This window comes from Barbus barbus, assembly GCF_936440315.1.
Source record: "Barbus barbus genome assembly, chromosome: 8".
NCBI lineage: Eukaryota > Metazoa > Chordata > Actinopteri > Cypriniformes > Cyprinidae > Barbus > Barbus barbus.
The window spans coordinates 21,875,911-21,947,999 of NC_136736.1; the positions used below are offsets into that span (position 1 = coordinate 21,875,911).

The 72,089-nt window shown below is 39.2% G+C and overlaps 2 protein-coding genes across 2 annotated transcripts; both read left to right on the forward strand.

Moving 5' to 3' along the window:
* The first annotated feature begins 407 nt into the window (after positions 1 to 407).
* Positions 408 to 27,289, forward strand: LOC306873353 (neuronal acetylcholine receptor subunit alpha-3-like). Its single transcript, XM_079422590.1, has 6 exons — positions 408 to 600; positions 19,076 to 19,215; positions 20,539 to 20,583; positions 21,699 to 21,808; positions 22,008 to 23,067; positions 25,331 to 27,289. The coding sequence occupies exons 1-6, from the start codon at positions 543 to 545 to the stop codon at positions 25,454 to 25,456; spliced, it is 1,539 nt and encodes a 512-aa protein (XP_079278716.1). The 5' UTR covers positions 408 to 542; the 3' UTR covers positions 25,457 to 27,289.
* A 16,433-nt stretch (positions 27,290 to 43,722) lies between these two features.
* On the forward strand, positions 43,723 to 69,418 carry LOC306873355 (neuronal acetylcholine receptor subunit non-alpha-3). The gene is made up of 7 exons (XM_079422592.1): positions 43,723 to 43,933; positions 44,023 to 44,380; positions 48,157 to 48,308; positions 64,291 to 64,335; positions 64,426 to 64,535; positions 65,846 to 66,749; positions 67,231 to 69,418. The coding sequence occupies exons 2-7, from the start codon at positions 44,320 to 44,322 to the stop codon at positions 67,360 to 67,362; spliced, it is 1,404 nt and encodes a 467-aa protein (XP_079278718.1). The 5' UTR covers positions 43,723 to 43,933; positions 44,023 to 44,319; the 3' UTR covers positions 67,363 to 69,418.
* Positions 69,419 to 72,089: the final 2,671 nt, after the last annotated feature.

The window sequence follows — 72,089 nt, forward strand, 5'->3', positions numbered from 1 at the left end:
GACTGAGCCATTTCACAAAACTCTTTTTTTTATTTTGTTTGCGAATTAGAATGAGGGATTGTTTATCACACAAAGCTATCGTATATGGCTTTAGAATACACTAATTATACATGAACTACCTACTTTTATTGTGAAGCGTCTTCAGTCACCATATGCAGTATACGCGTGGAAATAAACAAAGAGTAGCCTACATTTTTCAAAATGCCTCCTTTGGTGTTCTGCAGACAGTATAGCTGGACGTGAAAGAAGTCAAGTTGGGTAAATGATGACAGAACTGTCATATCTGCAAATACTACCAAAAGACACAGTAACTGTGCGGCTCATTGATGACACTTGCTTGAAGATGCGCGTGGGGAAGGATGCACGAGCCCAGGGGGAGGGACGAAATCAAATCCACCTCACGCGCTTCTTCTGCTCGCGGAAAGCACAACTCCAGTCACACAACCGGGATCCCTTTCTACTGCTTATTCCTTTCCGACTCTTTTACGAATTTGCTTCTTTCTTTTGGAAAGGGAGACTGACTCCCTTACCTGCGACGCTCGATGAATTCTGCGGGGAGAGTCACTTTATTTTTTCTTTTAATTGTCCTGATAACACAAGGTAAGTTCCACTGTATTCAACATATGTATACATTTTATAAACACTATAACTTTGAAAAATAGTATTTGTTCTGCGTCTCTTTTGCCCATTGACTTCAACAGTATTGAGATCAAGTGGGAAATAAAGTATTAGCTCATATCCTGTCAGTCGTGAACTAATGAACAATCGTGCTCTAGCCTATTGTCCTGCTAAGTTTGTCAAAGGGCATTTTCCCTAGTTCTCGTGTGATTTCAAGGAATAGTTCGCACAGAATGAAAATTCTGTCACCATTCACTCTTGTGGTTTTCTAAACCAGTATGACCCGTAAACAAAAGATGTAGGCTATTAGGCAGAAGGACAGCCCCAGTAACTATTTCATGCCGTATATGCAAAAAGATGAAACAAAAGTGAATGGCAATCGATGGCTGTCAGTCACGAATATTCTGCCCCTCTTTTTGTTCCACGTAAGAAACTAAGTGGGAAAGGGTTTCAACAAAATGGTGATAAATAATTCATGATATAATTCTTATCTTCGTATCTGTCTATAGGTGAGTTATTTTGTTTTGATAATAATCTTAATAACGATTTATGCCAAAGCGTTACGTTTTAATAAAGCCAAATCCGTTCTTCACGCGGAGTTTCGGGCACATATTCGTCTCTCTCGAGAGATATTTTAGACAACAGCAATAGCACAATTTTGCTTAATCGCGTTAAAGCCTTTTATCGGCAGAATGAAACCTGTAGGTGAGCCCAGTGGCATTGTTGTAATGAAATGCGTGTTAATCACTTCGTTTTCCACTTCCTTCAACAGCCGCTTGTGCGTCACAGCGTTGAAATATTTACAGTCTTCTCGACTCAAAGAAAGCTGTTTACGTAAAATTAGCAACAAGTCCACGTTTGGTCGTGTTCACTTAACACTCGTTCTCTTCTTGTTTGGTGTATCTGATAAATCTGGATCTAAATAAGAAACAAGAGGCTTCACTTTTTTGTCACTGCCATGCAATGTCACTCAAGTGTGAGTCATATATTTTGGAGATAAACTTAGAAGCTGGCAAACACTCAAAGGAAACACACCGTTTTCATCCTGTTGAGTTTTCACATTGCTAAATTCCTTATGCTGTTCTGAGCTTGGAAAAGAGGAGCTGTCTAAGGATGAACTCGTGTTCAACTCCAGCTGTATGTCATTCATGCTGCAAGCATTCTCTCCATGCTGGACTGATCACAAGGCCACTGCATGAAGTGAGGAGCAGGAAAGAGAGAGAGAGAGAGAGAGATAACATATGCAGCACATAAACACATCAGAGATGTCTATTTCAAACAAATAGCGCTAGTGTCACCTGAATTCCAGCAAACAAGCAACACAGAGAAACTCTCGTATATACTGGGAGAGAAGGAAAAGTGCATCCACCTGGCAGCGCAGTATGTGTACTCCTGCCATCAAACCAGGGACGGATTATGACTCACCAGTGCCCTGGGCATGGACTGATTAAAGGCCCCCCTCAGTTGAAATTGCACTCATTTTTTCTTAAATTCAAATAGTAATGGATTGTATCTACGCTTAGTGAAAATAGCAGTATTTTTAGCGATATGCTATTTACACTAAGTGCAAATAGCTATAGATTACATTTACACTATGTTAAAATAGCAAGATTTTCTGCTATTTATACTACTTTATACTTTATACTACTCGCAAAATAGTGGCAATTATCTGCACTTCAGTATTGTATTACATTATAAAACAGTATGCAATAATAACGTATTGAATGTAAATTTTTAATAATTTTAATTCAAATTATTAAATGGATGCCACCTTATTGGTACAATAAAGCCCTCCCGATACTTTATTTTCAACTTTTTGGTTATTTCTTTAATTTTTGTTGACAATAAATGCTTTTATGATGTGATTTGAGATTTGAAAAGGGAGAAAAAATGTTCGGAAAAAGGCGGGTTCGAAACCTGGTCAATCGCATCAAAAAGCATTCGCTTTTCCATCTGCACCACTGGAACTCACGATTCAAAGCCGTTTTTTTTTTTAAATAATCTTGACAGGCCCTATCACACGTTGGTGGGCGGAGTTAGTGTAAATAGTCTCTGCCAAAAGGTGGGCTATTTGTAAGTGTAAATAGACACTCCATTTACATTATCAAAGAGCATTATCATTGGCAGAATTAAAGCAATTTCAAAAACTCCCATTAATCACTGAAGTTGCTTACATTGTGAAATTAATATCTTGCTTACATCGTACGCACTTCTGCACTTTGTTGTTTCTGATGAGAGAAATCGGCAGAGAGCAGAATTAATTCAGGGAGCGAGCACTGAACAAAACAGCTGTTTCAGCGATGACTCATCTGGAGGCCTCTTATTGGCCATTGTACTCATAAACTCAACAGAATCATGTGTGATTGGTTATAATGCACAGTGCTGTAGAAAAACGCAGCTGTCTCTGGCTCCGTGACAGCCAGTGAAGATGAGCGAACAATTTAGCAGTTGACGATGTGCCGCACTGAATGATGAAATCACACCGGTGTGACCGTTTATTAAATATAAAAAATATTATTCGGCTATTTTTTGTCATTTGGAAGCTGCATTCAAAATCCACTTACCTCAAAAATCTGAGGGGGAAATCGAGGTCCGGGAGTAGTGGTATTTCGGCTGGGCCCCCCTCTGGTCCAGTGCCAGGTAGGCCCGTGCACTAATCCGTCCCTGCATCAAACGAGGGACAAAGGCTGAACCCTCTTTACCATTTACAATAACTCTCTGTATTCTTTTCATCTGCTATTTATTTTTTTATTTTTTATTAATCTGTATGTTTTTATAATATACATATTGCTTTGGCAACATTGTGATATGTTACACAGTCATGCCAATAAAGTTAATTTGAATTTAATTGAATCGAGAGAGAGAGAGAGAGAGAGAGAGAGAGATTTTAGATTTAAAAAAAAAAAAATAATTATACTTTATAATTATAAATTATATTTATTATACATTTAAATTCTTTCACATATTATCTCATTTTATAATATCACCAAATATTAAAATATTATTTTCAACTTTACAGAGTACTTCCTCTTTTCAAAATCATTTAAAAATCCAGTAGATTGTTCATACAACAATAAAAAGAAAAATCATGTTTAATTCTTGTTTTAACAAGTCCTTTAAAAACCTTCACTATATTACAATCATTTCCAAAATCAATTTTCTGTTTTCGACTTAAATAAATAGACATTTATTTTCAGCATATATTATAATTCAGCAAACGCCCCATTCTTTTCTTCACTTTAGATTACTTAAAACCATAAGTCAGCACATCAAACAGAGACTGTAACCTTTGACAATGAAAAATAGTTTCTCTCTGCCCACAGAAAGTACAACTGTCTATTACTTGGGGATTCAACATATAAATTAATGCATTAACTGCAACAATGCCATGCAAAATCCTCCATTGCAAATCTCCAATGTATTTTGTCAATGGTGGCTTGTATAACGTGCCCCACATTGGTTTAAAATTAGACGCAACACATAGATGACTTCGCCATGGATTATCAGAACGATTTACCAACTGTTTTTTATTCAACACCTTTACACACACTTTATAAAAAATATTTTCCACAAGTAAACTTAATATTTCTGTCCTTCAAATTGTTTGATACTGTTAAAGGACAGTTCATTTCCGATTCTGGTAAATCCGGAGAAATCATCATTGCTGGAAAATTGTCCTCTGCTTCTGGTCTTTGTTGTAATACTGAATAATCATATAGAAGCATCCATTCTTCTTCAGATAAGGAACTTCGACATTTTTCCAACATCTGTCCAACTATTCGTTCAGAACGAAATCCAAGTTTATGAGTCAATGCAACAATATTGCTTAAAGCATATTGATTACAAAACAGTTTTATTTTAATCTTTCCAGCATCCCACCATTGTTTCAATTAACTGAAATTTTCTTTTTGCTATTTCCATTTTGCCAAGAAAAATCTAAAACAATTCTTAAAATGTAAATCTTCAACAAGTGCACAATTAAAATGCCAATACACACTCTTATTTCTTATAAAATTGATGTAAACAGAAGTAATCACCATAGAATTGTCTGAAAAACTCACTGGACATATATGACAAGTTTTAAAACACTGAAATTGAAATTTTTAACAATAAAGTCTATCCAACCTTGCTAAAGCAATGTGATTTTCTCTTACATGTGTCCATGTATACTGTCTTATATTGTTATGCAAGTTTCTCCAAATATCACAAAGTTCATTTGATACAATGAGTTGTAACATTCTTCGCCTTGAAGGGCCATGAGGCTCCAAATGAGTCCTATCATTATCACTGACAGTACAATTAAAATCTCCACCAAGTATCAAATAATGATCTTCACATTGCTGAATTATATTAGCAAGTGTATCTAAAAAAATCATTCTTTCAGATGCATTTACTGTAGCATACACATTAATCAATTTCAGTGTTATCTTTTCATATATCACTGTAACTTTAAATAATCTTCCGTCTATTATTTGTTCTACCTTACAGGATTCTGGTAAAAACAATCCTTGAAAATAAAATTCCAACTCCTGCACTAAAAACACTTTTATGACTAAGATAGACATGGCCACCCCATTCTTTTTGCCACTCTACTACATTATCTGGTGTGCTATGAGGTTCTTGAACCAATGCTATATCTATATTTTTCATTTTCAAAACGTTATATAATTGTGCTCTTTTAGCAACATCTCTCGCTCCATTTAAGTTAATGGATGAGATTTTAAAATTACTCATTAGGAGAGAGTAAGTCAAAAAGCACAAAATAAGCACATTTTTATTATTATTCCACCATTTGATCATTTTCATTTTGACTGAATCTAGAGCTCAATCTTTGTACAATTTTTTTTCAGCCGATACACATCTGGATTAGATAGACAGTTTTCCCCTCTTTGTTTCACCAAAAATCTTGCTGATTCAATAAACAACGTTTGATCAGAGAAGTAATCAGTGACTTCAACATTCTGCTTCCCCTTAGTAGACTGTAGATAGCTTCTTACTTTCTCCAAACTATAGTCACTAAAATCGGTAACACTTTATAATAACGTCCAGTTATAAGTCATTTATAAGTGATTAGTTAATGATTAACTAATCATTTACAAAACATTCATAAGCGATTAATAAGTGATATGCTAACAATTTGTGTATGTTTTGTTAATTCATTTAAAAGTCATTTACAAGTAATTAGCTAATGATGAACTAATCATTTACAAAACATGATTATGCATTCACAAATGATTAAGTAATATGCTAACGATTTATAAATCTGTCATAAGTTATCTTTATAAATAGCATCATGAAATAATTAAACACATCCTTAATGGTTAATAGTTACTAGTTAATATATTATTAATCACTTATAAATCATTGAAATGTCAACATTGTACTATTATCTCAATAAACATTATAAATCATTTACAAAGCTTTCTGCATCCCCTAATCTAAAGTGTAAACTACTCATCAGTTGTAAATGTTTTACAAACCTTCCAGGTTACAGGTTGTTTGTGAATATATATATATATTTACGCACACACGACTGGAAACCATAAAGTTTGTAAAACATTTACTTAAAAGACACACTAAAAAGACACAAGATCAATAAAATTCAGGTTTTGTAGGGTTAGATGATGAGCTATATAATCCCTTTGATGCAGCTGCCAAAAAGATGTGTTTTGAGACACATCAGGCATGTAGTTTTACAAAGTAAGGCAGTGGCTTTTTGTAGGTAAGCGACAAATATAGTTTTGATCGTGTAAAATAATGTAATGACTAAAGAAAGACTGAATGAGCATTAGAAACATTTCTGTCTCACACACACACTAAATTTTATAATTAAGAATACTGTATATATTTTTAAAAATATATTTGTGAACATTGAACAGTTGTTTTATTTTAAATGCAGTACTTACATATAAGTATTTACATGACTTTTCCAATTCTAAATCAAAATTTTGAATATTATGCTAAAATACATCATATATCTATATTACATTGGTTCTTCAAATAAAAAATAAATATTTGAAAGTTTATTATTATTATTTTATTTTTAGTTGTTTTATCTTAATGTAAAGCTTGTTTTGTCTTATTTTCAATCATTTTAAGTTGAGCCTTGAGAACAAGTGTGAACTACAACAAATGCATCGATAATACCTGAAGAAAAGTATTGCTAACCTGCCTGAATAAAAGAAACAGGTAGTTTATTCTATAGGGTGCCAGGCACCCTGGTGGTACCCCTAGGCCTAGAATATCTGCCTGTTCCCTTCCAGGAACTCGAGCTGCGTCGAACGCTACGGGGAACGCCCACAGCGTGACCGCGCTCTGAACCAGAGTGTAAAATGTCCAATGAAAGGGCGAGACGTCATAAGCGGTGACGTCACTGACCGGAAAGCATATAAGCACGTGCGGTGGAGCCGGCGTTTGCTTTTCGTCATTCAGCAACCGCTTCTCTGTCTGTGTGTATTGTCTTTGCATGTTGTGAGTCTTATTTAGTGTTGTTTGTCCTGCACAATCACTTAAATAGGCACCAGCAATATGTGCAAGCACTGGGGCGATAGCAGATCGCATTCCGGGCTGTGTGTTCCTCCCTGCACACATTATATCGCTGCTTGCAGGGAGGTGCGGTCAGGGTAGGCAGGGTAGGCAGTGCCTCACCAATGTTGACATTACATTTATTAATTCCAAGAGCTTTATTAATTAACCTCAAACCACATTATTAATTGCATTTATTTTATTCTAAATATTATTTTTTGTAACAAAGTTTTTCAGGAATACACATAATATACTCATTTTGCCATTGTTTGCTCCTAAAAACCATTGTTTCATGCAGGAAATTCAAGGCCATGGCCATTGAGGCAGAGGTGCAGTGCCTCTTTGGTCCATAGAACGTAGTTTACGTAGATTTGCGCATGCGCAATCAGTTCTCATGCTGTCTTGAATTATCAACATTGAGGCAGAGACCGAGCTTGCTTCATGTCACGTGATCCACTCGCTCTCACTCAATCCGCGTTTCCCGATACTAGCATCTAGCGGCGCCTAGCGTTGGCTGTCAACTCATGAAATTGAGTAATACACCCAACAAAGAGGACTTTTACAACAAAGTAATTGACAGCTTTGTCCAGAAGGATAGACGTATGGACTTTGTCTACAAATAAAAGTAAGCACCCCCTTTAAAACGTAAACTATTCATTTATTTATTATTATTTTTAAAACCCGTATATTGGCTTTGTGTGTGTTGTCTGATGGTGGGCTATAGGCCTGCTGTGCGCTGACACCAAAATGTTCTCTCTTCCATCACCTCTGCCACATTTGTACTGTATGTCTATCTGTGCGATTATGGTGCATTTCGTAAGGGTTAAAATGCTGTTTTCTAGTTCTCTTTTTTTAACCCTGGTGCGCTGTCGCCAGATGCTCATTGCGTGTCGGTGTGTGCGCCTAGCGCAGTTTGTAGGAGCGAATAAGCTGTTTTTGTACTTTAAAGCTGTACTGCTGACACAATGTTTTCTGACTGTAGCCTATTCAAATCCTGGTGCGCCGTCACCAGACCAATAGCGTGTGTGTGGCTGTCTGTGCGCGTTTGCGCATTTTGAAGGAGTGACTAGGCTGCTTGTCGGTTCGCTGACACCGCGCCGCTTCCCTCTCTTACTGTGTCCCGCACAAAACATTTGTTTGTTGTATAAGTCATCATAAGATAGATGTGTCCATTAATTTGATTATTAGATTTGATTGTGCATTAGCCTCACATATGACTGACTTTGCTGTATGCAGGCAGCGATGTGATGATGCCTGATTTGAACTTGGGTTGCTACATTAACTGAATGAATATATGAACATATATGCCACATTGATAGGTCACAGCCTACCCATGACAAGATTTCACCGCACGTTACTGGCTGCTTGGGATGCACGCAGTCTGTGTGTGGTCTGCTTGAGAGCAGAGCGCGCAGATTCAGCTCTCGAGGGAGCTGACTGCCCGTTTGTGAGCTTTTTCATTTCTTGCGCCTGCTCTCTGAAGGCTCTCTTTGAAAAAGAAAAAGAGAGGAGTGAGTTTCACTAGCCTTGAATGAAGACGGGCGAGCCCGTGTCTTCTTCCCTTCCTAGACCTGTCTTCCTCCGAGGAGGTGGACGCGTCAATGAAACAGTGTTTGCACAAGCATTTTATGAATGAGAACGGCGCGCAGTCAGCTCTAAAAAAGGAGAAAGGGGGCTGATTGTGTTTCTCTCCGCTGTACATCTCGCATTCCCGCCGCTGCTGAGGCACGGCGGCGAGTGTGAGTGCGGGGATCGCAGCGCGCGTTGCAGAGGCGACGCGTGCGTTAGGTATTCTCATTCATATCAGAGCGATGCCCCGGGTGGAACAGACGCTCGCGAGCTATCTGTCCCCTTGCGTGGCGTTGTCTCTGAAGGCTCGCGGCTGCAGGTCAGGCTGGTGCGTGTCTGCACATCATGGCAGTTTTACAAGAAAAAAAAAAAAGGCGTACCAAGCTGACGTACCTGCTTAGAGAGCTGGACGAGGGATGGGGCTCAATTTGACTGGAATATAAGCTGATCTCTGAGCTCCCTAGAAACGCTGTCTGTGGTCGACCCTATCTGACATGAAGGAGAAGATACGGTCTTCCTCATGCACGCCCCGCTTGCGCCTTCTGGCCTGTTCGGCGACGCCGTCATTTTCGTCGTCGATAGGTACCAAGAGGCCTGTATACAGGCGGCGGCGTTTCAGCGGTTTCTCCCTCGCTTATCTCTGGCTCAGGGGGCTGCTGGGCGGGAGCAGCCCTCGCCGCGTGCCAGCCCCTCTTTAGAGAGGCGCAAAACAGAGCATGGCTACTCGCACCCCACCGAGGTGGGGCCGTGGCGGCTAACGCTCTGGGTCGGGGACCTCTAAGGCTAAGCCGGATCTGCGGACCGTTCTTAAGTCTAAGGGGGTTCTCGGCCAAGAAGCCTACGGGCGTGGGAGATCAGTCTGCCAACCCTGCCAGAGTTCCAGGGCGCAGCTGGCTCCAGCGAGCGATGTTCTCAGTTTCTTCCGCCCCGAAGTGTAGCGGAGCTGAGAAGCTCGCCACCCTTGCGGGGGTCCCTAGAGCTCCTGGTTCGGCCGTCTCCTGCCGGTCCTCCGCTTCAGGGCACCGAGCCAGCAGCTCTAGGCACGCCAGAGGCCAGTCTCGAGAGACTGGTTCCCTTAGGAGACCATCGGGCAGCGTGGGAACTACTGCCGATGTGTCTCTTTGGGTCCTGCCTTGCAGGGTCTGGTTCTTCAGCTTGGTCTTCCTAGGAATGACGCGGGTCTGAGGACCGTCGTTCATTAGGAGGCTGAGGCTGAGGCAGTCCTGGTGCTGTGCCTAGGACTTACGAGGGCAGACCCCTCTGGGGCAGATCGGGTGTCCGTCTCCCCCAGTGCCCTCGGGAGAGCAGTCTGCCAACCCTGCCAGAGTTCCAGGGCGCAGCTGGCTCCAGCGAGCGGTGTTCTCAGTTTCTTCCGCCCCGAAGTGTAGCGGAGCTGAGAAGCTCGCCACCCCTGCGGGGGTCCCTAGAGCTCCTGGTTCGGCCGTCTCCTGCCGGTCCTCCGCTTCAGGGCACCGTGCCAGCAGCTCTGGGTACATCAGAGGCCAGTCTCGAGAGACTGGTTCCCTTAGTAGACCATTTAGGCAGCGTGGAAACTACTGCCAAATGGATCTCAATGGGTCCTGCGTACTGTAGAGAAAGGCCTTTTGTATTCAGTTCGGCGCTCCGCCACCGCCTTTCAACGGGGTGATTCCCACGTGCGTGGGCCCCCAGCAGGCTCTGATCATGGAACAGGAAGTAGACACTCTCTTGGGGAAGGAGGCCATCGAGGTGGTCCCTCCTCACGGAAGAGAGTCCGGGTTCTACAGCCGGTACTTCATTGTTCCAAGGAAGGATGGTAGATCTGCGTCAGTTGAACCGCTCAGTCATGTGACTGAAGTTCAGGGTGCTTACACTCATCAGTCGTGTCTCAGACCAAGTCCGAGGACTGGTTTGTCACGATGGATCTAAGGACGCATATTTCACGTCTCCATCCTTCCCTCTCACGGGAAGTCCCTCAGGTTTGCTTTTAGGGGTAAAGCTTACCGATATCGGGTTCTTCCCGTTGGCCCTGCACTCGTACCCCGCATTTTTACATCAACGATTGGTTGATTCTAGTTCGATCAGAGCAGGTGGCGACTCGGCATCGAGATGTCGTTCTCGCGCACATGAAGGGGTTGGGACTGAACGCCAAGAAAGTGTGATTTCTCCAGTATAGAGAACCACTTATCTAGGCGTGGTGTGGGATTCGACCACGATGCAGGCACGTATGTCTCCTGCTCGGAGCGAGTCGATCTTCACCTCAGTCAAGAGAGTGAAAGAGGGCCAGTCACTCACTGTCAGGCAGTTTCAGAAACTGCTGGGGCTCATGGCAGCTGCGTCCAACGTGATTACTTTTGGCCTCCTGTACGTGAGACCCCTACAGTGGTGGCTCAAGACCAAGGGGTTCTCCCCGAGGGGAAACCCGCTTCGCATGATCAAGGTCACGCGGCGATGCCTACGTGCCTTAGACATGTGGAGCCAAGCTTGGTTCTTGTCTCAGGGCCCGGTGCTGGGAGCCTCTTGTCGCCGCGTAATGCTAGCGACGGACACATCCCTCACCGGTTGGGGAGCGGTCATGAGTGGCCACCCTGCCCGCGGTCTGTGGAGCGGTCGCCATCTAACGTGGCATATCAATTGTTTGGAAATGTTGGCCGTGTTTCGTGCACTCAAGCACTTTCTCCCGGACCTAAGAGATCACCATGTGTTGGTGTGCACCGACAGCACAGCGGTGGTCTCTTACATCAACCACCAGGGAGGTCTGCGTTCGCGCCCCTTGTACAAGCTGGCGCACCAGATCCTTGTGTGGTCCCAGGGCAAACTTCGCTCGCTCAGAGCCATCGATATCCCTGGGTATCTCAATGTGGGAGCAGACATCCTGTCGAGGCAGGGGCTGAGGCCCGGGGAATGGATGCTTCACCCCGAGGTGGTGAAGCAGATATGGAGGTTTTTGGCTGTGCGACTCGAGAGTCAGCGCTATGCCCCTCTAGTTCCTCCAGCTCCTTTGGACTGGACTCTTGGTACAGACCTGGCCGAGGCTTCGTCTGTACGGTTTTTCCCCGATCGCTCTGCTCCCGGGAGTTCTGGATGGCAACAGGGATCTGGTGAACAGGTTGGAGACGGGTTCGCCCTATCTCCTCCTGCATTCCCCAGATCTAGCGCTCTCGCTCGTGGAAGCCCGCGTGTGCGGTTCTTCCCCCTCTGAGTGAGTGCTCGCTGTTGCAGCGCACGTTGCCGAGGCGACGCGCGCATTACGTGTGGAAGTTCTGGCCTCTGAGGGGGCGCAGCTCATAGCTTCCGGTCTCTCAACCGAGGTTGCTGAGACCATCTTCCAATCCAGAGCTCCCTCTACGAGGAAACTGTATGCCCTGAAGTGAAAATATTTCACTTCTTGGTGCGGAGACCGCCACCTTGACCCAGTTAACTGCCCGTTTGGTACAGTGCTGTAGGTCCTGCAGGCCCGTTTCTCCGCAGGGGTAACTCACTCCACCCTGAAGGTTACGTGGCGGCTTTACCGGCCTACCACGCCCTTCTCGGTGGCCTTACAGTGGGTCGACACCCCCTGGTTACATGTTTCCTCCACGGTGCGCTGAGGCTGAGGCCTCCTGTACGACGTGTCCCTACGGGGACCTGGCTGTGGTCTCTTAAGAGAGTGGGGATTTTTAGGCCCTTCATGGCCCCTTCTTTTCTCGTCTTTGCCCCTGGTCTGGCCAAAGCATTTTTCTACCCTCGAGCGGGTTATTTCCTAGATCCCCTCTTCTATACCACGGCCTGTCGTGCTGCAGGCCCTCAGTCCTCCTCCCTTTCGGGAGCCTGACCAGCGAAAGCATAACCGTGTGTGTCCAGTGCGAGCACTGGACGCATACGTCCACAGAGCTGCCCTGTGGAGAAGGATGGACCAATTGCTAGTTTGCTTCGGTCCTCCTAAGCGGGGTTGGCCTGCTTCTAGGCAGACCCTTAGCAGGTGGATTGTGGATACTATTTCCTTGGCCTATGAATCTTCAGGCATCCCTTCGCCTCTGGGGCTTAAGGCCCATTCAACTAGGAGTATGGCGGCCTCCAAGGCCTTTCTGGCAGGGGTTTCGATGCAGGATATCTGCAATGCTGCGGGTTGGTCCACGCCCCTCACCTTGTCCGGTTCTACGGTCTTGATCTCAGGGCCACTCCCGGCTCTTCTGTTCTCTCGCCCTCGTTGTGCTCCTAGTGATACACACAGGGCAGGTATTTGGAAGTCTGGTGGCGTTGGCATCTCGTTCCCCGTAGCGTTCGACGCAGCTCGAGTTCCTGGAAGGGAACGTCTCGGGTTACGTATGTAACCCTGGTTCCCTGAAGGGAACGATACGCTGCGTCTCTAGGCCATACTTCCTGTATCCCTGCGAGCGGTTGCTTCATTCCTGGAAGCAAACGCCGGCTCCACCGCACGTGCTTATATGCTTTCCGGTCAGTGACGTCACCGCCTATGACGTCTCGCCCTTTCATTGGACATTTTACACTCTGGTTCAGAGCGCGGTCACGCTGTGGGCGTTCCCCGTAGCGTTCGACGCAGCGTCTCGTTCCCTTCAGGGAACCAGGGTTACATACGTAACCCGAGACGTTTCTTTTACTTGGCACCTCTTTTGTGATCCATATTACTTTTGTCATTAAAAAATCACAAATATCAACTATAAAATATAATAAACCAATATGAAAGTATCTGTGAAAGTGATATTTTCATTGTATTTGTCACTTTATGCAAAAAGGACATTTATATTAAGTAATAAATATTTACTAATATTTACTTAGGTTTTTTTGTTGGTTTTTTTCTTCATTTTATTGACATGTTCACACCAGGTGTGACAATGCATAATACTGGTGTGTGTGTGTATATATGTATATGTATATGTATATATATATTGTGACGAGTCGGCTGCCTCCCCCCTGTCAATCATCACCACCCCGTCCCGTATTCGCCGCCCTTCACCAGGCTCCCGACGGGAGTGGGTGTGTGAGAGAGGAGGGGAGCTGAAACAGCCAGGGCTGGCGGCGTGTGATGAGGCGCACCTGATGTGAATAGAGCCTCATCACCGCCGCCGTTAAATGCCGAGGCCCACTGTGTCTGTCGTTGGCTCCTCCCGCCACAATATATATATATATATACTGTATATATATATATGTGTGTGTGTAAATTCATACTGTAGGCTTTACGCATATATCCAATGTTAGATCTCTCCCAGATCTTTGGGGGAGGAACATCCTCTGGGGAGGATTGCTATTTTATCCACCCAAGCGGATAAAAAGTTATTCTATAGTTTCACATCTGTGTTTTGGTGCTGAGGAGAGAAATCAATGAAGTTCCAGCAGGGAGAACGGTTATGGGAGGTAAACCCCTCTGCTCCAAAAGAGAAAAAGAAAGAAAGCTAGAAAAAGTAAGCAAAATAAAAGCAAAAATTAATCTCTTCACCTCAAGAATGGGTGTAAAGACATTTTGAATTGAGTTATTTTTCTTTCTTTTTCATCCTAGCTTTGCCATCTCTATTTCTTCTGCCTTCTTGAGGCTGGTTTATATAGATGATGTCAAAGGTCGTAGAGCCCCAGGACCCTGCAGTTGCACAATTTGATGTTTCAGTGTGATATGAGGTAATGCTCCAATTCATATGTAGGGTGAACTGAGAGAAGAAATTATGATTGCCCTAAGTTCGCCTCAAGACTTTCAGAGAAGCTTACCTCTTAAAGAATGGATGACAGTGCTGAAAATATGAAGATTTCCAGGTGGCTTAGTGTCATTCTTCCTGCATTCGGAATTAGTCACAAACTCACATAGACACACACATACACATACGCACCACATGCACAGACAGTGCATGTCCTGACAGCACCTGACACACACAAACACACACATACAGAAGCACACAGTTTGCTGTGGGGAACAGGCGTGTGTGTGCTGCTGCAGGCTCAAGTCTCTGGGCAACAAGAACAGCTCACCTGTCTGATTCTATCTGTAATGCTTTTCCTCCACTGACAAAGAAACACACTTAGTGTCCCGCTCACTTTGAGAGGAAGAGCTCTCTCTCTCATTACTTCTAAAATGAGGGCATATGTGCTCAGCAGCAGTTCATGAGTGACTTACACGCATGGCTTTATATTATCACAGATGACTCTTTAGTCTTTCCAACTGATTGAACATTCTTCATCACTGCTGCTGCTGCTTGTGTGTTTCTCTGATCTTTAGCAAACCAGTTTCTGGAAACATTAATGTATTTTGGATAATATATTGTACTAGCAAGTTCGGGTAATAGGCCTATTGTTAAAATATATATAGCATTTTTATGATATTTACTCTTGGCTTTAAAAGAGTAATTTTAAATAAACCAAAATGTTTAATGTAAGACAAATCCAGGGTAACACTTTATTTTAAGGTGTCCACATGTTATGGGGAAGTCGTGGCGTAATGGTTAGAGAATCGGACTCGTAATCGAAAGGTTGCGAGTTCGAGTTCCCGGCCGGCAGGAATTGTAGGTGGGGGGAGGGAATGTCCAGCGCTCTCTCCACCCTCAATACCACGACTGAGGTGCCCTTGAGCAAGGCACCGAACCCCCAACTGCTCCCCGGGCGCCGCAGCATGGCTGCCCACTGTCCTCTAACAGTGTGTGTTCAGGGTGTGTGTGTGTGTGTGTGTGTGTGTGTGTGTGTGTGTGTGTGCATTTGTTCACTACTCACTGCTGTGTGTGTGCACTTGGATGGGTTAAACGCAGAGCACCAATTTCGAGTATGGGTCACCATACTTGACAATATGTCACGACAAAAAAATGTTATGTGTACTTACTATTATAATAACAATAAATTATGGATAATTACATGCAAGTAACCCTAACCCAAACCCTGATCCTAACACTAACCATATAGTAATGTAGTTAATTAATATTACTCAGTTCAAAAATGTATAATTACACTGTAAGGACACCTTAAAATAAAGTGTAACCAAATCCAGTTACAAATAAGTAAAAAATGTGCCACTGATATTTAAAATAAAGATGCTATTGAAATATGTACAAGTTGTGCGATATGGGAGGATTACAAAATGAACTGAATGACCTGCTCTTTAGTAAACTGAATGACCAAATAAAAAAATGTGTTAAAATCATTTGAAACATCACAATGTGCCCTATTTTTTTTTTTTTTTGTAGCACTAGTAAAATCATTGTTCACATCTTGTGTGAATATTTAATATATCACCAATCCCTAGGTACTAGTGCCTTTAACAAAACCATTTTATATGCCTCAGTGGAGTTTCATCATACCCTGTGCTCAGGAATACAAATTTACCAATAATGTATAAGGCCAGAAGGTGTAAATTCTCTGTTAGAGGATAAAGGAAGTGCAGCACATGCACAATCTCAAGTACTTTATTTAAAAAAAATTATAATAATTTCAGTTAATGGGTGCAAAATCCAGTGGACCAAATCAGATGTGTTGGGTTTAATCCTCATTGTGGCCACTGACAGCTCTCTTGCAGTTATGATAATGTCTTCTCAGCTCCATTCTTAAATATTTTTTTATGTGAATTGGGCTCTGAAATGAATAAATACGATGTAATTGCCAAATTTTGTGAGTCTTGGACATAAAATATGTATTTATGCTTTTTTATTTTTATTTTTAACTGTGAGTGTTAATACAACATATTATCAATTGGCAAATTTTTCATGCTTTGCAAGTTGTAATAATGAGGGAACGGAGACGTTATGTTGAACGTGACTGACTGAAAGGGAACTTCCAAACTCACTGGACAATAATGTATAGTTAAAAACATTTCTTAAGAGATTGTGCACCCAAACGTTTACTCACCCTCATGTCATTGTGTATATTTGAAATATATTTATTTTGATCATACAATGGAAGTATGGCAGTAAACTTGGATATCAACATTTTTCAAAATATCTTCTATTTTGTCAAAGTCAAAGTTTGGAAAAGCATGAGGGTAAGTAAATTAAAAATAATTTCATTTATGGTGGACTATTAAGTTTCCCACCAGGGTCTGTTTAAAAGTTCAACTTTAAGAGATTTTATGGTCCACGTGGACACTGTTATACTTTCATTTAAAAGGGTTATCTTAAGCTTTATGGGGTTCAGAAAAACTAACTCTAAACTTCAACTCTCCACTTTGTATCTTATGTATTTGAATGAGGGTTAAGTCTGTTTAATTAATGGAAGCAGGGCCTTGCTATCCTTGGCTAACCCCATTAACGGAGGAGGCCATTGGAGAGTTAACTAGTTAAAGTAATTAGAAGAGGAAAGTAAGAGCCATACACGCGTGAGACAGCAGCACTGAACTCTCAATGTACATGAATGTGTTGGGTGTTTAAATTCACGGCAACTGATTTTCTAAAAGACTCATGAAATGCATTCAGCCCTATTCTGTTTTTACAGACATTTACAGAGGTCATAACTGCAAAGGATTGTTTACAAAATGCAACTGAAGTCAATTTATGGAGCAGTTAGATCACCAAAGCTTATGCAGGGCATTATGTCTCCGATTATGATTACATTATTTATTGAAAACACATATAACACAATTCAGTATACTTTCTCCAGACATCTTGTGTTTTTCACATGACAGCTATGGTATAGTATAAAACTTAAAATTCTTAATTTAAATCTTAAAGGAACAGTTTACGCAAACTTGCTGAACGTTTATTTACCTTCGTGCCAACCAAGATAAAGTTGACTTTGTTTGTTCACTGGAACAGATTTGAAGAAATTTAGCATCACATCACTTACTCGCCAGTGGATCTTCTGCAGTGGGCCATCAAAATGAGAGCTCATATAGCTGATAAAAACATCACAAGTTGGCGGCAAAAGCCTCGTGGTTAGTGTGCTGACATATACCCTGCAACTTCGCTCACGGCGACCCGAGTTCAATTCCCATTTTTGAGGAAGTCCCTCCCTCTCTCTGCCCAATGCTTTCCTGTCATCTCTTGACTGTCCTATCTGAATAATAAAGGAATAAAAAGCCCATAAATATAACTTCAATAAAAAATAAAACATCACAAAAAATAATCCACATTACTCCAGTCCATTAAGTGTGTTTGTATAATATTTTATAATGTAAAAGTTTGTACAGTATCCATAATATAGCTTTCTTTAGTGAAAAAGATGTCTCGTCTGAATCAGGAGAGAAATATGCACATATCAAGCACTATTCTAAATAGATATGATGGTGGATTTTAATGTGAAGGGACAACACACGATGGACTTTTTCACTTGGAGGAAGCGTTATTATGAATTATTATGTATTTATGTAATTATTATGTATTTGGCTTTTAATTATGTTAATTATTATGTATTCTTAAAGTTAAAATGCTTTAGTAATGGATTTTTTTCTTACAAACACAGATTTTTCACTTCACAAGGCACTAATTGATGGACTGAAGTTATGTGAATTACTTGTGGACTATTGTGATGTTTTTATCAGCTGTTAGAACTCTCATTCTGATGGCACCCATTCACTGCAGAGGATCCATTAGTGAGCAAATGATGTAACTGACATTCCTTCTGTTTATACTTTTTGCATCAGTAAAGTCAAACGTCATGTGATTACACATTTGACCAGTATCCTATTACATTTTCCTTAAGAGAAATTGGTACAAACAAGTTAAGTTCAAAGTTACAAACTAACTAGTCCTACGCAGTGAAATGTTTATATCCCGTTTATAGTAAAAATTCGACCTTAACCTGTTCTTTACTTCTCCCGTGTTCTTTAGCATTCCTTCAGACTTGTCTAGCTCCATCAGAGTGCATTATTTTAAAGTGATTCCATTTTACACTTGACTACACCTGGTCTCTTTGGTAATAGTTGATGATGACCTCTAACCTTGAGAGCTATGTTTGGTGCTCTTAGAGTGTCTGGTAGGACAGTGGCTCTGACCCTGAGGAATGTGCTAAAAGCAACACAGTGCACACACTCACATATTTACAAAAACACACATTCAAAATATAAAGCAAGAAACTAGAGTGTGGGCATAGCCACAAAAAAACAACACAATTTTGCTTTATCAAATGCATTAATATAGTTGACCGCTGATTGTTTGAAATTGAGGCTTTTCGGAATATATAAATTATTTGACGATTTTGAGATTCTGACAGAAGCCAACAGCTGTTGTTGGACGACTGGCAGCTTTGTCAATGGATCGTGCACTGGATATCACTCAACTACTGTTGCTGATGTATAGCACTCCTGATACTGAATGCTATACAGCATGCGTCTCGTAATCTGTAGTTCCTATTTTGCCACCCACTCTATTATGAATTAAGCCTATCCCTGGGTCCCACCCAGTGCACTGCATACTAAACTACATATATATTCCTGTGTGTGTCTGTGTGTGTGTGTGTGTGTTTGTCTCTGTATGTGCAGATGGTTTCTCATCTAAAGGAGAAGACAGGCTGTTTCGTCGTTTATTCAGGAGGTATAATCAGTTCATTCGGCCAGTGGAAAATGTGTCTGACCCCGTCACAGTGGAGTTTGAGGTCTCCATCTCACAGCTTGTTAAAGTGGTAAGAAAACCAGTGTCGACTGCCTCAAAATACCTTGACCTGAATTGCTATTAGTATTACAAGGGTTACACAATATATTACATTGTTAACCAATATTAGTGTTTTTGAAGTATTAGCCATTATTAGAATTTTTTATATTAATAATAAAAATACTGGATATTGTTCATATTGTTCACATTTTATTTCCTATTTTTACATTTAGATTTCATGTTTGATAATCTAACATTCATTTAAATCTTTAAAACCATTTGAATGACAATTTTAAATGTTGTAGCATTTAAAACAATGGATTGTTTAGGATTATTACATTTTATTATTTTTTTTGTAACATTTATTTAGAAAACAAATGTGGATATTTAATATTGACTATTATCTGACATAATACAAATTTAGCAATAATGGCCACTTTTATTATTTGTGCATCTTCGTGAATATTTTTCTAAACAATGGACTCTTACGAATCATCATATTATTTTATTTGCTTGTGGAAAGAATAGTGTCAAACACTAGAGAATTCTAGTCCACATTAGTTAAAGTGTACAAATTCAAGCTCAAACAAATAAGCACACAAGCACTTTTGACGTCTTTATAAAGATAATAGTGTGGGAGGTCTTTTCTCTTTGATCTAAAATGGAAAAAATGAGATTTGCTCCGCAGGTGGCTTCTTGTGAGTGGAATTCTGTGCTGTTTTCAGTTGTTGTGAGGGCTTTTTGTTTCATTTACTGTGGTCAGAGAGAGCAATTGAGTTAAAAGCCTTTGCGCCCCACTGTTACAGGAAGTAATGCAGACTCTGTGCTTTTCCCGGCGTCATACAAATCAGCACTCCTCTTAAAACTCCTGGATTAAATTTCCACTTCACCAGGGAAAGCGGCCAAGATTATCAGCACACCTTTTTTTCTTGCTTCACAGAGACAGACACCTGAGAGATTAACAAACCATAACCCACCACTCTAGAGAACACAATCCTGGATTATAGATTATACTCACTCACTCACTCACTCACTCACTCACTCACTCACTCACAGGATTAAGGAAAATTTGCTCAAGCTTTTTTTTTCATATTTTTATTTTGAATATGCAGGACCTATTAGTATTGTTGAGGGTACTGTGATGAATGACTTGGAGCTAGTAGATGAAAGTACTCCAACATACCTCCAAACCTCTTTTTCTTGTCAGACCTCTCTTTCCCATTAGACAAGAACTGTATTGATTTTATTGCCAGAACATGTTCCATTCTAAATAATAGAGGATGGCTGTCTTTCTTTCTTTCTTTCTTTCTGATTGTTTCTGTCTTTGCCCCTGCCTGTGTCTTTCTCTCTCTAGGATGAAGTCAATCAGATCATGGAAACAAATCTTTGGCTGAGACATGTAAGTGATTTTTGTGTGCAGCATGTAGGCCTTGTGCACATGTTTGTGTTAACACAAAGATCTAATCTTCTTTGGGCCTGTTTACACCTGGTCACTTCATGCATTTCTCTGATAGCTATCCGATCATGAAAAGACCAGATGTAAATGCCCTCCGAAATGCTTTCGAGATGCATTTAAATCCGATCCATCAAACCACTTCAGGAGGTGGTCTGGGCCGCATTCCAGACGAAACTGGACAAGTGTAAATGCATCTGGTTGTTGAAACCACATATGCAAGTTTTACTCCTCCCAAAATATTAAAATAATACACGTGTAAGCGCTTTTTAAAGGCTATATGGCATGTTATAGTCAGATATGACAGTGCTAATGCAACACACATCGCCACGGATGAGTAGCTGAGTATCTCTTCAGCAAGCCGACACGCAAACTGCCACAAATTAAACTGAAAGTAAATCGCAGAACATCGGCTCAACACACAATCATCTTCATTAAAAGTAGTAAGACTAACCTGTCTTTCCAGTGCTGATGCCGCGCTCTCTCCTGTTTGCGGTCTTTGATCTTGAAATTAGCTGATAATGAACTCTGTTAAATTTGCATATAACGTGGGAATTGAAGACTGGATTTATATCCGTTTTTGTGAAGACACATTTATGTGGCCAAGTGTAAATGGAAATGTTTGAATAAATCAGATACATATCCGATCAGAGAAAACGCATGAAGTGACCATGTGTAAATAGCCCCTTTGTGTCTTGTACCACTGTCAGTAGGAATGTAACAAGAAAATGTGTATAGCATAAACATACAAAGGATGGGGTTGAGTAATGCAGGTGAAGAACAACACAGTACATACTGTATATACATGGAGCAGATGAGTAGGTGGAAACAGGACACCATGAAAAAGAAAAGTTATGTAAATAATAGAAAACTTAAAGGTAGCACAGTAGTTATCTCCAAAAAAGAATGGAAAGAAAGAGGTTAAAAAGATGATAATATATGTGCAAATAGAGTCTAGTGTAACTAGATCAAACATTTTCCTTGAAGCATTTGCGTTAATCTTTATTTTATGGCTTAAGCATAAAATAAAAAAATATATATTTTTTGTGATTTTATCATAGATATGGAATGACTACAAATTGAAGTGGTCACCTGCAGAGTTTGATGGAATTGAGTTCATCAGAGTCCCATCAAATAAAATCTGGAGGCCTGACATTGTACTTTACAACAAGTGAGTGGAGTCTTCTAACCTAACTTTCTACTTTTCTAATTTAAGTTTATAGTAATTTTGGGCATATTTCCAGGTCCTTTTTTGTTTTGAGCCAAACGAACATGATCAGAACTAGCACTCTGAGAAAATGAAATATGAATGCAAATATGAATTAATGAATATTAGCAGTCATAACATTCAAATGTTATTTTTCTGACAGTGCTGTTGGGGACTTCTTGGTGGAGGACAAAACCAAAGCTCTTTTGAAATATGATGGAACCATCACTTGGGTTCCTCCTGCAATCTTCAAATCATCCTGCCCTATGGACATCACATACTTCCCCTTTGACTATCAGAATTGCTCTATGAAGTTTGGTTCCTGGACATATGACAAGGCCAAGATTGACCTGGTACTTATTGGCTCAAAGGTAAACCTTAAAGACTTCTGGGAGAGTGGAGAGTGGGAGATCATTGATGCTCCCGGTTATAAGCATGACATCAAGTACAACTGCTGTGAAGAGATCTACCCAGACATAACCTACAGTTTTTACATACGCCGACTGCCCCTCTTCTACACTATCAACCTTATTATCCCCTGCCTCCTAATCTCCTTTCTGACAGTACTCGTCTTCTACCTTCCATCAGACTGTGGTGAGAAAGTGACATTGTGCATCTCTGTGCTGCTCTCTCTCACTGTGTTCCTTCTTGTCATTACGGAAACCATCCCGTCCACCTCACTCGTGATCCCTCTGATAGGCGAGTACCTTCTCTTCACCATGATTTTTGTCACCCTCTCCATTGTCATCACTGTGTTTGTATTGAATGTGCACTATCGCACCCCTATGACCCACACTATGCCTAGCTGGGTCCGTACCGTCTTCCTCCGAGCTTTACCCCGAATTATGCTCATGCGCCGGCCTCTCGATCTATCAGAGTCATCTGGAAAAGGAGGACTAGAAAGTGGGGACTCGTCCGGGACTGGAGCAGGACGAGGAGGAGAGCGAAAGAAAATGAAAAACAGTGGATCTCAGCAGGGAGCAATGAATTCTTTGGAATTTGGCGAAGGGAAAGCAGCATTAGAAGGAAAGAAAGGCGGATGCCCATGCCACCCAATGAAAGAGGCAATTGAGGGGGATTGTGGGAAAGTGAGTCGTCAGTTGAGTCCACAAGCTATTAACACAGTTGTGGCTTTCTCTGTGGTGTCACCGGAGATCAAACAGGCTATTGAGAGTGTGAAGTACATTGCTGAGAACATGAGGAGCCGCAACAAAGCCAAAGAGGTAAAGTGATTACCATTCAGTCAATCCACTCGGTACAACACATTGACTATAAGGAATTGTGCTCTCTGGATAAACACACTGCCAGAATTATTATTCTTTGATATGGAATTTGGATCCACATGCAGAGCTTTTCCATCCCAGCAGAGATTAGTCACATTAGAGTCAGCTGGGCAGCAAACTGCACTTGTGTGTCTGCTTGGGCTGATGGCCCCTATGATAGGGGGATTTGAGAAGTCAAATTAGGCTTCATGTTGGTGTAAGCTTTTCAGTCCTTAGTTTTTTCCAGCCACCTGTGTATATCCTATTCACAGGATGGTTGAAGTGACATCTCTAGGCCCATGGAAGGATCCCTTTTTACACAGGGAGTTCTGCAGGGTTCTGTTTTGCCAAATAGTGACAAAAGGCACCGGAATGGGGAACCATGTAATGTCTCCTAGAGGGGTGTGACTAGTTACACAAGCTACACTTCCTAGAATTACTGGTAGTCTTTGTCTCCCATTATACAAATCAGCATGTTCTGATCAGAACAGAGAATACAACTGCCGTGTCTTACATAAGCTAAATGGGACCTCTGCGCCAAGCATCTTCAAGGGTGAACACAGATCTCCTATGTCAGTATAGGTCTCTTCGAATTGTGTGGAAATGTGAGGTGTCCTATGTTTTTATACCAAAACAGATCAGTGTGCTTCTCTAGGAAAGATGCATCCATGCATCAGTGGCCCAAGGCTATTCATTTATGCATTTCTTTTTGTACTGTCAAAAACATGGTATGCTGACATCATCAAACTTCTAGTAGAACAGCCTTGGTGTTTCCTATTTGCGTACAGATCTGCTCAGCCAACCAAAAGGGGAAGTTATGCATCCCTGACCATAGCTGTGGGCTTTTGAGGTCAATGTTGTGGGCTGAGTATTGTTCATAATGGTAAAGTCTTCTCATTCTTTTTTTAACATCTGAAAGTCTAGCAGAACTTTCAACATGTCATAAGAAAATCTGTGGGGTTCCCTTGAGAGATGTGAGGTGCATCTCACTAACTATTCAACTGTATGTCTAGGACCTTTCAGATTGTTTGATCAACTCTTTGTCTGTTTCGCCAATCCGGCTCATTGTACATTGCAGCCTAAGAAACGTCTCTCTCACTGAATTGTGGAGGCTCTTGGCATGTAACAGCCTGAGGGAGTGCACAGTCATTCAACTCGTGGGATGGCTGTTTCTGAGCTGTCGTATTAATTCCTGTTCTATATTTGCTAGATTCATTGGGCGTGAACATTGGTCCTGTAGTCAATGTGTTGCACAGAGCAGAGCAACTATATATAACTATGAATACATAACAACTGTCCCAGAAGCAGGGGAACAATGTTCAACGCATCACAGTCCCTCTCTACCTTAGCGCCTCCTTGAACGATAAGAATGACGTACACAGCAGTATTTGTATTCCTGCCTGGTCGATGTAGCTACCTGGCATCACTCTGTGTTAATGGCTTTTCAGGCATGCATTTCTTGTCTGATTTCCAAAAGTCAATGTTTTGTACCTTATTTCCCTCTGGGAAAAGGAATTATTTGCTTAACTGTACCTTTACTCATATGACAAGGCATGCACTCAATTTGTCAGTCATTGTTCCATCCGCTTGCCCATTCACACGTCATCATGTCTCCATAATAAACAACCGCATTGCCCATTGGATAATGGATATGTCTCAAATTCCAACATCACGTCATGCTTTGGCTGTAATACCATCATAAGGACAGGTTATACATCACAGACATCTAGCATAAACTTACGGAAACGACTCAGCTGCTCTCAGTGGAAATGTTTACTGAGTGCTTCACTGACAATAAGTGCTTTAGATCCCTCAGTGGAGACATCACACTTTGATATGGAAAGTCTCACCACTTCATCCTTCATCTTCACTCTTGGCTCAGAGCCTCACTACTGAATCACATTAGCATTGTAATGCACCCAGTGCCTAAATATGTGGAGAGAGAATGTTTCGCGTAGCTCCGCTTATAGTAGCACAATCCAATTTAGCTTATCCCCGTGTAGTGTGAATAAAACATTCTGGACAGTCAGCAGACCTGCTTTTCACTCATTCTCACCATCTCGTTGCCATTTTCTCCTCCATTTACCTTGCTTTCTCATGTTCAAATTTTCCTTCTTTCTCTCATTTTCTTTCCCTATTACCTCTAACCTCTCTTTTCTTTTGTTTATTAACCTTCCATCTCTCCTCTTTTTCTCTGTTTTATTGTGTGCCCTTTCTCTCTTAGGTGGAGGATGATTGGAAATATGTTGCCATGGTGATTGACCGCATCTTCCTTTGGGTCTTTGTGCTGGTGTGTGTGCTGGGAACTCTGGGCCTCTTCCTGCAACCTCTGATTGGCTTCTTCTCGTAATTAACTATGCCAGCTTGCCTGTTCTAACCAATAATTATCCAATAGTCACTGACATGCTCCATATTAAATAAGTATCACAAGTGTTCTGTCGCTACAAAAAACTCTCCTAAACTACAGTATATACTGGTGTTCTTGCACAGCAAATAAATAATCAGGTGTTCTGTTTTTCTCTCTGCCACTCATCAATTGGAGACTCAAAGACTGCTTTTTGTCTTTTTAACAATCAATCACTCCAAGTGAACTTTCTAATCACCATCTATCCTGAAGCACTGAAATGTCCATAAGAAGACTAATCAGACTGATTGGTGTTCTGTGTCCACTGCTCAAAATTACATTCCACTTACAATATCTGATTACACACATGATATGTGGCATTTTATAGCAAACAGCATGGCCATTTACTTGACAGTCACTCAGGAAAATCTTCAAAAGACAGTGATGGTGTTTTTCTTGCCAGTGGGAGAGTAGAGGAAATCCAGTTTAAACACAAAGAAATGTGTTGTGTAGATTAGTTCACCGAAATGTTTGAGGATAAACAGTGAGCTGTGCGATTATGGGATGAAATTAGTCAAGAATATGGGCGATCTATAAATAACTTTGAGTTGTAGCATGGCTGCACTCCAGAATAAAAATGACTAATCAGGTCCCATTTATGCCAAATAATTTGTGTTTAGAATAAACAGAAGAGATTAATTAATCAGTTTTTTCCTCAGTGTGTCTCATCCCTATGATACTGCATGGTAATTTTACTTTTTTTCATTTGAAGCAGATGTATTGACAAGATGTCTAAATCCTTAACTGTTTTCAGTGGTGTGCAGTCTATTAAAATGACTGCTTTCCTTCCCTCTCTTACACTCATGCTCCATCAGCAAGATGGTAATATCACAATTTCAGGATTTTTTTTCACTTCCACTTGTCGGCTTCTGACACTTTTGTAAAACAATTTTTAAACAGATGTCTTTCAAATAAAAATAAGTTATTTTGTGTTGTATACACTTCATAGTGTGATGTAGATCATTCTCTGTCTTACTGTCTCTGTGTTATACTCAGCAAGCGATGAGTGTATTTATGTGGTGTGTGTCTGGGAAACGTGGTGTATGTCTGTGAAACGCACATGCTTATCTTGGTTTGGCTGCTATAGCAGAGGTTGGAAGTGCCTCTGGTTTTATGATTGGTTTTAGTAGCATTAGGTCTTTTGAAGTAGCAGCTTTTTATAATCATTTCCTAAGTGTAAAAGCGGTTTCAGAACTATCTGACTTAATTCTAGCACAGTTGTAATCCTGTACCACTGTTTATGGTGTGTAGGAATGACAATTTTTGCAACTTAAATGCAACATAGTGATTTAGCAGATCAGTCTGCAAAGATTAATCATGTGTTATATTTATGTATACTACAAAATTAAACTCTTCAATATGACTTTAGAGCAGTTCAGAAACTCTAAACAAATAATAAAGATAAATAATTTGATAAATACATTTTCCTAGTATATTATGTCTAATGTACTTTAATCTTGCAGCAATTAATTTATAATTCAATTTTCAAATACTGCATGAGAATGATTAAAAAAAAATTGTAAACGGTTAATTGAGGGCACTCAAAGTCCCTATACTGCCATCATTTGAGAGAGAGAGAAAGGCAAGTGAATTAGGTTAGAAACACTAAGACTGTGACCAGTCTGCACTGGTTTATGTTCAGGAATGTCTATTTTCTTCTTTATATCAGCAGAATGTCTTAAATCAATAGCATCTCAAGCAATACAGACTGCAGTAGCATCTTTAATATGTGCCAACATTTGGCTGTGGCTCCAAAGGCTCATGTAATTCATTAATTCCAAAGAAAAAAATCTTCTATACACGTTCAGACTGATGTAAAGAAAAAAGCTAATTACCAACATTTGGCTGGAATTACCATAAAACTAAAGAGGCCTCTTTCTTTAATCTGCAATTTTGCACACAACTGCTCAGTATTGATATAATGGCTTCAGGCAGCAGACACTTTATCATAGGTTTTCTGAAAATCACAGAATAATGCAGAAAAATGACTGAGTTTATTTGTTTGTTTTGGGCATTAGAGGACTATCAAGGGGAAAATGCACCTCTCTGCCCCATTGTATGTGTATGGAAAATCATAAAGTGTATGAATATACACTTTAAAATTAAATACCAGTATAACACTTGGGGTATAAGTGAAGAGAAAAAAAAAATTGTGTTCACTGTTGATGTCTCTCATATTACAGTCTAGTGGAATTTGGGACACAGACAGTAGTCCAAGATCTGTGTTTATTCAATGATCGTAATAAATGGATTTATTCATTTAGATGTCTTCTTATGAAAAGATTAAATAAAGGATTAGAGTTTTCTATTTGTGCACGTTTGCTCAAATGGATGAACATTAAGTTCATTTTCTTGATTGTTGTTTGAAAAGAACTTTGCATAAAAGTGCTCATCAAAACCTGTTTCTCTCTTACCGTCTTCCTTTCTGTGTTTTCATCTGATTCATTATACTGATTACTGTGGATGTGCTGCCATATCCAAAATTAACCTTTGTTTGTGCATTCGCATGTTTTTGCATTTATATTACTCTCCCTTTGTCATTTCTTTCTGGTTGCCTACAAAACTGGATGTGTGTGGCTGTGGCATGAGAATGCATAAGATCCTCAAATAAATTGCACACATTTACCTTCCTGCAATCCTCTCTCTTAGAGGACATTACTTTTGATATTCTTCTCTTATTTTGCAGTGCTTAAATTCTGAGGTCAGGCTTACCTCGAAATACCGCATTTCTGTCCTTCCAGGAATAGTCAGTCAACATTGCGCTGTTGTCATATTATTGTTACTCTTGTTATTATAGTTGTTTTTGAACTCTTTGTTGTGGTGTGCCTTGGTTTCCATGGTCCAGGCTATAGCCTCCTTGTCACTATATTTGGAATCTGAAGCTTTTGTCACGGCAACAGCAGCCCATAATCCAATAGCAAAGCCTCCTTCTCCAGAGTGTATTGTGTATGTGTTCTAACAAACACACCCGCTGATGTAACTGGGCTGAGACAGCAGGAACTGCTGTTCCTGTAGTTTGTGGTTTTTTTTTGAGAGTGTTCTTGTAGCTCAAACAGTAGGACATGGTGCTAGCAATGCCAAGGTCATGGGTAAAATGGATACTTTGAATTCACTGTATGTTGCTTTGGATAAAAGCATCTGTCAAACCCCTAAATGTCAAGCAAAACAAAAATACAGTTTTTACAGAAAAAGTGAATGGCAGCTGTGGTCCCAAAAATAATATGTAAAAATACAGTAATAATGTAAACATTGTTACAGAACAACCTATGCATAATAATAATAATAATTTTTTGATCCGGTAGTCCAACATCGCTTTTAAGTTGAATAGCAAGGTCAAATTTCAGAAAATACCAAAAGAATCAAACTTTATCTCAAAACATCATCATGGTAACACACGACACTAAAATAATGCCATAAACATTAATCAAACAATATAAGCTTTATAATATAACTGTTGTGAAAAACTTTAAGGAAGCACATTTTTGTCAACAGTTATGTCACACACACACACACACACATATAGAAATATATATATATATGTATTATATATATATATATATATATATATATATATATATATATATATATATATATATATATTATATATTATATATAGTATATATTTTTATAAATGCCAAGTTCTGTCATGAAACTCTAGACGGCGCAGGCTGATGGGTCCTTCACAGAAAATGATGATATTCACAGTGTTAAACGACTTGGCACAAGCTTGTTGGTTCATGTTGCATACACAGCCAATGAGCTTGCTGCCGAACATTTAACTCCACCTTCACCAGCTCCAACTGTATAGATCTGCTATGTGTTATTTTATATGCTATTTGTGCAGCAGCAGTATGTCTTAAATACCCATAGCACCATATTAGCGTATATATTGGCATTAGCATGTTCCTGTACTTGATTTGCAGCAGCAGCAATAATCTACAACAGCAGCAATAACCAACAGCAGCAGTATTAGCAGTGTAGCAGATCTATTCCGCCAAGACGAAATACATTAACATTGTCAAATCCATTACCATGCTAAAATCTTCATGACAGAAATACAATAATTTTTTTGCATTGCAACTTCCAATCCTGAAACAAATTCTTTGATTAAGCTTGTTTTATGTGATATTCAGCAACTATAGCATTTGACATTCAGTTAGCTGAGCTCTAGGGTTTACCCTGAGCTTGTTTTAACCTTGACATTGAACCTGATGTTTTCAATTGTGGTTCCAGTGTCACTTAGGGTGATGTTTTCAGTATAGGCTGACTTTTTCTTTTCTTTTGTAGAGAAGCATACACTTGAGTCACTTTGTTAAAGGCAGCCATTCAGCACCAAGGACAGCAGCCCTTAAAACTCAACACGACACATGACCATGACGAGGAATAGCAGAACAGGACATATACGGTGTATGAGCATCCCTATAGGGAGAGGGTTTTTTATATGACTACCTACCTGCTGTGCCTCTGCTGCATTTTTTCATAGTCCTCGGTCGAGATGATTAAATCATGCCATCTCATAGTGAGAAACCTGGGATTCTTATTAATGCCAAACTCAAGGCTAGTGATCATGCTATGACATTCAACACCAGAGACCCAATCATAGTGCTTCCTACAGCAACACCGTACCTTCATAACTCAAACACAGATTCTGCTGCTGTCAGGTTGGTTCACAGTGGACTGACCTATTTGTAGTATGTGTCTGTCTAAGGAACTGTATGTTAGTTAGATATGCTCCGGAGACAAAATTGTTCCTAATAATAAGCTAAATCAGACAAACCATGCTTAGGGGGTTTCCAGGGATGTCCTTAAAGGTTAAATGATTCATAAATAAAGTATGTATTTATTTTATATATATATATTTTTTTTTTTCTAAAAAGGCTAAACATTTTCAAGTCTGCAGCATGTCCTCATTTAGTTACATAGTGTGTGTGTGTGTGTGTGCATACGTGTGTGTGTGCGCAGGTTTAACCTACATTGTGGTCCCCACAAGAATAGTAAAACCTCAGATATATTGTGGGGACCAGTCGATGGTCATAAAGAAAACTGGTTAACAAACCTGCTGAATAATGTTTTAATTGATATATAAATATGCATATAGGGTCCTGCGAGGGTTAGGGGATGGAAGTCAGTGGAAAGTTCCCACAAAGATATAAATATAAATGTGTGTGAACTTAACCATTTATTGGAGACAAATTTGAGTTGAATATGACAAAACCTTCTTTTGGGAGGCCCTTCTTTGTAAAAACAGTAAATATAGTAGAAAATATAGTATATATATATATATATATATATATATATATATATATATATATATATATATATATATATATATATATATATATATATATATATATATATATATATATATATATATATATCAAGCTATAGAAAAAAATAGATGTCTTGAATGTCCCTATATGGATAGCAAAGCAAGGGTGTGTGTATGCATGTGTGTGTGTGTGTGTGTGTGTGTGTGTGTGTGTGTGTGTGTACATCATAGCTCAGAATTGTATAATGGACTCTAAAAAAGGCTGGGTTAAATACAACCCAGTGCTGGGTAAATATTGGACAGAGCAGTTGGGTTAAATGTTTAAGAGGCGTTTCATTCACTTTGTCTCACTTTCTCTCCAAACTACTTAATAAAATCCTCTCTCTTCCCTGTTTTGATCAGGCATGCAGAATCATTCCCTAAGCTTGACTGACTGGCTTGGTTTTTATCTTGTCACTGCTGGTCTTTCAAGGCCATCACCTCATTTCAACTCACAGAGCACAAAATGCTGCACTGATCTATGTATTTGTGCTTGTGTAGGGCAAACTCAAACTTTTGAATGTCACCTGTTCACCGGCTGCTCCTTGTACTCCCACTATCTATTGTATTTATGCAGTGTTCTCTTTTTTTCTAATGTACAAAGCAGAGCTGAGGAATGTTTGTTGCTTTCCACACACACACACACACACACACACACACATAGAGGCACATTGGAGGGATAGAGAGCTTTTAAATGTCTAATGGATCTCTCAGAAGGCTTTAACAAGGATATGTTTTACAGATAAATCAATGCGAAGACTCTTTCTAAAAGCAGTGTACTCATCACTGAAGTGATTTCTGAAAAAATTACAGGAGGAAGAATATTAGCTATTGGCACACATGAGGTATAAAAGGGCCCCAGGTGTGATTTTTAGATGGTTCATCTGCTGCAGCCTCTTGTGTGTTTAGTGTAAAGGGTTTACAGTCCAACACGCACAAGCACAAAAACACATACAGATGTCATTCATTCCTATTTGAGTTAGAATGGAAAATAAAATTGTTTGTTTATGCATATATCTGTTTATGATCAGCAAGAATACATGAGGAAGAGAGTATATGCTCATGCAAACTTGTGTGCACATTCACTCACACGTGTCTCAGTCAAGTCGACCGGAATAAAGGGAAGAGGCTATCACTCATTCTAGTGTGCAGAGCTTCTGTTAGAATACGCTTGGACAAGCCACACAGCAGTTTTACTAGCAAGAAAACCCCTCATAAACCAGTACTTTATCATCATAAAGCTCTTTTATTAGGGTGCTATTCAGAAAGCATTTGAACAGCTGTGATGTTAGGGTCGTTACATTATGGTTTTGTTAAAACACACACACACACACACATTACAGGGGAGTAGGGTACAACAAGGGTAAAGGTCCTCACGGGGCTAAAGTACTTTACTTAAGGGGCCATTAAAGGCCCTTGCTTTGCAAATTGATTCTTTGTCATTATGCATTGTTAAATTGTCATGATTCATAAGGTAAAAAATTAGGTTATTTGAAGTGACATTTTTAATGTATATAGCAAATTTTGACGCGTTACATGTTTGTACATGTTACTGTACCAATATTTAATTTAATATAGTAATTTAATATTATTATATATTTTACGTCTTTGGCCTCTAGCTGCCTTTATATATACATTTTTTTTTAATTCAAATAAATGATTTTAAAATATTAGTATAAAATATATTTAGTTTTATTACAATATAAATAAGACTGTTTGCATCTGGCTGCTTTTATATTTACAAGATTTTTTTAAATTAACATTTTTTTACCACTTTTTACATGCTGCTTCAGGAATATTTAATATAAATAAATATGATCTATCTATCGCATCCTTTATATTCATGTGTTTTTTTATAAAAACAAACTTTTGTTCTACTTTTTACATGTTGCTTGAATGTTTAATACAAAAATTAGTCATTTATATAATTTATTATAAAACTATAAAAAAAAAAAGACAATATAAAATGTATTTGATGTGAAAAGATTTTAACTAATTTCACACTAAATAAAAACATATATAGAGAGAGAAAATATATAGTGTCTGTTTTCTCTCTCTTTGAGTCTCAGTTTTATCTCGTCCTCCCCCTACTGTTAAACCAATTCTGCTCAGCTCTAGCAATAAGTTTTGTGCTCACTGCACAATCACAGTGCTTTTATCTGGCCATCGAGCACTCTGTTCATTAGCGGCACGTTAATGATGAGTCACATGCCCCTTGCAACCTCTCTAAGAGACTAACAGCCTTTTAAATGCCACTTACACAGTGATCGAAGCTCAGCAGTGCGCCCTCGTGATTATAGGGCTCTAAACTTACTGTTTACTGTGTTGTGTATGTTTGAATGACCTGCAGTGAGAGACAGAACAGTGATTTATTACATATCTGCACTGCAGGTCAGTCTTCTTTATGTCTATTGTCCAAGTGATTGGCATTTTTATAAAGCTCTCTTTTATAAAGAGGTGTAAAAGAGCTATAGTTTTGTTCTGTCAATATTAGTCAATGCTGCAATCATCAGGCAAGAGGTTGAGAACTTGACAGCACAGATATCCTTCCTGTGAAGGATAAAGAGATAGGCACGTCTCAAAGCTGTCATGTATAGCTAGAAGGAAAAGAAATATATTTAAAAACCAATGGACCCACTCTCGTTGTGTATATTTCTTCAGAAGTTCTTTATAAAGCTGGTGTAAAATATTAGTGCAGAAGAAAGCAGAACGGAAAGTATAAACAAGATTTAGTGGAACTATAATTGTATTGTTTACTGAAGAGAAACTGGCATCAGGAAAGTTCAGAGGTGAATAAACAAAACTGTATCATGCTGTGGAGAGGCTGTCACAATCTTCTGTTTATAACAGTCAATGTTTAATATACCCTATGAAATTATATTACTGCTATTTTAAAACCCAGTTTCCCTAAAATTGCACTTTATGAAAAACAAAATACAGTCCTTAGGTTATTTTGAAAATAGTATGTACCTGTATCTCTATCCGAACAAAAATATTTAGGCCAAGGGTATCTATCTCTGGTGTCCTGATTCTGTCTTATCAGTGCACTAAAACAGTCAAATATGAGCTAGTAGTATGTAGTGACCAGCTGTGTAAAGTAATAGACTTGGGGGATTTATAACTACTTTTAACAAACACTCACTGTTTTTGTCATATAGTGTAAATGTTTTAAAATCGCATTACTGTCAAATTTATGGTTTCTAATTTAATTAAGCCATATATAGATAGATTTGCCATATAATTTACACAAAAAAACATAAAAGGACATCCTATTAGTCCCTCTATGACACATCACATATGATTATGTTTTCTTTAAATAGTTTTGTTTCTTCTTATTTTTGTTATCAGTATTTTTTGCCATTTGTAGGGGAGAGTGGGGACAGTTGCAACATGGCTTATTTCTTCAATCAGGAATGAGCTACAGTAATGATATTCATACTGCACATGCTAAATCAGCCCCCAATCCTTCCTGGATGAAATTAGACACATGTGACCTTTCCTTTTATCAAAAATAATTTTCATGGTAAAAAAGTATTTTTTTTAATCATCAGATTTTTTTTGTCATACTGTCTAAGTTGTTTGCGTGAAGCATTGTAAGAACATATGTTTTATATCTGTGTTTTCATAGCTAGCATGTGTCAAAGATATTGTGTCAAGCTATTATACCAAGTTTTATCACGGCTATCAAGTTGCATGTTGCAACCGTCCCAACATGCTGTCCCTTACCACACCATTGATACACTTGGTTAACTGCTAGTTGGTCAAACTAGTTCTTAAGACAGTGACTAAGTTCATGCAACTGGCCTTAGTTCAGTAACCTTTCACATATGTTAACAGAAGTAGGCTATTATTAAGTTTTAGTGTCTTGATTCTGATTAAATTAATATTTTGCAGTTCAAATGTAATGTCATAATTAGCCAAGACAAGGTTGTTACATGTTACTTGAATTAGTTTTTCTTCCATTTACTATTCTTTGTTTTTATACAGCCAATTTAACTTATTAAAGACCATGTATATGCACAAATAAAATAAAGAACCTGCTAAATGATATTTAAGAATGGTTTTAATTACATTCTAATGAATGTTGCAACTGTCCCTGTGGACTGTTGCAACCATCCCCTGTTGGGGGTCAGTTGCAACATTGGACTTTGTCTATTCAAGTATAAATTGTGTGTATATAATCATATGTGCACATGTTAAAGCAATGTGGGGGAGTAGCCGACTGATGTTGCTTTATTGTATTAAAATTCAGGCTAATGCATGCAAACGGTCTCTGAAAAACTAAAGGAAATGCAAAAAGTGTTGCAACGGTCCCCACTCTCCCCTACATTAGGTTGTTTTGGGCTACATTTTTCTACTTCCTGTGCGTTACCATGATGGTATTTCATGTATGACCCTGTGATATGTCTATATACATGTTTTGGCCATGTTTTATGTTTATTTATTATCATAGTTTCTTTTTTGTACCACCAGTAAGGTAAAAAGCAGAGTTTGGACAAAGTACACAACTCCACTACTTGCGTGAAAGTACAGATACTCCTGGTCAACTATTACTCCCATTACAATTGAAAGTTGTAGAGACAGATTTTTACTTGAGTAAAAGTACTTGCTTTTAAAAGTAATTAAGTACCAAAAGTAAATTTCCTTGTACTGTTTGTCAATGTACGGTTTTATTATTGTTGTATGTAACACCTTAAAGCAACTTACAATACACTACTGAATACACTGTCTTTTAGCTTGCAGTATCTGTCATGGTGCGCACAGCAGTGGGGAACAAGGAGCACGCAGACGAGGATGTAACTCAAAATAACAGTCTTTACTGAAGACATCAAGGCAGGGCAAGACAAGGCAGACACAGACAGGAACACCGGGGAGTAACGAGTAGACCAGACCAAAATCGAACTAAACAGACAGGACTATAAATACACAGGTTAATCATAGATAATTATACGTACACGGCTGGACAAGAATTAACTAATAAACACATAACAAGGACAGGAAACAAACCAAATATGGAAACATGAGGCAGGAACACATGACACACACGACGGAGGACTAACATAACTCCCCCCTCCCGAAAGGCTCGTCCCAAGCCTTAACAGTTCCATCGGGGAGGGGGTGGGGGGGGGGGGGGGTGGGGGGAGCTCTGGAGGCCCCTCAGGACAGACACAGACCGGAACACAGCACGGGGACCTCCAGAGCGGAACAGACAGATCGGAGGTGGAGCTGGGAGCTCAGGAGGCCATGGCAGATGGTCTTCGGGGCCATGGCCTCGGACCCCTCAGCCCGGCCCCTACAGCCGGAACCCTTTTACCCCCAAAAAAATTTTCCTGGGGAAGTTAGGGGGTATTGGGAGCCCTCCGGAACTAGACACACAGAACAGGACAGGACAGGACAGAAACAGGACTGGGACAGGACAACCCACAGGAAGCCCTCCTGGGCTAGCTCGGAAGCTGAGGCTTCTCCTGGGCATGACAAGGAGTCAGAGGCCCTCACAGGGTCCCTCAGCAACACCCACAGAACCGCCACACACTCAAAATTTTGTCTATTTCAAACCATTTTCTGTAAGCTTTAGAGATGATTGTATGTGAAAATCCCAGTAGATCAGCCGTTTCTGAAATAATCAGACCTGGGGGGTATTCCAGAAAGCAAGGTTAACTTACTGTCACATATACCCTGAACTCTCGGTTGATTAACCTAAACCTTGCTTACTTGAGGTATGCTGGTTCCAAATATGCATCCGGGAGTAATTTCAGTCAGCTCAGAATATGTTCAGGGTTAATGCACAAGACATTATCAACAGAGCGACAAATCAACGAGTCACTATGGAAACGGATGCTATTAAAAATCGCGTCATTATGATTCTTTCTTATTCTTTTGTTCAGTGGCCATTTACATACTTAGTGCATATCGCCACCTAACCTAACCTGCTCTGGAACAAGTTGTGTTCAGAGAAGAAGTAGCTATGGCTAACCTGAAAGTTACCTGAGATTATCAGCTTACTTACCTTTAAACATGGGTATGTCACACATCCTGCTTTCTGGAATACCCCAGCCCCTCTGGCTGCATCAACCATACTAAAGTCACTTACATGACCATCATTTCCCATTTTGATAATCAATCAGAACTTCAGCAGATCTTCTTGACGTACATAAATGCATTGAGTTGCAGTCATGTGATTGGCTGATTAGACATTCACGTTAACGAGCAGTCAAACAGATGTGAATGTACAGTAAAAATCATGCAGTTATTTACAAATTACATGTAATCAAACAGAGGGTGAACACTATTAACTGCAATGATTATATTTTGCGATTTAACATTGCGATTAAGCAAAAATTTTGTAGTTGTATATATTGTTCCAGGGTTAGCATCGTCTGAGGTCTTCTGGGGGGTTGGCATCATCTCTTCTCAGGTGTTCGGTCATCTCAGATCTTTGTAAGGGTTGGATTCAGACTGAAGCTTGTGTAATTCCTAGTTGCCTCAGGATGCAAGTCCCGTAGCAGAAACAGAGAAGCAAATAGAGACGAAATTAGCATAGCTGCTGTTCCAACCAAGCAAAGATGATGTTTTCAACCAAAGCAAAAGAATGATAATGTGCATTTGATCAGATATAGCTGAAGTACAAAGTTATGAGATACATTATGTGAATGCTTGGCTAAAAAGATGTGTCATTCACTCACAGGCAATTTATTGTGATAGGTGTAAATATTTACAATAATGTCTTACAAATTTTACATTTATAAAAAAATTATGTTCTCATTAAAATAAGTAAAAATCAAATTAAATAGAGCAGGATTCACTTTAGACTGCTTAACATCCTTATTTTAAATTCATTTCATTTGCCCCAGATTACTTATTGGAAATTCACTACATTTTTATATATGAAAATATTCTCGTAATCTAATTCTTTTGACCATGTGTCTGGCGGAAAAACAAAAACAAAAAAACATTGCCAGGCATTGCCAAAGGTCTAATCCTATGGATGGTGTCCAAATGTCCAACTTTTATATGGATGATGTCCAAATCTTGTCCAAATGTTGCATCCAGTTTGTTTTCCTAAGATGCAGTCTCATACTGCATCAAATACTTAAATTTCGCCCTTAACCCCATATAAGATGTTCTTGCTTTCTCATCCTCACTATTCTCAGCACTTGTCAAAGAGTTGGATAAAAGTAAGCTTACAACAATCACTAACTCTTACATAAAGGATTTTACTTACATAACCCCCAATCAAAATTCAGTTGTGTCAAGAAAGGTGACCTTTTAGATTGAATTCTATATTTATTAATCATCTACAGCTGATATTGTGTGAAAGAGCATGAATAATGTTTCCAATGAAGACAGCAAAACATCAGCTTAAGACTTACATTGTTTCTTAGATTGGATAGAACCTTCTAGAAACGCCAGCATGATACCCACTATTAATGCATCCCTTGCCAGAATCCACATCCCTTCATCCTCCAGTACACACACACACACTGTGCCCAGGTCTCCTTGGAGGACTTTCTCTCCTTTCCACCTGCCTTTACATGAACACAATCACAGCTGGCTAAGCAGTAAAGCACCAGCTGTATGAACAGAAAACACACAAACTTAAATTCTGCCCAATGCTCTTGGTATTTAAAACATTTGTTCTCAAAGAATAAACTTCTTAGGGGTTTAGATGTCAAAATGCTTTGTGTTTTAATACATGTTTATAAAAAGTCCACCTTTATGCAGTAGGACTGCATCAAAACCAGTGCTACTGATGTTATTAAAAGACTAGTTCACCCCAAAATGCAAACTTTGTCCATGGGGTCCAAAACACTGACTTTTATTAGCCTTGTTTTCAGGCCCAAAGAGCTTGCTGCTAATTTCTAATGTTTTCATATCAGGCTACCAGCTAACCTATTGAATGGACAAAAATGATGACAGAATTTTCATTTTTGGGGGAACTATGCCTGCACTATGTATGACACATTCATATATTCACAACACAAACCTTCACCCTTGTGTGTCACTTTTTCCAAGCCCACTTGCTGCATCTGGTCACTGCAGCATATGTACATGCACACACTCACTCTGTGAAATCTAATGCTTTATGACAGGCGTTCTCGCATCAGTTCTCCTGACCCCCATCTTTCATCAACTTCCCTCTATCATTAGCCACTTGAGTTCTTATCGACAATTTAAACAGACATTTCATAAATGTGTAATAAATGTGTTGGTGTGTATACATGTCTTTCTGCTGCTCTTGCTTTGTTGGTCTCTCTCTTTCTCATTTAATCTTGTTGTATAATCTCATGCGAGGATGGACTGTGGTGAAGACAACTGTCTGCTGCCCCGCAGGCCAAATTTATGAGAATCGACTGCAGCCTTGATAACTGTGCAGAAATTAGAAAATATGGTGAGCTGTGCATTAACTAAAATTGTCTCTCTTTCCCTTTTTTTTTTTTTGAGAAAGCATCATTAGGTTTGGCACAACAGTGAAGAAACTCATCATATGTAATAATAGAGAGTTTAAGTGATAATTCACCCAAACGTGAATAATCTGTCAAAATTTATCAAATGTTATGTTGTTTCAAAATAGTATGGCTTACTTCTGTGAAACACAGAAGGAGATATTTTGAAGAATCTAATTCGATTCCAGTGACTGATCTTTCAAACTTCAAATGTGTATTATAAAACTGGTGCAAACAACTTGTGTGCTGTATTCCAAGTGTTCTTCTGAAGGTATAGTTTTAGGTTAAAAGCAGACTGACATTCATCATTTACTAAAAATCTTGATATAAGCCCAAGCTCTCTATGGCACATTCATTACAAAGAGCAAAGTAGCAAAGTAGTTATTTCAGATTTGTCACTGAATCATTCTTTTGAAATTTCAAAGGAATCTTCTGATATTCTTCAGACGAAGGTCATTCTTCTGATATTTTAATTATTGTTCAAGACTGATCCAGTTCTAAAAAACCTTCTAAATTATTTGTTCACAAATCAGATTGACTCTATTCTCAAATTTATTCCACTGACTCCATCTCCAGTTAACAGTCTACCACATTTAAATAACTAAATAAATAAAATCAGTATAAAAATGGAAAAGTTACTGGTAATTTTCTACCAGGGCATTATCTGTTAAGTTTACAGGCATTTCCTTTAACCCTAAAATACAAACTTCCTTCATATTAACACTGTACCTTGTGCCCTATTTTTACAGACTTTTCATAAACTGTAGAGGTGAACATTATGAGTGAATAATGACTTAAATATCAGTCTTTTTGTCACCACATAGGTGTAATAAAACATAGGTATAAAGAACAATTGGAATATAGCATATTAGGCCATGTGGACCACTTTAATTATATTTTTATGATGCCTATGGATCCATTTTTTTTAAGTTTCATGCTCTAGCCCCCATTAATAATATGAAAATGACATGACATGTGGCCAAGTATGGTAACCCATACTCGAATTTAGTGCTCTGCATTTATCCCATCCGAAGTGTGCACACACATACCTGGAGCAGTGGGCAGCTATTTATGCTGCGGTGCCCGGGGAGCAGTTGGGGTTCGGTGCCTTGCTCAAGAGCACCTCAGTCGTGGTATTGAGGGTGGAGAAAGTGTTTGTTATTCACCCCACCAACAATCCCTGCCGGTCCTGAGACTCGAACCCACAACCTTTGGGTAACGAGTCCGACTCTCTAACCATTAGTCCACGACTTCCACGTATTTATTCTTCAGTGCATACATTAAGGTTTCTTCTTTTGTTTTCCACAGAAGAATAAAATGGGGTTGGAATAATATCTATAAATGATTGATTGATTATTTATTTATTGAATAAACAATTCCATTAAATTATAATTATGTAATTATCCTACAAATAACTCAATGTACACATACTTTTGCCATTACAGATTTGTAGCTAGTTTTCTGTACATCTCCATATATTTTCTCTTTGTTCTCCAACTGCATGCATGCTGCATTTCCGTCAACCATGTGTCAGCACTGACCGGAAGAAATGAACTGTTAAGTGCTGTCTCAGCTAGAGCTCTGGCCAATCTCTCTGCCTTATTCATTCTCTGTTGGTGAAAGCAACAGTCTTTTGTGTTGCATAAATATTTTAAACCGACTGAAGCTGGGCACAAACAAAGCACCTTCCCTCTCTCTTCTGTCATTTAGTGAAGTTCAGTGTGTTTTGACAGGATAAATGATACCTGTTCTGGTTAAACAAAGAAATAACAGATTTATAGACAAATGGGTGTAGCTGAACTTCTGCTGTGCATTGTTCTGTCTGCGAGCATGAAGATGAGCTTGGCAGAGTGTGTTGGGGAGATCAGGTGCTGGATTCTCTTGCTGTTTGATGAGCTTTTCATGCTTAATTAGACTCACATTTCACACATCAAAATTCAGAACCTCCTTTTCTTAGTGGTTTGATGCTGATGCGTGTTTTGGTTTGCCATTGCCCATTAGTATGAGACTCCCTCGTGGCCCAGCAGGGAAACACATGCAAACCTGCTCGCTCTCACACACACATGCACACACATGCAAACACACACACACATGGTGTATAAAGGTGTAAGTTCGTAACAGGAACCCTTCTGGTCTCTGTTGATCTGTTTTGCGGAGAGTCTTAATTAGTTATGGGAGATTTACCCAGCATGGTTCTTTAAACACGTCTCTTTGGCCTCTCTTCTTCCTTGCAGTCTCAGTCTCCTTTACTTTCTTTTCTCTCGTGTTGCCCTGTGTTTGTTATGGAAGCCCTTTTCCACCACAGGATGAAAAAAGATAATAGCAACAATAGCAAAAATAAAAAGATGACAGCAACTTTTTTATCTCAAAATACATATTTCTGAGGGGTTTTTTTCCTCAGAATTGTAAGGAAAAAAAGGTAAGAATTGTGAGATAAAAATTTCTGAGATTAAACAGAGTTCTGAGAAGAATTATATAAGTATTATATCTTAGTTGCGAGAAAAACATCAGAATTGTGAGAGTAAGAGTCTTTTAATTTTTTTATTTTGTGCCTGAAATAAGCTTCCATAGTTTGTCTTTCTTTATGTCCAGATTATAGCATTCTACAGTATAGTACAGTTGCCTATTTTACCTTTGGAAAAAAATATTTTCTCTTGTACATGTTTACTGACTGTGAATTTACATTTATTAATATATTATAGTATAATGATCATTCTATACCTTGATTGTTTTATTAACCAGTTGGGGTGCCTAGTGTTAGCATGCTATTTTTTTCATTTCTTTGACCAGCTGGCGGGCTAATCTCTTATTTCATTACACGCATATTACAGTAAGTGTTTGGCCGTGTCTTAGATTTATTTTTCAGGAAGACCATGTTAATGATAATACAAATCCTGACTGGGCCCCGTTTCTAAAGTTAGGAGTGGTAAACACTCCTAGGTATCTGTGAATGAAAGAAGAGTTTTAAAATGTTTTACATAATATCTGGCTTTTTCTATCCCAGCATATTTTTAACATCACACGCCTTCCATCTGCAGCAGCACATGCACACTTTGTCAGTACACTGCATATTTTAATACGGATAGGGCTATTCTAATTATGAGCATGATCACATTAACATAATCACAGTATTCTGTTTGCATTAGCTTCACGTACTGCCTTAATCGCATTATGAGGAAAAATCTAAACTTGATGGCAGAATATAAAATAATTATTCTTAAAGAATTACTGTAATTTTCTTTTCCTTTCGCTATTTTTAGTCAGGTGTTATTATTCAGACATACTCCTTTTCTGCAAACTGACTAAATCATAATTTACCGTAATGAATTGAGTTTACTGACAATATGGTGAGTTAGTATACAGCAAATATATACCCAATACTACAGTTTACAGTAAATGTATAATGAAGGCATATTCAGCATTCCAAATACAAAAGATAGTGTATTAGGACACAACTTAAGGCACGGTGAAGACTGTCACCTTCAACCAAATTGTGGTAACACTTTGTACAAAGCAACCCAAAGAATTTAGGCTATAAAGGAAATAACATTGGTCTTATGCTGCCTTCACGTGCTATCGGAATTATAGTAAATATGAGCTTCCTAATCGGAAATTGTATGTGAACGGCCTCTCAAGTCGTATTTACTACTGGGAAATTGGGTAATAATTTTGATACCAGACTTTCCGAGTTGGGCGGGTCATAAACTTTAAACATGGAGGGGACACCCATTGGTGCTGTTATGCTGTTCTCACAACAACTACATCTTGTCGCTAAAGTAGTGCATTTATAGGCTAGATATGAACGATCATTCGAAGCATATTGTATGTTTTATAAGCAGTGAAATATTTGACCGAAATTCCAGAATTGTCAGCGCGGTGAATGTTTATGATTGTCAACCAATGGGATGCTACATTTTTTTTCTTTCCGACATTAAAGCACTTGAAGCTCGTACGTAATCACGAATTCATAAGTGGAAAATATAAAATTTCCGATAGCACGTGACCTTGTTATAGCCTATTCCACTCGATGTTTTATTAACAAGGTTCGGGAGGAGCACGATCAGATAATCAACTAATTTGGCACAGGTGCAACTCGTTTAGATAACCATGTGCAGCCTACCTACCTCTGTCCAATGACAGTTTTCCGTCAGTCATCCCTCCTCCACCCCTAATCTATTTTTATTAGGGATAGGGGGAGTTCTCTGGGCTCGGGCCATATTCTGGATCGGAGCCCTCCCCCGGTGTAGTGCCGAATTCTGACCCCCGCCAGATTATTACCCCCCTAGTATAGCTAGGTTTAGGGTTAGGTGTGGGGGAGGGGTTAGGATTAGGGGTGGGGTTAGGATTAGGCAATCAGGTAGCGATTTCAACGAGGGGGGTAATAATTTGGCAGGGAGTCGAAAATAGGCACAACACCGGGACAGCACGTCAAAATATGCTTAATATTTGCTATCAGATTAGATGTAAGGGTGAACTCGTGAACGAAGGAGCGGGATATGCGCCCACAATGGGGTGGTCGAGGGGCACAATAAAAAGTCTATAAAATATAGGCTAAATAATAGAAAAGGGCTCTACACGTTTGCAGGCAAGGAATAAGGGTTAGTGAAATTGTCGCCACTTGATGTCACTAAACTGTGGCTCCTGAAGCAACCACGCCAGTCTTCAAATAAGGTAGGTTATTTTCGTCTTGAGATGTTGGTTTGTTTATCCCCTCCCCTTACGTTCTCGAGCGCTCTGTTTTTCTCTCTGCTCCGCTGCAGCTGCTCGGCGAATGAATGGCATCTTTCTCAACATCACGAGGGGGAGCGAAAGCATCTTCCTCTTGTGTTCGCCTCGGACGGAGCAGCCTGAAACCCCCACTCCGTTCATGATTAATTTATAGCTTTATCACACAGCAGGTTGCAGTAGCTACATCTGATCGTTTTACGAAACTGCTCGGTGTCCTGGCGTATGAATAAAAAAAGAGAATACCCCCTTTTATCGATGACAGAGACTCACTGTTCAAACAGCATGAAATAATTTCATTGAATGAAGGAACTGGAGCCGGGAAAGACAGCATGAAGTTACAAATCTCCGGTCTTATGCTCGTAATGGCAGTTGCCTATGCAACGATAGAGGGTGAGTAACCTGCTGCACTTGAAACTAATCACCTTTAAGAGTTTTCTTGCGTTTCTCCGTGTGTGGCTTCATATATCATTGCTCCGTTTTACTTATTACATAGTCCGTTATTAAAATGATGCAAGTGCTTTCGGCTCCAATAGCCTATATGTGACCTTAAATTTTAAATTAGACTAATTCATAAATGTTCAGAATGAAGCCAAGTGCATTCAAACATTATCAGACGTTTTATCTTGTGCTTTGAACCTTGCAACAAATGAACGATACAAAAGAAATTCGTCTCGTTTAATTTACGCTTATTGCTTGGCTTCTAGCGCCCTCAGCTGGGTCTCTGGGTGTTAATGTTTTGCTTGACCTGTTCAGTCACGCATCCCATAATTTTACCATACACTTTTACTGGTTTTCCACCCTTTAGATGTGTTATTTAGGATCAGCTTTGTAACAAAAAAATAATTAATAAAATTAACAGACACCAACACTTTGTGTCAATAGTATCACACTGAAGCACTAATGCAAGAACCTGTTTTGTTTGGCAGAGTGTAAAAGTGAAGAGATGGGGGTTCTTATCAATGTAGAGGCAATGAAAGCCTTCATCTGCAGCTTTAATCCAAAAATGGAGCTGCTGGACTGGATTTTCATTTATTTTGTCTGTCAGCAACACTCTGGAGTGAAATACTTGACATCTTTTCTCTTCCTCCCTCTGTTCATTGAAATTGTTTAATCAAGGGGAAATTGCTGTCAAACTAAATTCATTCATTGGTTCACCGAATTGCAGTCCTGTTGTAAAATTTTTTTTTTTATTTGATTTTTTTTCTTTTTTTTATATCTGTAACACAAGGCCTATACAGCCACTATTATATTTGCGATCTTGAATATCAGCATGGCCATATGCTGAATAATATTCCATGCTGATATTCAGTATAGCCTAACAGCTTGATGGTGAGTGTGATGTTATTTTTGTACAATTCATAACCAGCCATATCGCAATTAAAAATTACTTGATACTAAGTTTGTCCATTCCTGCTGCATTTATACAAAATGGTTCTAAAAACGTCAAAGCAGGATACTTTGACTGAAAGCATATCTGTAATGCCATGAATATGCTTATTTGACTCTTGGCTTTTGATTCAACCCTAAAATTTACCCTTAAAAGACCAGACCAGATGTTTTGCTGTCGGGGAAGACAAGAGGACATTTGTGGCCAGTGACTAATGAGGTCATGTCTGTGAACTTTGTCCATCTATATGCAAATAACTCCCAAGGTTTTCATGATATTTTATTTTATACAGAAGAAGGAAATAACATTATTTTCAGTGTAGCAACAGATGAATGCAGATGTCCTTGGATCGAGAGGGTTATTCATAGCGAGTCTGTTTTTTTACTATGAATTGCAGCATGCTTGAGTACATTAAAGTGGCTTTGAACATCCTGATGCAATTGACCGAAATCTAACTTCCATTGAGGAGAAAAAGAACTCATTAACACAATAAACAAAAAAAGAACCATCAACTTTTTCTCACAAAACATTAAACCGTTTTTACCTTGAAATAAGCATGTACACACTTCATAATGCATATGCAAATACACGGTTTTTCACACTCTCTTGCACCCCCTCCTCCCTCTTGTCTTTTGATTTACACGTCCTTGTCCACTCCCTGGTTGGTTGAATCGTAAACCCAGGCGAGATGACCTGCCCTGCATCTTTATTTATGATGTCATTTCATATACTTGCTGTTGCAAGACCCACAGCCTTGCTGAGCTGGAAAAACAGCTTCTCAAAGATAGGCTGAGAAACCTTTTGCCAGGGCATGACAGACTGTGATTAGAAAGGAAGTGATGCTGGTCGTTCAGCAACGATAGGCGTAACATCCTGTAAAAATGTCATTAATGTGGTGGAGCACAGATTGCTATGCCATTAATGATGGAGGGTACCTTACAGAGGACATTTATGGATAACCCCAACCCCCAAATGCACACTTAATTTTTATTTAATGGAACCTACCTACATTTATAAACTGATGCATTTATAAACTTGCAAGGGCATATCAGGAAAGGGCATGTGTAAATGGAGAAAGACAAAACCAAGGAGGAAGAGAAAGGGTAAAAGAATGGACAGAGTAGGTTTCGAATAATCATAAAAGCCAATTAGGCAGAACACTTATATTTACAACATAGCATGACCTCTGGTGTGTCTTTCTGCATAATTAACAGGCCTGTGACGTTATTTTATTAAGAAAATTAATTCTGTGTTACCCTTCCAATAGATCATATAATCATTGACATGTAGATTTACATATTAAATTTATATTATAAAATGTAAAATTATATAAAATTACATTATATACATGATATTAAATATACGTTAGCTGTTGGGATATTGTATATTTTAGCATGTCTGGAATATACAGGACTGGGACCATCATAGTTATAATTAGCTATAATAGAATTATGAATTATACTGTATAATGGAATGAAGAACTTCCAGTGAGTGCATGCATGAATGTTCTGGAAGTACTCTGAATATTACAATTATGCTGAGAATTACAAGTTTTATTATTATCCATCTCAACCAGTCAGAAATACATATTCCATGAAAACAAACTATTTTTGTAAATGCCTATTTTATCTGTTACATATCCATAGCTGAAATAGTGCAGACATATTTATTTACTTGTAAATCGAAAGTCAATGTGTAGCATGTATCATTGGAGTGTTGATCATTTTAAAGAAAGAATAAAGAAAAGCTTTTGCAGATAAATATATTGACAAAAGATAAAGAAGAGCAGCTTGTAAATGCTTTATGAAAATACTATTTACAGGGATAGTTAACACTAAAATTAAAATTGTTATTATTTACTCTCATTGTGCCAAAGTAAATAAGCTATCCTTCATCTTTGAAACACAGATTTTAATAGCCTATTAATTGTGTTTTTTTTAAATCCTCACATATTTTTTATATAAATAGAAAGTATGTAATCAATATTTTTAAGCTTCAACAAGTACCTAAAAACATGATCACTTAAATGATGAACAGATTTTGGTTTTAATTTAGGTTTTTATTCACTTATAAACATTTATAAAAACACATACTGAGGGACGCCCAAGAGCAAATCTCTTTGTACAATGGCTTTGGAATGCCATTTATAAATGATGACAGATTTTTCATTTCAACTCTTTAAATGTTAGATTTAAAATTATTTAGCATTTTACTATTTGCTATTTCATTGAATTTCATGAATTACATTGATTTAAGATTTTTTTTAAAGGCATCTATTTATAATACTAGAAAATTATTTATTTTTAATACATTTTGTGCTCCATAGTTCAGTCAGTGTGTGTGTGTGTGTGTGTGTGTTTGTGAGACTGTAATCATTAATGCTAGAGTGTGTATGTGTGTGTAGTCGTGGGCTCATCTTGTTCTCCTGATGCTCTGTGTAGTGCGCTTGTCTGAGGTCATCACGTCATGGCAATGGTTGCGTCAGCAGAAGGAGCTCTGAGGAACATGGGCCAGCTGTCACTTCATGACTGTGCTCATCTAACACTCGTGGGAGAGTGTTTCTGAATTGAATGTGTGATTTCTCTTGATGACAAATCCAACATGGATATACTTCCTACATAACCAGACAGATATGTGTATGTATAGGCCTATACAATACTGGTAATCAGCATGGAAGCTTTAGATTATGCGTTACCTTATCACCACATGCCACCTGAGGCTATGTCGTCATTTTAGTTCCTTTTAATTGTTCTAAAATTAATCCACCCTCTCTCTCTAGCTCCTGAAGAGTTTGTCTCACTAGCTGAGATGGAGGACACATTGTTGAGGAATCTTTTTCGGGGCTATCAGAAGTATGTGAGACCTATCCTTCACGCCAACGACACGATTACCGTTCGCTTCGGTCTGAAGATCTCGCAGCTGGTGGATGTGGTGAGACAAATGCACATTTGCACTGCAACATCTGATCTTCAGAAGTTATGTAACGCCCTAAACAAATGTCTTTACTAAACACAGTGTGTAAAAATGCAAAAGGCAGGGAGGAAAAAGTATGTGAATCCTTAGACTAATGACTTCTTCAAAAGCTTCTTAAAAACGGCTGTCTAAATGCTGTCAGTTGCTTTGCTGTTGAGAAAAAACTCTGCATGGCTAACGTTCAAAAAGTGAAGTGGATTTTCCTGTATGTATTTTATGTGCCAACTGTTTTTGTCTATTGTTGTTGCACAGCCAAGATGCATCTGCACATAGTCAAAACGGGTTCAAAATCCATATGTCACTATATGGATGCCCGTTTCCGCCACTGAATAAAAAAATGTATAAAAAAAGCTAATTGCGACTTTAACTCACAATTCTGAGTTTTTTCTTGGAATTGCGAGTTTATATCTCGCAATTCTGACTTTTTGTAGAATTGTGAGTTGCAAACTCGCAATTCTTACAATTTTTTTCTCTGAATTGTGATATAAACTCGTTTTAACAGAATTGCAATTGTGTTATAAAGTCAGAATTGTGAGATCTAAAATTGCAATTCTGAGAAGTCACAGTTGCGAGTTTATACCTCACATTTCAGATTTTAGCTGTAACTCGCAATAGCAAGTTTATTTCACGCAATTCTGAGAAAAAGTCAGAATTGCAGGATGTAAACTCGCAATTGCGAGAAAAATGTACAAATCGTGAGAAAGTCGCAATTACTGTTTTTATTTTTTATTCAGTGGCAGAAATGGGCTTCTATATCACTATGCTGAAGTTGGTTGCAACTTTTAAGGACAAGCCTGTTTTCTCTCTTATTATAGAACAGAACTGCTAAGTCTAGGAAGGATATGAGAATGGCAACCATAATTTAACCAACATCATCATGACAACTTGCTGTATCGCACTTTACTATAGTCTCTGTATCCAATTAATTATCTCTTTCTCTGTTCTCCTCTTTACTTATGACCCACTGTATTGATCCTGCTGATGCTGAGCATTCATGTCCCTGATTGAAAATGCGTGTTTGTTTGTGTGTGTGTGAGTGTGAATGTTGACCTTGTGGGAACATTTTTTGGTCCCCATGAGGAAAACAGCTTATAAATCATACATAATGAGTTTTTTTGTTGTTGTTTTTAAATCTAAAAATGCTAAATGTTTTATGTGAGGAGGAGGGTTAGGGTAAGTGTTATATAAAAATATAGTTTGTACAGTAAAAAAAACGTTATGTCTATGGAATGTCCCCATAAAACATGGAAACCAGTGTGTGTGTGTGATATTAGGTACTAGAAACACTTTTATTATGTCATGCTGCAATTCCAAAATGCTTTACCAATTTGAAGATGATTATTTAGGAGACACCGTTTAGGCTGTAGTCAAACATAATTAAAAGTCAATAATGTAACTAATACACTGACATTTTATTAATCCAAGGTCTCACCAACATCTGAACTGCAAAGCTTACCTAATAAACCCTAAAATATGTAAATGTGTATGCCATCATAAATAGTTTTTTCCTTTTTACTTATTACTGAGTTCATGAAAAATAACTATGACTGCCAGAGCCATGGCCTAGCAGCTAGCAAATGTGCATGTTGAGATGTAATGTAGTGCTCATGTAGGCATCATGAGGCATTAGCCTTCAATGCTTATATTAGGTTTTTTGGTTATTATTATTATTCTGTATATTCATACTTCAACATGACGTATAATATATTATAGTATTAAAGGGAGAGTTCTCTCAAAAATAAAAATTCTGTCATCATTTACTCATCCTCAAAGAGTTTGGTTACCATTTACATCCATTATATGGACAAAAACATTTTTCAAAATATTGTTCCAGACCAGCATGATACAGGTTTGGAATGAAACAAAGATGAGTAAATGGTGAAGTTTTGGATTAACTAAGCCTTCGACGCACATTTATGTGTAAAATATAACATTTAATATGCTGTACACTCACCAGACACTTTAGGTACGCCTATTCAACTGCTTGTTAATATAAATGAATTGCAGCAACTCAATGAATTTAGGCATGTAGACATGGTCACACTAAAGGACAGAATGGGGGAAGAATGTGATTTTATTTATTTTGAATATGGCATGATTGTTGATGCCAGATGGGCTGGTCTGGGTATTTCAAAAACTGTTGATCAACTAGGATTTTCATGCACAACCATCTCTAGGGTTTACAGAGAATGGTCCAAAAAAGAAAAGTAACAATTCTGTGGGTGAAAATGCCTTTTTGATGCCAGATGTCAAAGGAGGATGGCCAGACTGGTTTGACCTCATAGAAAGGCAACAGTAATTTAAATAACTACTCGTTACAACAGAGGTACACCGAAGATAATCTCTGAATGCACAATATGTCGAACCTTAAAGCAGATGGGGATAAAGCAGAAACCACACTGGGTGCCACTTCTGTCAGCTTAGAACAGGAAACTGAGGGTACAGTTTCCACAGGCTCACCAAAATTGGACAATAGAAGATTGGTAAAAGGTTGTCTGATCTGATGAGTAATTTGTAGCAACAGTTCAGGCTGTTGTAATGGTGTGAGGAATTTTTGCTTGGCAGTTGGCACACTTTGGGCCTCTTAGTACCAATTGCACATTGTTTAAATGCCTCAACCTTCCTAAATATTGTTGCTGAACATGTCCATCCCTTCATGACCACAGTGTACACATCTTTTGATGGCTACTTCCAGAGGGATAACACACCATTGTCACAAAGTTCAAATCATCACAAACTGGTTTCTTGAATTTGACAGTGAGTTAACTATACTCAAATGGCCTCCACAGTCACTAGATCTTTGGGATGTGGTGGAACAGGAGATTCACATCATAGATGTACAATCTGTTGAAAAAAACAGCATTTACTGGTTTGGTATGTTTTGAAGCTGGTAGCTTGTTTGAGCTGGTTTAAGCTGATCCTTAGTTGGTCTTAGTGAGACTTAGGAGGACTGTATTTAAGTTCTATTGCCGGGTCTTAGTTTGTGTGGTGATCATTCCCGGGTGTCGGTCAGGACACTGGAACCAGACCAATTGCTGAATTAAGGGTATTTAATGAACAGTTGAAGTAGGCATGGGCAAACAATCTTTCAGTTGGCGTTATTATGTGTGTGTGTGGTTTATATGGCATTGACGCACACAATATAATACCTGAACAGTGGGAATAATCTAATCCGCATAGCCCCATGTACTGCACTCGCTTCTCTTTCTTGCACGTCTCTGAGCATAGCAGAGCGCTGATCATTGCTTATTGTGTGCGCTTAGATTGAAGCGCGTCAGTCTGCACCAGAGTTGCGCATATGTGATTGTTTGGTTATCTGCGCTACCTTTCTTACAGCCGCCCCCAAATGCGTGGAGCACATATATTTCCTGAATAAGTGCTTAGTACAGTACTTGGGAACAGTTCTCATCTTCGTCTTGAACCTCTGAGAGAACAATCAGCCTGGCTACAGGTCTCATGTAAGTTCTGTCATTGATCTTTACGTCTACCATCCTTATGTGTCCATCAGCACTGGGGTAAACTTTGGTGACACCTCTGATAGGCCAGTTGAGGGTCCACCATCAGTACCACAGATCCTGGGGTTATATCTGTAGAGGTGGAGTACCATTTCCTGTGGGACTGTAGATTTAGGATATAGTTCTTAATGAAACTAGAACATAACTGGTCAGCCAGAATTTGGGAATGTCTCCATTGGCGCCTGCTCAGGAGTATTTGGGGTACACTACTTGGGGCAGGGATCCGTCCCGCCGCCCCATCAGTAGAACATTTAGAGTCACTGGATCAAGGTCCTTAGGGTCAGAGGATACATATCCTAATGTTTTATCATTCAACATGCCTTCTACTTCCAGGAGAACAGTATGGAGCACTTCCTCTGGGACAGCTTGACAGATCACAGATCAAATGTCCCTTTCCCACGTTCCGCTGAAGTGGGGTGCGCCAGGTGGTTTGAAGTGAAACTGTATCTTATGTTTGGCATGCTGGAGTTGGAGTTCTGGGGACAGTTCCGTAAGAACCTCTCGCATGTCTCTTTCTCCTCCCCAGAAATTTGTTCCCTGGTCGGAGAACAACTCAGCTGGTGTCCCTCTTCTGGTGATGAACTTCCTCAAGGCCATTAAGGAGTCGGCATTCATATTGGTGAGGATCTCTAGATGTACATATCTGGTTGTAAGGCCTTTAAATATGATTCCCCACCTCTTCTCGGTGCGCCTGCCCACCTTGACTACAAAGGGCCCAAAAAAGTCCATCCCTATCAAGTAAAATGCTGGCTTGTAAAGTCGTAGGCATGCTATAGGTAAGTCTGCCATCTTCGGAATTGAGGGCTTGATTTCCACCTTCGACAATCTGTGCAGGTATGCTGACAACGTTGAATTGCCTCTCGGGGGGGGGGGGGGGGGGGTGAGTTGAGAATCGTAGTCTTGAATTAGAAGCTTACTAGTGGGATGGCAGTGATCCAAGATGAAAGGATGCACAGCAGCTGGGTCTAAGTCTTCAGATCGTCGCAATCTGCCACCAACCTTAATAAGTTCATCTGTCTTGTCCAGTTCTAGAGACAACGTAAGTAGACGGCTATTTTGTTGGACTGGTTTCTCATTTCGCAGTAGGCTGAGCTCCTCTGTGAAAGTATCCTGTAGTGGCCTTCTCAGGATAAGAATCTTGGCTGTACAGTAGTCATCAGCGCTAAGAGCTTTACTGTTACATGCCGCCCCTTGAAGCTTCTGTACGGTTGCCTCTACAAGTTTCCTCCAAGTGGTGTACTGATGCACGTCTGGTAGGTAACGCTCCTTGTCAGGTATGGTCGTAGTGACTCCACAGAATATAGACTTGCGAAGTTCTGTGTGACACTCGTCCACTACTGTTGTTGGTGGGGTCGGCCATTTGTCTGGGCTTTGAAGAAGAAAGAGTGGTCCATGGTTCCACCGGTTAGGCTCAGCCAATTCTTCTAGTTTGACCTCTGGTGAGGTCATCCGCAGGATTTTTCGCTGAGTCGACATATTGCCATGAAAGTCGATCAGTGAGGTCCTGAATTTCTGCCACTCGAGTGCCAACGAAAACCTTAAATTGACAGGACTCGGAGTGTAACCAGGACAAGACCGTGGTTGAGTTGGTACAGAGGGTAGTTCGGCTGATTGGCAGGGTAAGCTCTCGTTCTAGCAATCTACTGAGTTGGGCTCCAGTGAGGGCAGCACAGAGCTTCAGTCTGGGCATTGAGTGCAGTCGTTTAGGTGCAATTCTTGAACGGGCTACAATGAAGGAGAGATAAGGCTGACCCTGAGTGTCAGCTGTCCTCAGGTAAGTGACAGCTCCATAGGATTGTTCAGAGACATCGAAGAACACGTGTATCTCATGAGTAATTATTCTCTCATCCATAGCAGGAGGTACGTATGCGCGGGGAAAGGTGATCCTCTGCAGGAATTTTAACTCTCCTTCCCAATCTCTCCAGGCTTGTATCAAATCCTGTGGCAGTCGGGGGTCGTCCCAATCTCTGTGTTTGTCCCAAAGTTGTCTCACTAGTATTTTGGCATGGGTAGTGTATGGCAGGATAAAGCCGAGAGGATCGTAATGGCTGGCTAATACCTTGTAGATGTTCATCATGGTAGGAGCATCATAACTCACAGGGCGATGTTTGTATCTTAAGATATCTGTTGAACAGTGCCAGCTGAGGCCAAGAGCGGATTCAGGGTTTTCTATGAAGTAATGAAGTGAAAATGCAGCAATCGCACTCGGGTGCGCACCAAAAGCGGACCAAACAAGCGTACCGAGACCTCCTTGAAGAGGTGGTCTCGGCACGCTTTCAAACGAACCCTGGAGCGGTTCGTTTGTGGTGAGAACACAATTCAACCTCAAACAGACCCAACTGCAAAAAGAACTGCATTTTTGGACTAAACCAGCTGCCGTAGTCAGCTGCGCTGTGCATTATGGGATGAGGAAGTGTTTGTTGACAGTTTGCAGTTTAGCATGGCAGGTTGCGGACAAACTTGGGGTTGTGAGGAGGTGCGGAAGCCTCATAGAAATTTGTAATAATAGTATAATAGTAGTGTGCTGTCTGCTGCATTTTAATCCTGTCTTTGTTTACTTTCGGGAGCACCATTGGAATTTTCCCGCACGCTCTTTCTGACCAATCGAAAAGCAGTTTAGGGAATGTGTTCAAAGACACATCTAGCCAACAAGTGAAGTGAATGTTGTCACGTGACTGGATATTGGTTCGTTTCAGCTGGTTCGGACCAGAGCAAACAGTGTGGTGTGAAAAGGAACCAAAACGGCTAAAAATAGCTACAATCTATAATTTTTGGCCTTTGGTCTGGACCAAATGAACCAAACTACAGATGTGAACGCAACCTAAGTAAGTGCGCATCATTGATCATTGTTCTTGCTAAAAAAATTCTCATAACATGAGATCTGCAGTTTAGTATAAATATGAATTATTATAGCACTCGCTGTTATTAAAACATAGCATACCACAGGAAATGTGATCAAACGCACTCACTACAAATGTCTAAATTCATATAATTTTGTTTTAACTCCTGTGTAATGACTTTATGCAGGCTAATGTCAGTGCTTATCTCCATTAATGAGAGGGGAATATTTAATGTAAATGTGTATATTGAAATGGAAAACAGAGTTTTAAATCCTTGTTTACTTCATTACTTTTCTCACTCCAGGAAAAAGAATGCTTACGCACAGTCAAGAGCATCCGTACGGTGCGCACATTTACGCCAAGTTTTATTTTTTATAAATCCAAATACGTGCGTGGAAAACAGCGTATACACAAAATGGGCATAGAAATGTGCGTACGGATGCTCTTGACTGTGCGTATGCACTCTTTTTCCTGGAGTTTATACATGAGGCCCCTGGTCTTCTGGTTCTCCTCTGAGGCCCAGGTGGTGTGTTGTCGCTGGTAAGAGCGTAGTCCGCTCTGAGCCATCGTCCAGGATGGCATAGGTGCTCAGAGTGCGTTTACCATGGTGGAGTAGTACTCTAAGTCAAGTCAAGTAAATATTATTTGTATAGCGCTTTTAACAATGCAAATTGTGTCAAAGCAGCTTTACATCGGCTTGATATAAAGCTGGGTGGCTTTATATCAAATTTACAGTATTTAAACGGGGAAATAGTTGTTGAAATGGTGTCATTCTCCTCTGGCCAGACAAAATCAGCAGTTTAAATCTAGGCTAAAGCAGAATCGGATTGTGCAAAGGACTCATCTGGTTCCTGTGATCTTGTCCCGATGGTCGTCTAGGAGACAGGGTCTTCACTGGGAATCAGACTCTGGGGCTCATCTAGGTGTCCTGGCTGTAAAGGTCATCTCTAGGTGCTGATCCACCATCTGATCTGGATACAGTCTGGATCTGGGTGGCTACAGTGACCTTGGAATAAGAAAGAAACAGACTAATATTAACGTAGATGCCATTCTTCTAACAATGTAACAAGTACATCAGGTGTTTTGGGAAGTGTTCCCAGTTCTGGTTGACCTAATTAATGCAGCCTAACAATCCTTTAACGGATTTGAATTATAGAAATGTGATCGTGTATGATGTGTAAGCCAGGTTAAAGAGATGGGTCTTTAATCTAGATTTAAACTGACAGAGTGACTCTAATAAGACTCTAGTATAGACTTATTAGACTGTCAGTTTTACAACTTCTGTGCATTTGCATAAGAAGTGCTCTGAATTGTTGCAGAATGGGCAGTAAGGCACAGTTCTGTTCTTAGTGGGTGGATTCACTAGTGCAGGTGAAACTTCTCTCTCTATTGCTTCTCTGGATCCATGTAGCACAGTAGTGGTCCACCTCCTCTCCCGAGGCTCCTGTCTATGCCCTTGTCTCTCCTTACTGTTCTTCACTGTTGATGAACCGTCATATTCCTGGCACCATGACTCATATTGACCATGAAATAACTTGACTGGTGCCGAACATGGCTGCTTCGGTTTGTTGCTCCTTGGTACTTTTTCTGTTTTTGTTTGTTTGTCCTGTCTTAAGCAACATTTTTACGATCAGCTTCACTAGAAAAGAACTCTTGGACATAAGAAGTAGCACACCAGATAACCTTTTGCCGACGTTTGAACATTCAGACTGGACATTTTAGTTGGAGGAGCTGTGTTTCTATACAAGCGCTCCAGGGGACGCAAGCGAGGGAAATCCAGACAGCACGGTTTAAGGACTCCGCTGCCGAGTATTCACCTGGCGAATCTCTGCTCCCTTGCAAATAAATCAGACGAACTACATTTCCTCACCTGCACAAAAAAGGATTTTTTAAATTCTTCTGCGCTTTGTTTCACGGAAACCTGGCTGAACGGATCTATCCCGGACAGCGTGCTTCATCTAACGGGCTTCCAGCTGTTCAGAGCAGACTGCATCACTGAGTTGTCGGGGAAAACGAGAGGCGGTGGATTGTTTTTATATCAATGAAGGCTGTGTACAGACATGACTGTTCTAAAGAAGATGTGCTGCCCAAACCTGGAAGCTCTCTTTATTAACTGCAAGCCTTTTTATTCGCCACGTGAGTTTTCCTCTTTTATTCTGGTGAGTGTGTACATTCCTCCTGATGTGCGTGTGAGCACCGCGCTAGAACTGTTGGCCGACCAAATCACACACACAGAGCAGCGTTACCCGGACTCTTTCATTATCATTCTCTGTGATTTTTAATAAAGCTAATCTCACCCGCGAACTGCCTAAATACAGGCAACACATCACGTTGCCCCACCAGGGACAGCAATATACTGGACCATTGCTACACTGTTTTAAATGATGCATATCACTCTTTCCCCCATGCAGCACTGGGACTCCCTGATCAATGTTTGGTTCATCTTCTACCAGCCTACAGGCAGAAACTTAAATCTGCTAAGCCTGTAGAAAAAAAACTGTAAAGAGATGGACTGTTGAAGCAGAGCAGGATTTACAAGCCTGCTTTGAACTTACTGATTGGAGTGTTTTTGAGGTTGCAGCTACTGATCTGGATGAGCTCACCGACGCAGTGACGTCCTACATTGGTTTCTGTGAGGACATGTGTGTACCCACCAGGACTTACTTAACATTTAACAACGACAAACCTTGGTTCAGTACAAACCTCAAACAGCTTCGCCAGGCCAAAGAGGATGCTCACAGGAGTGGGAACAAAGCCTTGTACAAACAGTCCAAATACACACTGAATAGAGAGATAAGAGTGGCAAAGAAAAAATACTCTGAAAAGCTAAAAAAACAGCTTTCAAGCAAATACTCTACATCAGTGTGGAAAGACCTGAAAGCCATCACCAGTTACAAGACCCCTGCCCCCAGTACCGAGGCCAATCAACAACTGGCTGAAGACGTGTAAAACGTTTTATTGCAGATTTGAAATACAAAAGCCTGGTCTGACACCCCACACCCTCTCTGACCATCTCACAACACAGCCATCAACACCTTCCCTCTCCCTCCCCCCTACTGTTTTTCAGCCTGTAATCAAGATCTATGAAGATGTAAGCAAAGTCTTCAGGAAACAGAAGATAAGGAAAGCCAAAGGCCCAGATCTCCAGGTCTCTCCAGCCTGCCTCAAAGCCTGTGCTGTCCAGCTATCATCCATCTTCACATTGATCTTCAACAGATCACTGGAGCTGTGTGAATTCCCCTCCTGCTTCAAACGCTCCACCATCATCCCTGTACCCAAGAAACCAAAAATCACAGAACTTAATGACTACAGACCTGTTGCTTTAACCTGTTAGCCTGCACCAGAGCGACCTCGCACTGAACGCTCTTTGTTTGCATGTGTCATTGTTTTCTAATAGAATAAATGAAACGGGACAAAGTTAATCTTGTCAAACTCTATATCATTCTGAGGGTCTAAGCCTCAAGCATCGACGACAGATCGCTGTTTTTCGATGGAAAGCTTATAAGGAATGAGTGGCACAAATTTGCTACATTTGTGTAAGCAGTACACATCCAAACACGCAGAGTAAAAAAGCCGTACGTACCTTTATCATTGTAATAACGAGCCACAAACGCGTCCACTGCTGAAATCCCAGTTTAGTTAGAGAGGTAAGGGTCCACAGAAAAACATCCCAGCGAGCACTTTTAGTCCAGCGAAACAATAACGTTGTAATAAGGATGAATATTCCTTTGTTTACGTTTCATTTCTTCAGAGAGTTATTGTTCGCGTCCGTTATGGAATAAATTACGCTCAAAAACAGCGTCTTGGTGGTAAAAAAACAAAACGATTTTGTAGAATACGGTCTTACAAACATAATGAGACCGTCTACGGAAAAAAAAGTCTCAGAAAAGCGGAATATAGATTATTTGAATTTGGCGCTCCCTCCTGCCGGCAGTGACGCTTCTGTGACGCACGCTGTCATCTGAGCGGGGCATAACTTAGCGATCTGCTTTATCCATAAAAAACTGTTTTTTTTTTCTTCTACATTTTTTATATGTGTGTGTGTGTATTGTGTGGGGAATGTGGCCGTGTCTGCATGATTATAATCTGTATGGACGCACATCAGCGTGTTTATTAGCGACTCTATGACGGCTATCATTGTGATTCATTGATCAGCTATTATTGATTATATGGCCCATCTGTTTGATTATAATCTGAATGGAAGCACATCAGCGTGTGTTTACTGACTCTATGACCATGTCTGGCAATATCACTTCACGTCTGGCAGTGATATTTATCATTGTAATAACGAATAACGAAGAATACTTCAGTATACATACTATATACAAAGCATTTTTTTCTATTTTTTTTCCTTTTTTATTACTCAAATAATTATTTTTGTATTTTTTAGTGCTCAAATAAATCTGTCTATTATTTTATAATTGAAAAACTATGCAGGAACATGTATAATGACTAAAATAGCTTGTATAATTCTGCAATCCATTTGGTGGTTATTTTTCCTCAAACAGGGGGGTGGGGGGACTATAAATAGTTTCAGAAAAAATATTGCAGGAATCTCATTTTTCATGGTATCTTCTTCAAATTTGAAATATGAACTGATGAGACACATGGCTTTCGATCCATTACTTTTCTGGATTGCTCCAGGACTTATTTCATGTATTTGTATATGAAATAAAAAAACATTCAGTGTGGAAAAATATTTTTCAAGGCACGTCAGTGTCTATAACTTTTTATCTTTTTGAGCATTATCAACTCTGGATGATAGATAGTAAAGCCCAGAGTCTCTTCTTTCCAAAGATACCTAATTTGTTTGTGTAAGCACACTTTGTCACAAACTGTTACCATTTTAATTCAGGTAGGTTATTTTCACCTGCGAGGCCCTAAATGGGGTTGAAGGTTAAAGTGTTAACGTCTGTGGTGATGAAGTCATTTGAGAGGCTCGTGTTGGCTCACCTGAATGACTTTACTGGTCCCTTGCTGGACCCCCTGCAGTTTGCTTACCGAGCAAACAGGTCTGTGGATGATGCAGTCAACATGGGACTGCACTTCATCCTCCAACATCTGGACAAACCAGGGACTTATGCAAGGATCCTGTTTGTGGACATCAGCTCCGCCTTCAACACCATCATCCCGGACACCCTTCAGAATAAACTGACACAGCTCTCCGTCCCCACCTCCGTCTGTCAGTGGATCACCAGCTTCCTGACAGACAGGCAGCAACTAGTGAGGCTGGGAAAACTCACATCCAACACCCGCACCATCAGCACTGGAGCTCCTCAGGGCTGCGTTCTCTCCCCACTGCTCTTCTCCCTCTACACGAACGACTGCACATCTAAAGACCCCTCTGTCAAACTTCTGAAGTTTGCATTTGACACTACAGTCATCGGCCTCATCCAGGATTGTGACGAGTCTGCTTGCAGACAGGAGGTTGATCAGCTAGCTGTCTAGTGCTGTCACAACAACCTGGAGCTCAACATGCTTAAAACTGTAGAGTTGATAATGGACTTCAGGAGAAACCCCCCTGCTCTCCCCCCACTCACCATCATGAACAGCACTGTGACTGCAGTGGAGTCATTCAGGTTCCTGGGTGCCACCATCTCCCTGGTCAGAAATTTTGGGGTGATTCTGGAGACAGACCTTAGTTTCAGTAGTCATGTCAAAGCAGTAACTAAATCAGCATACTATCATCTCAAAAACATTGCAAGAATTAGATGTTTTTTTCCAGTCAAGACTTGGAGAAACTTGTTCATGCCTTTATCACCAGCAGGGTGGATTACTGTAATGGTCTCCTCACCGGCCTTCCCAAGAAGACCATTAGACAACTGCAGCTCATCCAGAATGCTGCTGCCAGGATTCTGACTAGAACCAGAAAATCTGAGCATATCACACCAGTCCTCAGGTCCTTACACTGGCTTCCAGTTACATTTAGGATTTATTTTAAAGTACTTTTACTTGTTTATAAGTCACTCAATGGCCCAGGACCTAAATATATTGCTGATATGCTCACTGAATATAAACCGAACAGACCACTCAGATCATTAGGATCGAGTCAGTTAGAAATACCAAGGGTTCACACAAAACAAGGGGAGTCTGCTTTTAGCTATTATGCGGCCCGCAGTTGGAACCAGCTTCCAGAAGAGATCAGATGTGCTAAAACATTAGCCACAATTAAATCAAGACTCAAAACTCATCTGTTTAACTGTGTCCGAACTGACTGCAATGAATTTTATGTATAATCATTTTCTTTAAATTTATTTTAAGTCAATTTCTATATCATTTTAAAATTCCTTGTTTTTATTATTTACATTTCCATGTTTTTATTGATTTTTTTAATGTCTATTTCACTTTCTTTTATGTAAAGCACTTTGAATTACCACTGTGTATGAAATGTGCTATATAAATCAACTTGCCTTGCCTTGCCTTGCCTAGACCTGAAGTGGGATACTCACATCGACTCCATCGTGAAAAAGGCTCAGCAGAGATTGTACTTTCTTCGTCAACTGAAAAAGTTCAACCTGCCACAGGCGCACATGACACAGTTTTACTCTGCTGTTATTGAGTCGGTCCTGTGCTCTTCTATAACTGTATGGTTTGGGTCAGCCAACAAATCAGATATAAGATTGCAGCGGACTGTTAGGTCAGCAGAAAGGATCATTGGTGTCCACCTGCCCAGCCTTCAAGACTTGTACTACTCCAGAGTGAAGAAACAGGCAGGTAACATCATCACAGACCCTTCTCACCCTGGACTCGACCTGTTTGCGCTCCTCCCCTCAGGCAGACGCTACAGATCTCTGTGCACTAGAACATCTAGGCATAAACACAGTTTTTTCCCCCATGCCATCTCAAGCCTAAACAACTAACACAGGAATTATTACCTGTGTCCTGTAATTCATGCCTGTAATTCATTCCCCATCTCTAATTATTGACTCTCTCCCTGGTACTTTGTAAATATATATGCATATTTTGCTAAACAGCTGTATATATAGAGTAAATGAGGCACAAATCTGTACATAAATCTTCTCTTCCAGATTCTTACACATTATTATTATTATTATTGTTAAGTCTTAAATGTTTCTGTTCTTTGTCACACCTTGCCTCGCTCTCCTCTATAGCTTGTCAGTATCAAGATCCGTGTGGCCTGTGTCTTGTGTAAAATGTATAGCGTTCCAACCCTATGTGTACGTGGAATGTTCAGATCGGATTTGAGGTTTGGTGGGTTGAAATATTTGAACTGTTGCAGCTAGACCGTATGGGTTACTACCCAATCTTCTAATCTAAACTATGTGTGTAAATTAAGAATTACCAGTATTTTTGCCATAGAACATTTTTCTTTAAACCCTATTTCTGGGTCGTAGAAAAACATTGTCCTAAATATTGTTTTATAATTATTACATGATTATTTATGTTGATTAGCCATATAAAACCTACTATGTTTCTCTTTCAAACATATATTGGTGGTTCATGTGGATAATGATTATTCATGATTATCATTAAGTATTCATTAATTTTACCATGTTGAATAAGCAGAGGTTAAAGCCAGGAGGGCAATTAGCCTACATTTCATTTGATAAGGAGTAGAAAGCGAAAGTTTCCTTAAAATTAAAAAAAAAAAAAATCATTATTTGGTCATTATGAACTGTCACTCTATGGTAAGAGCTGCATATGGATTCTTCAAATATTTATTTGAATAGGATAAGTTTGGAACAAGCAAAAACAATTACAGAATTTTCACTTCTGTGATTTCTTTAAGCTAGTGCCAGTTACCCAAGTTAAATCAAATCATAGTCTGAGTCAGACCTGCAACAGTCCATAAATCATGCAATATTGTACTGCAAGGAAGTGTGTGTAGTAATTACGTCTTACTGTATGAACGTATTTGCATGTGATGCCTCCCGCTGATTTTGCGGTCAGATTTTCTCTATTTAATAGTGGGAGTTTAATAACTCTAAATGATGTGTAAATGTTTAATTTTTGATCTATGAAATAATATCTTCCTTCACAGCAACAACAGAAAGGCAAACACTGTTCTTGGCACTCAATTGTTCTTTTTTGACATTTTGCAAATAGTTATATTTGTTGCTTAATAATAATAATAATAATAATAATAATTATTATTATTATTATTATTATTTATATAAACAAATCGGTTTTAGGATTTGCTTGTCAGGTCCAGAATAGTATTTTTTTTTTTTTTTCATAACTGTCCCAATAAGCAATGCCCTCTTTTACACTGTAACATGTTCACAAACCAATCCATGCTGAAATGTGCTGCACAAACCGTTATAGTTGGGCTGGAACCAAAGCTGCTTAAGAAGAGTTTTTATGCCCTCCTTTGTATATCATCATGACTAGGCAGACCAAATGTTTGAACACTGAATAGGCATGAATAATGTTTACGATTTCTGAAGTGTAGCACCAGATTTCATGCCTTTTAAGCACTTTATTTCAGTAGATGGTCTTTTTGGACTGGGGAGGGAGTTTAAGCTCTGAAAGTTGCATAATGTTTTCAAATGAACTACAGTGATTACAATGAAAGTATAATGAACTCACCCTAATTTCACTAACTAATTTCACAGGAACATGTTTCTAATAATATTGCTGTGTTCAAGTGCTCTTTGGAAGATCCTACTTGAGTTTGAAAATTAAAATGCAATTACAACATGACGTGCATGATGTTATCTTTAATGCTTTGTCATGAAGTATTTTCACTATTCTTTAATAAAAGTGCTCAAAATGCATACAGATTAAATTGTACCATTAGAAATCAAATTTATTATGATAATGACCAGTTTGCTTTTGTCATTATTCCTGAATTGATCTAGTTTCATGCTGCTGGTTTCATCTCCTGTACACAGTAGAGTTCATGTTTGCTCAACTTGTAAATCCAACCATTCAGAGAAGATTTGACAGATTTTTGAGCAAACGATCCCTTTAAAATCATCCTTATTATAAAATAAAAGTGCTGGGTCTTGAAAATATTGCTTTGCAAGCTCACTTTAGACATAACCACGATCATCAGTTTGACAATATGGTGCTTTGTTAGAAGCCTCTTTGAAGTCTGTTTATTCTGGACAGTGAGGCAGCAAGTCAATTGTTTTGGGATTCAGATACATTCTATACTGTATGTGATAGTCCTGCAGAGCCACCTGATGGTCATATCTTGTAATCAACACTACATCGTATTCAGTGCTCACCTTGTCACGACTTGACAGTGTGAATTTTGGGTGAATTGGGTGGTGGAACACTGAACACTGTGGGAACAATTGACTTTCACACCATTCTTATTTAACAGATGAGTATCAGTATATTAGTTCCTATTCAGGGTCTGAATTTCAATTTAATGAAACAAAGGACATAAAATACTATCTTTTAAGCTGAAAGTATAAATAGCACAGCTGAGTTAATCATCTATATGACACAAGTAGGTCAACTGTGAGAGATTTTTAGAGATTTTGGGAGAACTATTCCATTTGGGTTCATTCAAAACATGCTATGTGTTCAAGCTCATGTATGGTACTAAAATCATTTTGCAACTATGGATATTTATCATCTTTTATTGTGTATTTTCTTCATTTTTCTTTTCAGGATGTAAAGAATCAACTAATGACTACAAATGTCTGGTTGTGGCAGGTAACTCAAAGAAATTTAGCTTTATTTATTTTTTTAAGTATGTCCCAAAATACTCTCCTGATTGATGCTTTATTGGTCTCTTTCCTGTAGGAGTGGACAGACTATAAGCTGCAGTGGAATCCAGAAGATTATGGTGGAATCACATCCATCAGAGTGCCCTCAGAAACTATCTGGCTACCAGACATTGTCCTTTATGAGAAGTATTTTTTTTAGAACCTCTTATCCATATCAGTGTCATACAGGTGCACATATTAATGAATAATGTGATCGTATTTTGATTTCATTTTTGTATGCTTGTTCTGAAAGACAGAAAAAAACAAACTTTTTATTTAGTCTCCCAAATATCTGCATTGTGTCATGTACTGTATAAAATACAGACAGATTTCGACTGTATTTTAAGTAAAAAAGTTTTTAGAAATGCCTAAAACTCATGGCTACTGATTAGAAACAGCTGAAAGTCTGTCAATTCGTTAATCATATTTGTATGACACAAAAGATGTAAGCATGCATAGATAATGTGAAGAGCTCTGCAGCAGCTGTGGTGTCTCAGTCTCCACCAGACGAAAGAAAAATAATAACCTAGTTATAAGATGTACTTTATTAAATAACTCATGACCAGTCGGTATTAACAATAACTGCTGTTCAGTCTGCATACATGTGCCGCTCTTCTTTCACTCTCTTCTGAACTCTTCCCTCATACATCTGTGTTCACTTTATTAGAGCTCCAGATAAAGGGTTGCAAGCAACCTTGTCTAATAAAACAGCTACCACAGTTATTGTGCTTTGGGTAGGAGTTAGTAATCTCAAAACAAACCCCTTAAAATCCAAATATAAAAACCAGACATAACTAAACTGAAGCATGAGAGCAAATATAAGAGAAACAAACTTTAGCAATATCCGAAAGAATTTAAAAAACAGGAAATGTAATATATGAATAAATAGAAATATTTAATAAAAATGTAATAATGCTTCATGTTTGATTACACCTATGTGTTGTAATTAATATTATTTTAAAGATGAAATAACTATGTGGTTAGGGGAGAGGAATGTTTGAAGCATCTCAGATATGGGGGGGGGGGGGGGGGGGTGGACCACTGTGTCAGACAATATTTGAATTAAAGTCTGAACATGTATATAAATAATCTAGAAATATTTTTGACAGTAATGATCCATAACATGTTCAAAAGAGCCTGAGAAGTGTAATCTGAGCAGACAGGGAATTATAGGTTGACAAAAATAAACTCTTTTTTTCAACTTATAAAAATTTTTCAACTTATAAAAAGCAAAACCCACACATAGGATCATGTTTACAATCTTAACTAACCCATCTGAGAAACTCTAGCAACAGATAGAGTCGCAATGTGATAATCACTCACAACACCTTAGCAATGTCCTGTCAAGCACCCAGAACCTTGTGACAGTTGCTTGGGCAATCACTACTTACGTTTTCTTTAACAAAATGAAAAATGTAGTTGTTAATATCATGTCTCCCTCTCTCCATCTCTTATAGTGCTGATGGCCGATTTGAGGGTTCTATAATGACCAAAGCCATTGTAAGGTTTAATGGTACCATCATGTGGACTCCTCCTGCCAGCTATAAATCCGCCTGTACCATGGATGTCACCTTTTTCCCCTTCGACAGACAGAACTGTTCGATGAAGTTTGGGTCGTGGACATATGATGGCACGATGGTGGACCTGACCCTGGTGGACGCATACGTAGATCGTAAAGACTTCTTTGACAATGGCGAATGGGAAATACTCAACGCTACTGGCCAGAGAGGCAGTCGGCGTGACGGCATTTACTCCTATCCTTACGTCACATATTCATTCATTCTTAAACGTCTTCCTCTCTTTTACACACTCTTTCTCATCATCCCATGTCTCGGTCTGTCGTTTCTGACCGTGCTGGTCTTCTACCTCCCCTCAGATGAAGGAGAAAAGCTTTCCCTCTCCACCTCCGTTCTTGTGTCTCTCACTGTCTTTCTTCTCGTCATTGAAGAGATCATTCCGTCTTCCTCTAAAGTCATTCCTCTGATAGGAGAGTATCTGCTTTTTATCATGATCTTTGTCACTTTCGCTATCATTGTAACTGTCTTTGTCATTAACGTCCATCATCGTTCTTCTGCGACTTACCATCCCATGGCACCGTGGGTTAAAAATCTTTTCCTCCAGAGATTACCTAGACTGCTCTGCATGAGGGGACACACTGATCGTTATCAGTACCCAGACATCGAGCTGCGGAGCCCAGAGGCAAAAAGAGGGATGAAAAGAGGGCAACAGAAGAGTGCCGGAGGAGGACGAGGGGGTTTAAAGGAAGATGAGAACCAGGCCTGGATTGCCCTGTTGGAGAAAGCCACGTACTCAGTGCACTACATTTCCAGACACATCAAGAAGGAACACTTCATCAGAGAGGTGTTTAGGCTTTTTTTCCCCACAGCATTAACTTGTCTTAAAATTCAGAAAGCTCACTGGCTGTTACCACGTGATTAGTTCAAATTGACTGACAAATTAATAAAGAAAAGCATTTGGCAAAAGGAAAAAGACAATATGGAAATTATTTTTTTAATATAATGTAAATGTTGCATTTAATAATGTTTAATTTAATAAATGTATTGTCTTACATGGAAATTTTTAAACATAAATTGAATTAAACTGTTTTTACATAATGATTTCTTTATTTGTCAGATTGAAAGTGGTCAAAGGCACAACTGTGCAATTAAAAAATAGCACAAATTAAGGTAAAAGTTTATCTTGTGTGAAAGCCCCCTAATGCTAACTCTCTGGGACAATTCAGTGTTAGAGGTAGTCTATGAAAACTGCTTTGTTATTAAGGTGAAAAAGCAATTTATTGACAGTATGTTCTTAATTCCGTTTGGGTCTGTTTGTCTCTCAGGTTGTTCAGGACTGGAAGTTTGTGGCTCAGGTGTTGGACCGGATCTTCCTCTGGGTCTTTCTCACAGTCTCTGTGCTTGGGACCATCCTCATCTTCACCCCAGCGCTGCAGATGTACCTCAGCACATCTTAGAGATTTCAGCCTACGAAATCTCTTATGATATTCTTATAACCGCTTTGAAATATGTGTAGTTCCCACAACATTACAGTAATCCCTTTAAAAGTCCTTTTCTGGCCAAGTCACATATGTAATCCTCTCCAAATTCAGCTTCTATCTCTCCTTCCTAGATGTTCAATAGTTAGACTGAAAATAGCGAAACTCAGCTAAAATGAAGTTCAGGAATTTTCTGCCCTTTTAACACAAAACTAAAAGGCAGCTTATACAGTTGAGGGAGTTTGGATCGGTGTAATCTCTCTAAGGGGATCGTGGTTTTAAAGATCTTCAATAAATTGGCATTATGTGTAAAAGGTATAACCACCTTTTTTATGCCTATCATTTTGCTTTATTTCAGGTTAAAAATGTGTCATTGTCCATGTAAGTAATTTTACTTTTTGATTTTATGATTCTGCTCACTACCTATTCACTTTATTAAAAATGCAATCTGTTTGCAGTAAATGTAGAAAATTGTATCACTATCCAGATTAATATAATTGTTCATTAATTTTATTAATAATGTAGCATTATTTCTGTAAGTCTGGATGATGATCAGTTATAATAACATCTCTTATTGACACAGGTGACGTTTACTGTACAGTTTATCATCTAGCTTCCTATTTTTAGTACTGTTAAATTAAGTAGTATCATGCCTTGATATTATGCATATGTAACTTTTATGCAGATGAGGCCATGCATAATACAAAGTGCATGTGTATGCATCTACAATTGTCCACAACCTGGAATTTATAAAAAGAACTCTGCAAGATTTTGCCACATATATTGTTTTATAAATCTCTATATCTGCCATTTGTGTTTATGCATACCTTTAAGATGAAAGTGTCAAGCATCCTTAACCCTAAATCTATGGAGATACTGTTGCTGATTCAATGGAAGAGATTAAATGATCACAATTTGTTTTTGGCATCATTAGCAAGGACTGTATTATGACAAACTTCTTTATTTCTGTTCATAGAGACTGTTTTATCAAAGTAAAAGTAAAAAGTAAATAACATTTAATTTATGTAAATCTTTTCACTGATCTGTGCAAGTGTATTTGCTGCTGTGACACATCAGAAACATTTCTCTATGGTTCAGAATAGCCTGGCATTTTGCACAGGAAAAACTGAATCAGTGTTATTTGGGTCCTTAAAATAATGTTTTCGAGAGAACCCTAAACCTGGACCTTCTTTCAGAGGTGAATTGAAATTCAGGTAAAATGGACACTTTTGACTTTGAACATATTGCTGTATATATTCACAATATATTTTTAGTTGCACTTTATTTTGCAGTGCCCTTGACACAGTGTAATTATACAATTGCTTAGTAATATTAATCAACAACATACTATAAGGTTATAGTTTGTATTAGGGTTTGGTTTATATTTATAAGGTTAGTTGCTGGTAATTATGCAGAATTTATTGTTATTGGTATAGTAAGCACATGTAACAAGGATACTGTAAAATAAAATGTTACCATATTTTATTTTCACTAACAAAAAGAGGCCCATTCAGTTTACATTTACATGAAAAGTGTTAAACAAAAGTAGAATGTATTGGCAACATGTTACTGTAGTTCCTCTTTCTCATTAACCATTGATGATACTGATGTCACATATTCAAGTCAACCCGAAATCTTATTGTACATGATTCATCAGTGCACGCTCTTCCCCTCCAATGACTTTTATTGATTTTCAAAATATGAAAGTAAAATGAGTACATATTTCATGCTGGCTTTTGTATTCTTGAATGAGTATGTATTTAACATCTACATTCCTGAATGCTGCTTTTGTATCGCATCAAGGAGAAATGATTCAAATGTGCAGTGCTGTAGCGTGTTGTTGACACTGTAGTTTGGCTTCTTGATAGGCTTTAATCTCAGTGCACCTCATCTGGGAGTGATATTGTCTGGCCTCTCAGAGAAATATTTCCATTTCCAGAGTGTGTGAATTCTTCAGATGTATTTTCAAGTCACATCTGGGCTCTGTAATCACTGGCTTAGCAACCCTTGGTGTGTAAACGGTAGATTGAATTTCACGCTGTTGTGCCGTCTCTTTCTTTGCAAGCCGTGAGCACTAGGTGTATTCTCTCGAGGTCTCCCACATGCTTCAACAAATCACAGAGCTGTATATGTTAAAATTAATTGTTGACTATTTATCAGTATCAATCTAATGCATGTCAAAAATACTTTCTTTTATGTTCCAGTCAATACAATATAGTACTGTACTGTAAGAAACAAAAGGTATAGGATTTACTTCTAAAAAGAATTCACTAAAATTGTTAGTAAATTTCACAAATAATTACGAAGACTCTTCGGTAACATTTTATTTTAGGGTCTCTTAACTAGTTGCTTATTAGCATGCATATTACTGGAATATTAGCCATTTATTAGTAATAATTAAGCACATATTAATGTTTTTTTCTACATGACCTTATTCTACATCCCTAATCCTACCCAATACCTAAACTTAACAACTACCTTACTATTAATAAGCAGCAAATTAGGAATTTATTGAGGGAAAAGTCGTAGTTAAGAGTGAATAAGTGTTCCCTATTCTAATCTAAAGTGTTACCGAATCTTCAAGTAACACATTGAAGACATGAACTGAAGACTGATATGATATTGATGTTGTATTTATATGTAAAACTTCACACATGACACTAAAATGCAATAATAATTTAACAAAATAAGATGTAACATAAAACCCTGTACATAGTTGATAAAAATAAATAAGAAAAATTGTTATTTTACTGAAAACCCATCAAATGTGAAGTGTCACACATAGAAATCTGGGAGGGCCAATTTATAGTTTTTCACTGTTAAATAGATGACTTGTTATTTTTCACTTCCAAAAACTGTAAAAGTAACAATAGGCTTATTGTAATATATCCCATTAGGCCTATTACAGTTTTTCGCCATATAGTAACGGAAAATACTGCCATCCAATCAACAGGTTTTTACCATAGGATTTTTACAGTATTTTACAGTTAAAATAATGTCATTTTTACCGTGTATGCAACTGAAAAGATACATTTTATAATAATGACAGACTTGAAGAGGCCTGTGTAAGATTGTGTGTGCAAGGTCCAGGGCTTTCTAATAGATTCAAATCACAGTAGTTTAGGTCCATTGTTTAAATGACTTATTTTACATAATAAATTCAGGTCTTGTGGATGTATTGTTCTAATAATGCATAATGCAGACAAAATGCCACAACAGGCTTCACCTGTCAAGTTAATTAAATACAAAATGGGCGCAAATGTGTATTTTAATTGAAAGGAACTTAAAGCAGGCAACCTCAGCACTTGAATAGTCTGACTTCATCTCCTCCTGTATAATTCAGTAGAGGAGACATTTGTGACAGCACTGGTGCTTGTAGCAGCCTCAATTCAGAAACCTCACAACATCCTAACAAGTTTACTTAACCTACTTTACAATACCCACACTCACATATTTCTTATTTAACAGGGGTCTGAATTTTGTTGTTGTTTCATTAGCTAACTGTTCTCCATAACTATGAACTAACAACACTTATAAATTAATCCATACTTCACTGTATCAAAGAAAAACAGTATTTAAAGTATTTCAATTTAAGATATAGATATTTGTCACGGTGCACACAATGGGGAGGAACGAGGAACACGAGATGAGGATGTAACTCAAAATAACAGTCTTTAATAAATCCAAGGCAGGGCAAGACAAGGCAGGGCTGACACACAGAAACACTGAGAGTAACAAGTAGACCAGACCACACTAACTAAACAGACAGGAACTTAAATACACAGGTTAATCACAGATAATAACTAAAACACAGCTGAACAGAATTAACTAATAATCAAACTTAACAAGGACAGGAAACAAACCAAATATGGAAACAAGAGGCGGGAACACTAGACACACACCACAGATGACTGACATAACTCTGGAGGCCTCTCAGGACACACACGGACAGGCTTACAGGACAGGGGCTTCCAGAGCGGAACAGACAGATCAGAGGTCATGGTGGAACTGAGAGCTCTGGGGACCATGGTGGAACTGAGAGCTCTGGGGGCCATGGCGGTGCAGGGAGCTCCAGAGGCCATGGCAGTGCAGGGAGCTCAGGAGGCCATGGCGGTACAGGGAGCTCAGGAGTCTATGGCAGGGTTCCACTACAGCCGGAACCCTTCTACCACCCCCCCATGGGGCAGCTACGGGGTATCAGGAGCCCTTTGGGGCTAGACAAACAGGAACAAGACAGCCCACAGGAACAGGAAGCCCTTCTAGGGCTAAGCTCGGAAGCTGAGGTCCATTCTGGGCATGACGTGACTTCAGGGGCCCTCACAGGGTCCCCCAGCAATCGCTTCCACTTCTGCGACAGGAGGAGCAGGCGGCTAGGGAATGGCCTCCGCAGACGAGTCTCCATAGGCATGACAAGACAAGACTAGATTAAAACTGCTCCTGTGGGTGCGACAAGACTTAAAATCCATGACTCGGGGGACATGGCAAGGCACTCCTGGCCGTGATGTGGACTGGATCCATGGGACCTGGGCTGGAGTCAGCGGCGGGCTTGAGTCAGCGTGGTGCTTGGGAGAGCCACGGAGGGCAGCGTCGGTTTAAGATTTACTTTTAAAAAAAATTCACTAAAATTGTTAGTAAATTTCACAAATAATTACAAAGAATCTTTGGTAACACTTTATTTTAGGGTCTCTTACCTAGTTGCTTATTAG

Bases quoted from the DNA above. Each gene is read 5' to 3' on its own strand.
- LOC306873353 (XM_079422590.1), top strand. From the start codon at position 543: ATGAATTCTGCGGGGAGAGTCACTTTATTTTTTCTTTTAATTGTCCTG. The intron at 601-19,075 runs GTAAGTTCCACT...CTGTATGTGCAG, and splicing joins AATTGTCCTGATAACACAAG to ATGGTTTCTCATCTAAAGGA. The intron at 23,068-25,330 runs GTAAAGTGATTA...TTTCTCTCTTAG, and splicing joins GCCGCAACAAAGCCAAAGAG to GTGGAGGATGATTGGAAATA.
- LOC306873355 (XM_079422592.1), top strand. From the start codon at position 44,320: ATGAAGTTACAAATCTCCGGTCTTATGCTCGTAATGGCAGTTGCCTAT. The intron at 64,536-65,845 runs GTATTTTTTTTA...CATCTCTTATAG, and splicing joins GACATTGTCCTTTATGAGAA to TGCTGATGGCCGATTTGAGG. The intron at 66,750-67,230 runs GTGTTTAGGCTT...TTTGTCTCTCAG, and splicing joins AGGAACACTTCATCAGAGAG to GTTGTTCAGGACTGGAAGTT.